Genomic DNA, 70785 nt, shown 5'->3' on the forward strand with positions numbered 1-70785 from the left:
TAAGGTATATTGTTGGACTTCCCTTTCCTTTTCCTTTTTCTTTAGTAACTATTTTGATTTCAAGGTGGTTAGAGGCTTGCTTTGTTGAAAATTTCACTTTCGGTAAGTGAAAACTCTAAGGACTAAGCTAGAATGATTTATTTAGTACTCTTGATCTTGGTTGATTGATTGTTTGTTATTTAATTTAGATCTTATGATATGTGTGAGCAAGTTTCAATAGATGTATATTAAGCTCTGGTGATTGTTGAGCTTGAAGTAAAAAGTGTGTTCTTGAGAGATTATTAAAAGGTTTTGGTGTATTTTTGAGTAGGAAAAGTGTGGAAATGGTAAAACTAGGCACAAAAGGGAACTTTGATAAATTTTCTTGTTAAGGTAAGGGAGAATTTCGAATTTACAGAAATGAAGAGGGCTGTGAACAGTGTTACGTTATGATTTTTAGTATTAATTAGTGGGTTTAAGTATTATTAATTAAAGGAAATCAAACCGGTTGAAAAAAATGAGTTTATAAGCTTTAGGGGCAAATTTGTAATTTCACCAAGTTAAGGGGGGCGAATCTGTAAAAACTGGAAGTTCTGGGGACTGTTCACAGCATGTGGAACCTCATTTTGATAAGTGGTTTAGTTAGTTTTTAGAGATAATTACTTAATTAGGTCATATGTTTAGCTATGCAAAATTGGAGCAATTTGTATTAAGTAATTAAAAGTGGGCAGTTTTGAAAATTTTGTAAAATATGTGGTGTGTACAGTGTAAATAAAATATTTGTGTGTTTTAAATAGCGTATTAATAGCATATAGTTTTTATTTTAATTATTATGGCTTGGTGGATTAAAAAATCGAAAATTAGAGGTAAAATTATAAAATGAGAAATTTACTAGGATAATATTCTAATTCTAAGAATTAGGAATTATAGAAATAATCTCTATTATATGTGGTAAAAAAGAGCTTAATCAAGGGGGTTTATAATAAATAAATAAATGAAAATTAAATGAGATACTAAATTATGGAGTAGTAGTGTTTAAATGTTGTAGAACTTGCAAAAGTTCTTCTCTAATTGATATTGGCTTGGTGAAAAAAAAAGGAAAGTCCTTATGTTGAAAGGTGCATAATTAATTAATTGTCTTGTACATTACGTGAAATGTAAATAGATTGACATGTCGTTGTTTGCTATTGTAATTATGAAAATACTTGACATGTTTTACGTTGTAATTAATTACGTATGTCTTTGATGTTAAGTGATTAAGACCTTTGCCACGGCCTATTCGCCACCAAGCGAATTCCCTTGTATGAGTATATAGATGAGACTCTAGAGTTAACCAGATGTTCTACTGTATGAAACGGTTCTCTAAAGGTTGAAATGATATAAAATCCTATGATGACATGGCTCATGGTATGACATGACTTTGCCATGGTATGATGTTAAAAACTGACCATAATCATGCGGATGTACAGCAGTGTATTTATCCTCACTAATAAAGATGACATCCATGATGAATGGGCTGAGGCGTGGCAAAGGATATGAATGATTATGTTCCCCATGAGTCGGTGGTGATGATGTCTCATTAGTCGAGATGTCTCGTTAGTCGAGATGCCTCATGAATCAAGATGGTCCTGGCCAGTGACGAATGTGAATTTATATGTTTGAATCGATGAGATGTTATGTGATATTCATGATATATACTATGCCATCCGCTTGCACATGAGTGATTGATTTTATGTAATGTTATTGTTGTTTCATTGACATGTCATGATTGGAAGAATAGTATCATTATTCATGTATTTTTGCACTCCTTGAACTCACAATTATTATTGATACCAGGTTAAGTGATGAGTGAATCTTTTATCTTAAACTTAGAGATTTCAATTACTGGGCTTGGCTCATTCCTTATTTTTCAGATACTCGCCACCGCCGCGTTTTGGAACCCCATGTTTTTTTTATTATAATTAAATGTTGTATTGTAGAACCGGTGATAATGTTTATAAAAAGATGCATGTGTATTTTATTAAATTTGTATGAGAATTTTGTAAATGCTTTGATATGCTTCCGCATGTTTTTTTATAATTATTAGTAAAAATTGGAAAAGACACGTGTCGCGCGTTACACTCTTAATATAGGAAATGAATACTATTCTAGAGTGTTCTTGTAATTAATGCTGGAAGTTGGTAGATGGGAAGATAGAATCTTCACCCTTAGATTAAGGAGAGATGTATGGTTTTGATTAAAGGAGAACTTATATATATATATAAGGTCTCGTCTCCCTCATTTGTATTATCTCACACAAGTAATAAAATTCCAAAGATCCTCTCTAAGAGTTTCTCTTTTTAGAATCTCGTGAATGTGATGAGAAATGCCGATTTAGAAAGAAATTCCCGCACACTAAAAGCAAAATGTGTAAAAGACTTATCGCTCGCAAAAGCCCTTCGACCGGGAAACATTGAAGCAATAGAAACCACACAAAGTAAGTAGGAGACCATATCGCACACTTCACTGAATATAAAGTTTCAGACTTCTTCGCAACTGGACCAATCCCTAGGTTACTACTTCTAGATTAAACGAATCGTGAGGAAAATTATGATTGTGACTCATATAGATGATCCAAATTGATTCCTTTCGATTGGCATCAGCGTAGCTGCGGGTTCTGATGCTGCAGGAGCCTCGCGTGACCTATTTTTTTTCCCCGTTACCTTGCACAAATTGGATTGACTGATCTTGCCTCGTTGTTCCTGGCGAAAGCTGAGAGTTCAAGCGGGCATTCCACCCGTTCCGTTTGTTCGAACATGGATTCATTTGGACGGCCGATTGATTGTCAGCCCCGTTGCGCATTGGTATTGTTCGTTAATTGTAGTTATTACTAAGGTTGTCTCTTGCACTTATAAATTTATTCATTAGTCTTTTTTTGCAGCGAAAAGCAGATGGCGATGCTCGCCCTCAATTAGGGCATTGTGCAATACCTTCACCACCTAAATGTTGACACATATGAATTTAACGAAAAAGCTTAGAAACGTCCCAACCATCAGGTTCGTTTGATCGAGATATGGGTGGATCGTATCTACCCAGGCTTATTCATTAGTCTTTTTTTGCAGCGATAAGCAGATGGCGATGCTCGCCCTCAATCAGGGCATTGTGCAATACCTTCACCACCTAAATGTTGACACATATGAATTTAACGAAAAAGCTTAGAAACGTCCCAACCGTCAGGTTCGTTTGATCGAGATATGGGTGGATCGTATCTACCCAGGCTTAATTTCCCAATTTGTCACAGGTGTACCGGTTTGGGATTTTTGATAATTAAAAAATTAGTTTGGGATAAATTTGTTATAAGTGTACCAGTTTGGGGTTTTTCGTTGTAATAACCCTAAATTAATTGATAGAGATATGTATAACAAAAGAGAAGAATATCAAAAACTGCATTTTCATCGGAGATCAGTTGACCTGTCGCTCATTTTCATTTTTGTTTTTAAATTGAATAGCATATTTGGAACAATCGAGTCAAGAGCTTTTCGTAGGTGCAAAAATCGAATCAATGGGATGTCGGATAGAAAAGTTGTGACCGGTCAAAACTTTGGTCAAATTTTTTTTAAATTTTTTCCAATAAGATGATTTGAAATGCGACATTGTGATATTTAGAGATTTCTAATATCTAAATTAGGTCAATCATGACAATTGAATTCTAACCGAACAAAATATTATGACCATCCGATCATTTCGATGTAAGAAATTCGCAATCCTAACACTTTTTCTTATGTTGAACTGTATTTTTGGAACAATCAAGTCACGAGCTTTTCATAAGTGCAAAAATCGAATTAATGAGATGTCGGATAGAAAATTTATGGCCGGTCAATTGGGTCACGAGCTTTTTGTCACCAACACTTTTTCTGTTAAATTGAACTGCATTTTTGGTTCCATAGGTGCAAAAATCGAGTTAATCGTATGTACAGAAATATTATGTCCAATCAAAATTTGACCATTTTCTTCGTCATCCTTTGCGGACATATTGAAAACTCCTAATATAGGTTATCTATCTATTTCACAATTACGACCGGATTTACATTTATAGAAACTTGTTGGAGTGGTTTTACTTATGTTCTTTATTAATACGTTATGATATTCTATCAAATGCTCCACATTTTTAATTCCTTAGCATAAATATGCCTTATGGGAGGCAACAAGCTTATTACCCTCGTTATTTTGTCGTGTTAGCGTTCTACATTTTTTCTTTTTTTTTCTGACTCTTCTCCTAAGTCAGCTTTTATTCGAGCATTTATGTTAGAAACTTTGAAATATCTTCTTCGAGATGGCGTTCTCCATTTGTTTTCTGTCCAAATCTTCTTTGACTAGGGTTCTTGTTCAAACATTACATCGTGTTATGTTCTTCTTTTTCTGTATTTTCTTTGATTGATCTCCAATGGAGCCACATTTCTTGATGTTTTTTTTCTCTTTCATTGTATACATCTGACTATTATTCCGGTGAGTGTGTGTGTATATATATATATATATATATAAAATATCTTCATCTATCTCATTGAGTAATTGATTTGTAATTTTGGATCATGTTTGTCTAGTATGCAATTGTCTATATTTTGTGAAGTTGGAGATCTAATTTTCTACTTTTTGTTTGATTCTTCAAGCTAGTCTGCGCCTTCTTCCTATTCTTACTGGCAACCTGCATTTCGATTGGCGATGACGAGGCTACTTTTGATATTGTGGCAACTTCACACGATGTATCTTCTCTAACAAGTTAGCTAACTGTTGTTGACACATGACTTCGTCGGCAAACCCAACACGCATCTTCTAAAGAAAATCATTTCACGAATCAAGTTTCCCAATTACAACGGAATTTTACCCACAACAAACAACAATCAGTTTACATGACTCTGTATTCATTTTTCTCATTGCATTTCTTCTACATGTACAAAACTAGAGGTATTGGACTTCACTAATACCTAGATGTCATTTCATATATGCCAGTCATGCATCCCACAAAGTTTAGGGATCGAGTTCGCGGATAATGTCAGAATTCGACCCCTAATCAAAATCATCTTCGTTCCGTCGTCATACACTTAGTTCTTCCAACAGGTTTCTTCTGCACTTTGCACTACGGACATCATAGCATTAAGACGTTAGGCCTAGTGTAAAAGAGTTTGACAAATAAATGCCCCAAAGCCCACGGGCAAATTAAATCCCACAGCCGAACTCAACCGGTTTTTTTAATGAATTTTTTACTCTGCGTCTCCTTCTCGGTTGAAGGCCCAAACGAGCTTGAAAAATTACAAACTTGGTATTACAATGGGCGTCTTTGAGTCTATTTTCCAATGGTATATGGCCCATGCATTGATTCCAAGTGTAGCTTCCCAGGTTTGGCTTTTTCTGAGAAGGTGTTAGCAGAGCCGCTTTGTGAAAAATGATAATGTAGGGCCTCCCCCAATATCCTGTCGGCGCAAATTTTTTAAACAAGCTTCGTAGACGTGTTGTTAACTCAGTTCTCTTAAAATTTCAGCCAAAACGGACAAACGAACCAGTACGTACTCGCTGTTTTTGCGCAACTGTACAATTTGCCTTGGAGTTGACCGACTTTTCCTCGTGGGCAACAAGGTCCCTTAAATCAAGGGATGTCCATGTGGGCTTGATTGAAGAGATTTGAACTTGACTTGAATGACTTAATGTGACCCCCTTTATTTAAGGAGCAAATCAAGGGACCAGGATTTCTTAGATGACTTGATCTAATCTTGAGGGCGCTAATAAACATTGGGTAATAGACTTGAAACTGTGGCCATTGGATAGGACCTTTGGACAAAGTCCCCAAGGCCAATCCTACATAAGGCCATTCAAGCCATTTTTTTAGGGTTCTTTGGCTCATTTAACTCTTAGACTCCCTTAATTCTCTCTTGCTCTCTCTCTCTAATCCCCCAAAGTACCCTTAGGTCGTAGGCCCCCTTCTAAGCCGTGTATGTTTACGTGTGTTCCCGAGTTGTGACTGCCCCGCCTTGCTCACCTAAGGTATGGATTGTCCTATCTCTCTTGTGCTAAGACTTTAAGTCGTTCGCCGAGGATTCCGGGTTTAGATTGTTGTCTAAAGCCAAGGTCCAGCGGTTCGCCTCGTCGTGGGCGTTGCAAACCTATTGCCTCTAACTACTATCCACTAACTTGGTAATGTCACTCTCTTTATGTGGTTTCATTTAGTATATTGCATGTATGTGAATCTAAATGCATGTTAAGCGTGGATGTGTGATCCACTAATCCTTCCTCGTGTAGCCGTGCCCCTCTAGTATTTGTCTTCTTATTTTTGTTCATCTTTTGAGTTAAAATCTCGTACATTTGTTTCGGATCTAGCTGTGGCCGAGAGCCAAGTGTAACATTTAATCCCATTCCCTTCGTCGTCCAGGTTATTTATATTCGTATCATGATGTAGTTGCTCGTTGGAGTCCATTTGCCATCAAAATTGCATCGTAGAAGCTTGTATGATCATTTTGTGAGCTCGGTCCCTTAGCGGACCTCTTGCCTACCCCCGATGCTTGCTGAACCGCGACTGGTTCAGCACGTTAAGGGGCTTTAGATGCCTTTTCCCTATGTCCTGAGGTGGCCCCGGGGGCCCGTTGTCGCGTCTGGGAATTTCCGTGTCCAATCTGGTCCATTTAGAGTGCAAATAACAACTCTTAGCTTGCTTTTAGCACGCTGGACAACCCGGCTTGGAGTCCTCATTTGACTTCCCTAAGGGTCTTGGATGGTCCGGGGCATCCCTACCGTCGTCGTGTCTTATCGTTGTTGGATTATTTATATCGTTATGGATATAAAGATATAAATCGCGTCTTAGTATATTTTAGACATATAAATCATGTTATTATGGACATAAACGTAAATGGCAAAAAAAATCATAAAAAGAAAAGGGCGAAATTCGCAATTAGTGAGAAATCGTGCTCTTAGAGATGTTCCATCTCATTTTCAGTGACACCTCATGTTAGGGTTGCCTTTAATGTTAAAAATATGAAAAGCAGATTGGCTTTCATGCACTAGTAAACAGCATTAATTTGTTACCTAAGTATAGTATGACATTTGGTATTGCATGGTCATCATCTAGTTTTTTATACGAAGCATGCTTTTTTTTGGGGGGGGGGGGGGGGGAAGAAAAGGGGCCGAGCTTGAAAGAAGCATGCCTCATTTAATTAAAAAAGGAAAGCTGCACGTTTAATTTTGAGTGTTAGCTCATGGGGTCCTATCCCAGGCTTAATAACAGGACGGTGTGATATTCTTTGCCCGATATTGTAATGGGTTTTACTTTCCGTAATTTATATCATGTTAACATATCATGCTTTGTATTTGATATCATTGTAATTGTGTGATCGTTTTATGTTCTTGTACAAATTCGCGAAGCATGGTCATTTAGATGGATGTGCTTAGAATTTAAAAATAAGCAAGATCACATGATTGAAAAGTTTTCAAAATGACGAGAAAAGGTACCAAGTATGGGTGCTAATAGATTTTAGCGTAATCAAATTCCTATTCCCCAAATCTCTATTTTGCGGAAGTGAATGAGCTCCCGCGTTTAACTTAAGCTCCTAACCGACCCAAAATAGGTCAGTGGCGACTTCCAAAATGAAATGGCATGTTAATCATAATGAAATGAGTCAACTAAATGTCGCGGATCGATTGAATTTGGGAGGACTCGCGCTAAGTGTTAACACAACCTTACATGAGGCTCTGGCCACTCTCACTCAACAAGCCATCGTCCTAATCAATGTCCATTGTCCCCCACTGGAGGAGGGCTCACGACACCTGTTCAAGCATATAATTTGAAACATGAGGAAATTGTTCAATCAGTCTTAAACCTCTTGTACAGATGGCAGTTCAGTTCTAAAATTTTCAGATCTAACAATTTAGTTATAAATTTTTGCATGAAATTCCAAATATATCGGTGAAGATTCTATCTTCCCATCGATGAACTTCCCACTTTAATTTAACTAACACTCTAGAATGGTATATACTTCCCATATATTGCCCCTAGAAATATTCTAGAGTACACCAGAAACCCCAAGTCTTGGATCATCCTGAGTCCTTTGAAAATCTCTGGACCGTGACACTATTCTGTGTCATTGACTTACTTTTTGAAAATCTGGATGTTGTTCTTTAGCATTTGGAAACTTTATTTCTAATATTTGTAAGTCCAGTAGAGAGATTCTATTGTCCCTGATAATTTATTTGTGAGAATTACTAATCATATAGTATTTGAAAATCTGGTTGTGCTGATTTTTATATTGTATCATCGATTTGCATAATCTCTGTAACCTTAAATGCTTGAATGTGTACATCAGTGCGATATCCGTTCAAATATAGTCGAGTTTTTTAATATGTAGTTCCCTTCCAATGATTTCAGAAGTCCTAATGAATGTGGATTCTAGGTCTTTGGACAAATCTCAAAATAAGGTATTTTTCGCTCTAGTAAGGTACTATTTAGTTTAATTCCTTTCAATCGCACTCCGAATTTCAATTGTCTTTGAATTATTTTTAGAGCGAGCTGCATGTCGCTCAACGAATCTCTTGGACTAGTTTGTTTTTGTTGTTCGACTGCATTGGTAGCGAAGATCCGCGAAGTTAACTAAATTTTAGCCCTTCACTATATTTATAGATAAGTAGTATTTGGGGAAAGTATCAAAAAAGTCGTAAACTTATTGCATTTGTACCAATTTAGTGCTAAACATTTTTCATTTGTGCCAATTGAGTCCATCTGGCCAATTTTGACCGGAAATTGCTAATGTGAATGCCGGCCGTCCTACATGGCACAACCTGCTAGGATTATACATCTGGGTATGCAATTTTCATCTAGTAAGTTGTAACGTTTCCAAAATCCTTAGCAAGTAAATTAACCTTGCTAGCATGAGCTATCTTCCGGGTCCTTATATGAAAAAAGTTTATTCTCAACAACTTATCTTGAAGCAGCAAACATTCATTTAAACCATTTGCCCAGTTGAAGAGCTTTTCACCATAATATTGCTTCCAACTGGGTAATGGGCATTAGGGCTCTGTGCTACATTTATTGTGTCTGGAAGGGCTTGTATGTCTTGAGATCTTGGATCAGTCCCTGGACCGAACCGGCGGCCGCGACGAGCGACACGACCAGGCAAGCCCAGCTCAGTATCTTCAGCCACGTCCACGTGAAGGAGAACTTGCGCATCTTCGTCCTCGCGATGTACATCTCCACCGGGAAGTAGACGGTCAGCGGCCAAAACGAGGCGGCTCCCAACAGTCCCAGGAAGTCGTTGAAGAAGGGGAATATCATGGCTACGACCGCGGTCACGACGACATACGCAGTCCTCCACATGAGCCTGAAGAGATTGAGGTGGTAGACGCCGTAGCCGGGGATGTGGATCGGGATTTCCCTCGTTATGAGAGTGTTGTTAGGCCAGCGCTTGGAGCAGCAGTTCTCGACGAATGCGAAGATGGGCTGACAAAATACCTGCATGTCGATGTTCATGTTTAAACGCCAAAATATGTACGTAGGATATTCTGCAGGTCCCGTACATAATTCAATCGACAATAATAGCAAATCAGATTTACACGAGCTTACGCAGTGCGATTGTTTCTTAGTGTGTATCGTGTAATACGCTAGATGATACAACTATGACGTATATATTGCTACCTAAACTCAATTTACCTCTATAGACTCGACCAATCACCAGATGCATCAATAATGCGACAAGTCAAATGTCAACTTGAATACTTAATAGCAAGTTAATGGCAGCAAGTACCACATCAGCAAATTCCGTTAGCCCATTTAATGGAAGGATCGCATTGCATCAATATTCAAAAGTGCAAGGACCACGTTGAAAAAAATGAGTTCATGGACTAAATTCAATACTGAGTAAGAGTTCGAGGACCTGGTGTTATCACCCCAACTACATCATCAACATAAAACTATTTGATTTAGCAAGTTCCATAGAATGGTTTACCTGGTAAGCACCGATCAAGTGGACTGCAATGCAGACATTGACGAAGTCGACGAGCCAGAACGGCTCGTAGAATCCGAAGCCAGTGAGGAAATTCCCCGGTGCAGCGTTCCCGAAGGCCGCATAACCGACACAACCGCAGAGCACATAGAACGAAGTGGTGGTTGAGATGCCGATGAGAGAAGCCCTTTTCATGACTTTGTTCTCCGGCGGGCTCGATTTCAATGTGTCCTGCAGAGAGAGTTCAAGACTCAAATGTCATACAAATCGAACCTACTCAAGCACATTTTCCTCGTATGTCAGCACACGCCTCTATAATCAAACATCATCTTCCAAATAACATACTCGAATTCAAAAAGGGCGTACACGACACAAGCGTTCAACGTGTATCTAACCCAACCAGCCTAAATTCATTTGTTTAGTAACAAAGGCAGTGTTGTATCGAAGAAAAATCGATCTTTATTTTTCTACCAACATCTTCGATTAGCTTGCCGGGTCTCTAATAACGAGCATATAAGATCATCAGGACAATGATAAGAACATCTTTCGATCTGACCGACCTACATGGATAGTTTGGATGCCGGAAAAATCTTCATCCTTATACGTCAAACCCAATCTGTAATTATTATGGAAGGAGAGACGATCCACCCAAAATGCTGTGCGTCAAATCAATAGCTAAAGCGAGTTGACTTCAATTATTGAGGCAACATTCACAGGTTGATAACGCACGTCACAAATGACATCAAACACAAATAGTTCATCGCCTCATCCTTTGTGGTGTCGTGTAGAGTGTGACAATTGCAACTGCATGTGACCACGTAGGTCGTGACTATGATGTGCGGACATTGCATTGCATGACAACTGATGATAAAAGCAAGGGAGAGAGAGAAGCAGGACAAGAAGATTTCATTTCAAGATGGGACCTCACTTCATTCCTAATAGGCCAAGGCACATTCGGTGGCCCAAAATTTTTAAGAAAAGAAAGAGACGTGGTCCATTCATTTCATTTCATGGTCCACAGGAATCTCCTTCACAGCAGGATAGTACTTTCAACCCCTAAAAAGGAAGCCTCCTTTTGCCCTCATAGACCAACCACATTCCATCGCCTAAACCGCGTTTGTCAACCCATTTGCTAGAAAGCGTGAAGTCGAGACCAAAACGGAATGTTAACTCACCTTCTTTCCATCCGAAACAACGCCTGAAAAATCGATTTATTCGATGCAGATCGTACCGAGAAACTAGCTAACCGTGAACGTGTACAAATGATGCCAAAGGTTACCGCACGCGACAAACACTCGATCATGCCATTATGATTTCAGCCTTTTCTTGATCTACGGAGCTTGATTAGGGTTAGTCGGGGGGGGGGGGGGGGGTGGGGGGTGTTGGGGCGCGCGCTATAACCATCTTTTTGTCTTGCGCCTGTCGAGGACGACTACCGAAAGGCAAGGCACTTCATGCGGCTATGATTTGGCCTTACGTTGCGCCTGATTGTCGATATTCCTACTTTGACTAATAACCTCCTATCTCTTTGTTTTTACGACAACTTTCTTTCCTACTGCACAACTCTTCATTAATAACAAATATTTTATTTTATTTTCCTTTGTTTTCTATCGTGACTCCAGTTGTATTATTACATGTATACACACACTTGATGGAAAGCCCTAGAAGCATGAGATGCTAAACGTGGCAAGAAAGCCAGAATTGCTGGGCACGCACTCCAAACTTTCATGACTGTGCTTGACTTTGTCCTGAAACGGATTAGTGTTTCATCAATGCAAATTGCATGCAAGCATGTCTTTCCTATTTCAATCCTTTCTGTTCTTCTTCAGCTGTTCATTTATAGGAGCTTTTGCTTAGACCGTTGGGGTTGACTCTCGTCGCTCCATAGGACTCGTCCAGAATTCAGTGAGAAAAAAGAAGAAGAAAATCTATGGACAGCTGAATATTATGCCTTCTCTGCTGCTAAAACAACGAAATGGAAAAGGCAAAGAAATGGTCGAACTGACAGATTAAGGTTTGATGTTCACCTGAATCTCGACAAGGACGGTGGAGTAAGCGTAGGCGAAAGCGATGTCGCCGACAGCTTGGAAGACTCTCCACACCTTCTCCGATCCCGACACGTCCACCCCCACTGTCGTCCCCATTAAGGTCGTCCGCGCGTGAGCTTCCCCACCTTACACCATCGAAATTTGCCGCATTTCATTATGTGACATCCGAAGCTCGTTCTACTAATCAATCTAACATCATATCAAGAATTTCCTAAACGTCTTTCAGAAGTACATAGATTCTCTTTACCTACGACTTTGGCGATGGAGAGTCCGAGGCCGATGGAGGAGTAAGCGAAGGACATGACGGCGGCGAGGATGGAGAGCCAAGAGAGCTTGTCGAAGTCTGGGATTTGGCTGAGGATGATTTGGATGCACGCGAATATGATCATGAACGGATAGTTCGATGGTTGGCACTTCGCTTCGTGCCCATGTCTGTGGAAGCAGTTCGACCTCTCCACCGCCCTGGAAAATTGATTATATTTTTTGAAAAAATAGAAACAGAAAAGAAAAAACTTTGGTCTAAATAATAAATCAAGCCCCATCCTATACTTAGTACTTACACCATGCTGATAGATGCGGTGATGGTGTAGCCAATTGTGATGCCCACGAGGTTCCCATATTGAGCCAATCCACATAGCTGAACCTTCCTACCTCCTAGAAAATAAAAATATTCGAGAAAAAAGGTAATTAATTATAAGGAAAAAAAAAAGGTGCATGTCGTTCGTTCGTTCAATTGGCGAATTTAATGAAACCCATTTGAATAATTTAAGGAAGTGAATTCAATTATGGGGTTCTATCAATCTCATGGGGAAGTGGGGTTTCTTTTAGGAAATGGCAAAATGATGCTTGTGATTAACCAATCTCTTGGTAAAATCCTCAGTCAAACACAGTCATCTCTTCTTCTCTGGAAATGCATTGCTAATTTCCCAAATCTAATTGTTAAAAACAAGGAGGAGGAGAAGGTGGAAAGAATGGGTTTTGCCAATTGAAAAGTCTTTACTTACCCAAGTGGGCTCTCACCACATCCATGTAAGTGTAGTTCCTCTTCCCGGCGACGGGGTCCGGCGACCGGTACGAGTCAGCAAGGAGGGTGGAGGTGAAGTAGGTGACGAAGGAGAAGGCCATGAGGACCGCCGGCCCTGCCACCCAGCCCAGCTGAGCGATGGCCCATGCCAACGACAGCACTCCAGACCCGATCACGGCCGTTATTATATGCGCGCTCGCCGTAACCATCGTCCCTTCACAAAAAGGAACAAAAAAACCAAAAAAAAAGAAATTTATTGCATGCAAGAAGAACAATGTTAAAGAGCCCGTAACAGTCAAAACTCACGTCAAGCCAGATTTCAATACATTACAGGACTAGGGAGCAATTTGTATGCAAGAAAACAAACGACATAATTCTTTATGATTCAGCTCATACCGGTTCGTTTGACTCGGCCATCGTCATCCAGGTTCTTCTGAACACCACCGCCGTGAAAAGCTTCAGGATCCTGCTCCACATACAAGCTGCTCCCTGCCATCGTCTCTCTCTCCATCTCCTCTCTCTCTCTCTCTCTCTCTCTCTCTGAGAACTTAATGGGGGAAAATGGGAACGGTGGGGTTCTGGTTCCGAACACAGAGGAGACGTAAGGAGTGAGACAACTGGGACACTGCACTCAAAAAGATTAGCAGTGCCTATATATATGATATGTCAAAGCAAACCCGCGCAGATAAACTAAGTCGATGTGAAAAGCTTGTTTTGGCAAGAGGAAGTGGCCTTTCAGGGAAATTTAATCAATTCTAAGCCGTTTCTGGACTGGCTCTCCAAAGGGGAGGAAAAAACGAAGGGAATGGGTGATTAGATTGCCACAAATAAGAAAATGCGAAAGAACAGCAAGAGAGAGAGAGAGAAAGAGGCAACACCCTAAGAGGGTATAGAGCTGGACCAACTTGGAAGTTCTGGACTTGGAATTGAATTGGGTCTTCTCTACCTTCCTCTTTTTCCTCCGTCCACTTTTGATGGTGTGCGTGCTAAGCCGTTGGTCCCCACTTCATACGAGGGCTCGGTCCGTCCTCCATCAAACTTGTATTCGTCAAACCTGTTTCTGATCTCTTCTCGACACTGCCTGAAGTCGGTTCCTAGCTATATCTTGCTGTTTGGCCTTGGAGATATCAGAAAGTCTCTCTCTCTCTCTCTCTCTCTCTCTCTCTATTTGGGAAAACTTATTGACCTGCTCTACGGTGGAGATGGACTTGCGATTGCATGTATGTGGAGGAGAGCATTGATGAGGATAAATTTATGAGGAAAGAGATTGAGATATTTGACCCAAATCCCTTTTTGGTAGGTGAGAGTGAATGTCATGGATGTTATTGTTAATGTTAACATAAGGGTTGGATCTTTTTTGCCTTCCTTCTTCTTACTTTTGTGCTCTTTATGGAGTCCTCTCTCTTGCATGCTTCCCATGTACAGTTGTACACTACATTTAATTGCTAATGATCTACATAAAGAAAATATTTTGAGTGTCTTTGTGTAATATAATCCATGCTTAATGAGCATACCAATGGGTATGTTTTGTGCTTTTATTATGTATCATCGTCCCTTAATTTTGCTAAAAATAAATAATTGAGACTTACATGCTGTTTTATCAGTTGAATGTGATGCGTAATTAATAATCATGACTCGATGGTCAATTCTTTTGAAGAGCGGATTACCCCTTTTTCACGTTCCTTAAATGCTTATTCGTACAAGACAGCTAGCATAATAACAAATTTTATACAAACTCTGACACGAAAATACATCCGAGAGATAAACATCTTGGCCACGTTACATTTTCCTTAATTACTATTTCATGTGAATGAACATATCTTGCATTAGCAAAGAGCATTAATGGGCAGTCTTCAATTGGTTTCGACTTAGGTCAACTTAGCTATTTCAATGTGCGATTCGGGAAAAATCATGTCAAGGGGGTCAGACAAACACCTTCTTTTTTTAACCTTATATTTTTCAATCTATCACAGCCACTGAATTTGCCTTCTGAAATTACGCACCACACAAATATGTCTTGTAGCAATTATTGTTAGGGCAATGATAAAACTTTGATCAAAGGGGGCATACAAAGAGAAGAAACATCTTATCTTAACAATAAAAACAAAAAAGAGCAGACAAACAATAAAAACTATATAATTAAATTTAAAATTAAAATAGCAGCCGCGGCAACTTGTGGGGTGTGTAATCTTTTTCCAAGGAATTATGTTCAAAATTATTTACTTATTTTTTAACCTTTTTTGGCAGATGGAAATGAAATGATGTGGACCTAACTCCAAATTACCCCAGACAGCACTCCTGAACTGTGCGATTCTTCCTGGGCAATTCCTGCAATATCCGCAGGAAAACGACACGAGCGCTGTTGGTTTTGCTGAGTATCGATTCCCTCGTGGATCACCGCCTCTGTTGACGTAGTTATCAATTGGACAAGTGATCAGACAAATTTCAGATTAGAATCTGTACCAAATTCTCGCGGCAATTTTTAATTATGATGGGTTCACGTTCACTAAGCATAAAGTATGGGTCGGGCCTCCAACTCTCTTATATAGCGTCCGGCTATATTGACGAAAATATTAGGTACACATATTTTGCCACGTTAACCTTCAATCATTGATCGCCACGTATTTGAATAGAGCCCACTTTCAGAATTTTTTTTTTCTCTCCTTACTCTCTCTCTTCTCTCACTGTTTTCTTCCTTTTCTTTTTGCCTTTTGAGGCCATGGAAGACGCTCACGGCGGATTGCAGCATCATCGCCCAGCCATGGACAATCCACTCACAAGCATGCTCATCCATGGTCGTTGTGTCGGCGCTGTTCGGGCATGCTATTGATCCCCTGGGTAACCATCTTTCACGTCCACCATGGACCAAGGAGGGATTCTTTTGAAAGATTTCGCTAGCCGCCATGGACGACTGGCTCACGAGCGACACCGATGCTTGTCCATTGCCGTCTTCGGTGTCGTTTGGGGAATGCTATTAACCCCTATGCTAAAAGACACCTCACTGTTATCATTTTTTATTATGTTGCGATTGCTCGGGACAAGTGACTCACAGCTCATCCATGGTTGTCATTAGCGTTGTTCAGCCAGATCTCGTCGGTTTAGTCAGAAATAGCAACTATACCGGTGGCGACGGTGGGGGAGGCGTAAAGGCCGAGCTCAGGTGAGAGAGAGGGTAGGTGAACGTCGACGCCCCGTGCAGGTGAAGGAGAGGGCCGAAGGGAGAAGGAAAGCAGGGGTAACCGAGAAAAGAGAAAAGATCTGAAAATTGGGGCCATTATGGCCACGTGGCAATTAATGAGTGAACTTATGCACGGTCCATTTGACAAAACATGTGTACCTATGCATTCTCGTGTACACATGTATGTGTACATATGACTCCATCAAAATCTACCCAAAAAAAAAAATGATCTATTCATTATTGTTGCGCCAAAAAAGACTTGGTTGATCACTTTGGATAGTTTAATTCACTCCAATGCAATATGTGGTTTTATATTCTTAATTCCATCATTTAACATCCACCTTCTGTGATTAGTGGAATGTAAAGTAGGTTTTCTGATTGTTGATAATGGACGCAGAAGCAATCTTTTAACTATTTCCAAAACTTAATTACATTAGATTAGACATTAAATGAAACGTCAATTCATTAACCCACCTTAAATATATATTTTTACACATCTATTTTCTGACACTTTTTTTTTCTTCGATTGAATGTAGCTTTTATAGCTTATCTATTTTCTTACATTTAATCACATCTATATAAAAATAATCCCAGAGGAATCTTTATCGTAATAGAAAATCCATTTCAGAGCAATCTTTATCTGTATCCTGGATCAAAAAAAAAAAAATTCGGCCTACTCCTTGCGAAAGTGGGGAATTCGAATGAGCTTATTATAATAGAGAGATGGTGGGCAGAGAGTGACAAAAGTTCAATAAATGAAGAAAGAGGGTGTGTTTGGGTCGGTCGAGTCGAGGCAAGGCAACCCCATGAGCCAAATTTTCTTTATCAATATTGATTTCCTTAATTTTTTTTTACTTTTTAATATATTAATTTCCTCGTGGAAGCAACAAAACAAAAGCAAATTAAGGTCAGGAGAGATGAGGAACAAACGTACGATGGGGTCCAATAGAATTTTGAGGTCACATGTCGACCTCGAGCCCCCAAGTCACCATGATTAGGGATGAGCATGGTTCAAGAATAAAACAACCTGATCGGTAAGAACTTGTATGTTTCGAGTTCCAAGATATGCAGGGTAGATTTCAGATTCAAAAAATTTGGGAACCTATTTCGACGGGTAGGTTCCAGGTTCTAGGTAGATAGACCCTGGAATCTGAACAAGTTTTTTGTGTTTTTTCTTAATCTGTATCTTTGCGTGATCCTGCGGTATTTCATAGTGTTAGATGATGAGTGTATAATCTGAAACCACTAATATAAGCTTTCATTTTATGACTTGTTAATGTTTAATATTTTTCATGTGTCTAAGTATAAGCTATAGTTAGTGGATCATAGTAGAAAGTAGTGGTTGTTAAATATGATGATTCGGTACAATTATTCAATTAACAATACAGGTGGAACCTTGGTAAACCTTGAAATCGACCCTCGAACCTGTGATGGGGTAGGTTCCAAGTTCCAAAAAATGAGAAACCTATTATCATGGGTGGAACCTATACGAAACATGGAACCGCTCACCCCGAGTATTGATTCATGCAATGACTTCTCATTTTAATTATATTTATTTGAACCGTAATGATCGAAAAATTAATCTTTTGCATTCTTTTTAGTGAATGACAAGCTTGTTTAGTATTGTTGCGTCGTTTTGTTTAAGTAAAAATGAAATAATAAAAAAAAAGAACATATTAGACCCTAGAACCTACCCTGGAACTTGTACCCGAGGGTAAGTTTCAGGTTTCATGTGAAACCTGTAAGGAACCTGAAATTGCTCACCCCTAACCATGACCTAACAAGTTAGAGACGAGACAGCTTGATTAATTATCTTTTTATTTTCTTTGTATTATTGATCACAACCATATTCATCTATGTATTCATTTCAGGTTCCATTTTGAATTTTGAGGTCCCCTTTAGGTGTGCTCCTTGTCATATAACATTTTCCATGAAAAGTGTTATTTTCATAACACTTTTTCTCTCTTCATTCGCCGTTGTGGCTACCTCTTCGAGGGCCAAGGGCTCAGGCCTCGCTCTGTGAGGTCGTATCTTGCCAGTGCAATCACTGGCGAGGTCGAGCCTCACTTGGCCAGTGAGGGTCGCTGGCAACTTCGCCACCCACAATCAACCCTTGACTATAATGAAAAAATAGAAAATAAAAAGGAAATAATAGAAAAAAAATCTTTAAACTTTCATAAAATTATAAAAAAAAATTATTCACGTCAACATTGACGGCGTCACGTAAGACGGTTGGAGTTCACGTCAGCGATTTCTGACCAATGGATCGAACTAGTAAATTATCAAAAGGTTTAAGACTAAATTGACCAAATTGACAGGTTTAAGACTGAATTGACACAATTATAATATATTTATGGCTTTCTTAGTAAGTTTCTCACTAAAAATGTGCCAGTGAGACTCCAATTTCCCATAAGATTCAAAGTATTTTTGGAGGGGCTTGGTTAATGACATTTAACGAGAAAGATCAGCTTGGTTGAGCCCGAGCTAAGCTCGACTTGATCGGAAGGCTATTTCATGTTGGGTGAGCATGGACGAAAGTTCAGGCCCAGCCTTAAGGCCAAGTTTGGACCAGGCCCGCTCAATGATCAACTTTAAGTAGTACATTATACTATGAATAAAGTATTTTATACTATGAATAAAGTACATTATACTATGAATCTATCTATATGCCTATTGCACATATCACTCGATATACCCCGCGCTACAATTCCCCGTCCCTTAGTGCAGATTATGACATAAAGGCAAGGCAATGTCGGAATTAGCCAATACTACGTTCGATGTTTTGACTCTCAATGTCCGTCGAAAAACTATTCGGTTGGTGTGCAGATTTCCCGTCTCGATTCATGGCGGCTCTCGCCCTACAGAAACCTTCCGGAGGTGGGATCCTTGTGCCACGCCAAAAGGCGGCCCATGTCTCCGAAAACAGGAGTCGGCCACGAATGACTTTACCCCGAATCCCCTCCTCTTGGTGAGAAAGTCTAGCGGCGGATCATATGTCGACATCGGGGTCCCTCCTCCCCTTGTACCCGTAATTTCACGCGAGCCCGTGATGGCCAATGCCCACATCGTGAAAACGCGAAAGAAAATACATCGATAGCAGGAGATCTAAATCTCGTATCTCCGAGTTCCAACAGAAAATCGAGAAGTAGTAGTTACTCAAGGTACGATGACTAAATTTTGGCTACTTAGCATCCACACCACTTCAAGTTTGGCAAAGAATCGCACCTCCAAAAGTCGCAGAAATCGCCCAACACATGCACAGCTATTATTCATGCCTCTCCAGCGATCCGTGATCCATCCTAAATTCTAAAGCTAATCTATCGATACTCTCGCTCTCTCTCTCTCTCTCGCTTTCTCGCTCGTCTTCCCTTTGCTCGAGTCCAAGCCGAGCGGGAGTCGCATCGGTCCCTTCGAAGCAACGCCAGCAGGTCCGCTACCGCCGGCGACGGCGACGGCGACGGCGCCGGCGACTAGGGTTTTCGGACCCAGAAACCCGCGAATCCGGCGATGCGCTTTGCTGCATTCCGCGCGTAACTCCCGGGGGATTGAAGGGTTCGAGAGAGTTCACCTCGACTTTGGGGGGATTTCAGGTGAGTCGTTCCTTCGAATCGAACTCGGATCTGCGATGCGGGAGCCCTGTTTTGTGTGTTCTCTCTGTTCTAAGGGTCTGGTTCGAGCGTGAATGGGGGGCACTTTGAAGTGGGAATCCGGATAGCGAGTGTTCGGATCAATGGGCCTGAGGAAAGTTGGTTTCTTTGCTGAAAATGTTCTGCATTTCGTCGTGGCGGCGTGACAGCCGCCGATCGCGGTTCTATCGACATCGCCAGGCGCTGCGATTTAATTCTACGAGCGATCGTCTAAAACTGGAAGCTAATTAACGCCCCTTTGCCCTTTATTAATTTAATAGGAGAGTGAACTGGGAGAGGGATTGCTGGTGAACTAATTGGTGTGCAAGTCTAGGAAGCACCATCCTCTTTTCGGAAATATGGTGTGATTGGAAGAGTTTTAAAATATAGTTTGATCTTTTGGCTTGTGGAGCTGGAGATATGATGCTTGACTGAAAGGAGGTGGAATGCGAAACTGCGGAATTCTGAATAACATATGTTTCGGCGTATTGGGTGGTTTATTGGTCTGAACAATCATAGTTATTCAGCGAAGAGGTTACCTGATGCCAAACCACGACCGGCTAAGGTTAAGCCGGTGGCTATTATGGACACGACGCAGGAGATTGCCATTTACATCCACAGATTTCACAATCTGGACCTTTTTCAACAAGGGTATGTGTCTATGGAACACTTCCACTGATGGTTATAATCTCCTGGTTTCTTTATTTAATCTGGGACAGTGTGCTTTAGCTTTGAGATCATGCTTTGTGCAGGTGGTATCAAATTAAAATTACTATGAAGTGGGAGGACAGCCAACATGGCATACCAGGAACTCCAGCAAGAGTGGTTCAGTATGAAGGTGTGTCAAAGATTAAATCGATTATTTTCTGCTTTTTTCCATAGCAAATATTCTCCATGCAGGACCAGACATACACCGAAGAGACAAGGTTATGCCAAACACTTTTTGAGCATCAACCAGTTTATGTGTTGACTTGTTTTGGCACACATATATATAATTATATATATAGGTGATCATTCCCTCAATTTACCATAATGTGACAGGTTGCAACCCAAAACAAATTAAAGCATTGAATTTTGTACTGTAAGCCAAAATTTCTCCTTGAACGTCATGATGTGTCGTGGTATTTCCCTTGGTATTCTATTGTTCTTTCCGTGTTGTACCTTGACCACTGATAACATACCATTGAGTCACGTATCACGTAAGAGTAAATGGCATCTTACTTTGATTTAGAACCATACCCGGTCTGATGCTGTTGAAGATCCTATCAAAATTCTGTGTTGAGGCATTCATTTTATGTGGATAAAACTTATGCATATGAATGTTAGGTTCATTTGGAACCTTGAAAAACATCAGTTGTTCCAAAATATTACTATCGTCTATTGATAAGTAGAAATTAATAAATTAAAGATAGTTTATTACAAACATTTATGAAGTGTGCAAAGGGATAGAAAAAGAACATATGTCAGAATTGCTGTAGGAAAAACCCTAAAAAGGAGCTCCAATACCAATTAATAATTGAATGGAGTTGGTTGGAAGTTGGAACAGAAAAGATAGTCTAGGGTTTATAAAAATCAGTTATCTTTATTGATTGAGAAAAACTAATGACAAAAGTGACATAAAGGCCTATTTATAAGGTTACAAGTGTAGGACTATCTCAACCCTTAATCTAACATAATAACTTTTAAATTTCAACCATTGGAGATCATTAAAAGTCACATAATTACTGCGACCACTTATTAACCTCAAGAGCCTAAGTAAAGACCAATGAAAGGAAAATGCTTAAAAGTACTAAACTAATACGATGTTCCTGCATCAAGAATGCTCTTCTAAAATAACAAATGGTCAGACAAACAAGTAGATGATAAAGTCTTGAACGAAAAGGAAGAGTGAAGTCTCTTTGTCGTCAAATAGTCCTCTTCCTTTCTTGCCAAATATTTGTCATTAATATCAAACAAAAATGAGACAAGTCTTCTGTTTCATGTACATTTTGATCTTGAGACAGTGGATGGAATGTATTATACTATAAGGACAATGAGATAATCAACAAGAAACTTCTCCCATATCATTAGCTGATCTGTGCTCTAAGTGTTTCTTGCCAAACTAAAAATATGCAAAAAAATGGCCCAAGCATTGTTGCCACTCCCAGGGGTTGAGGCCCCGCTGCTTGCGGCGGCTGTGTGGCAGGGGCGAGGGAACACATCACTGCTGTCGCATGACCCTTGGAAAGCGGTCACATGGGGCTGTGCGACCCTTATGCAGTTTGTCTCTCTGATTTCTTCACAGCAAAGCCGTGTGCTTGCCCAACGGTTGTGGCTGGCCCAATTGCCAGCGACCCTCACCACCAACCATCCGTCACTTTACTTGGTGTCTCATGATCGTTGTTCCTATTTTAGTTTTTTCATATTTTGTATTTTATTTCTTTGATATAGGTCAACAACGAGGTGGAAGAGCATGCTGATGTGGCGATGACGCTGTCTACCATGTCAGCATTTCTATCCATAATTTCCACGGAAGGATCAAAGTGAAAAAGAAACATATAGTTCAGGGACCACATTGGCAAAACAATAAAGTATAGGGAAGAAATTGAACAAATTGAAGAAGTACGGGGACTAGTGGTGCCATTATCCCTTTAGATAATGACGACAAGAGATTGTTAACTAGTGAATTGCGCCCATGTTCCATTGGCTGACCTGCTGCTTTAAGTCTTTCATTGGTCTTTATAACTTCAAGTTCACTGGTGTGGTGAAATGATAGTCTTTGGCTCCTTGCTTGTGGTACTCTTGATAGCGGAACGACAGAAAGCCTTGTCTCTTATCATGCATATTCTTTTGTCATAGTTTTCTTGAAACTAACTAGTTATTTGTGATTCAATTCTATCTGTTTGTGCTACTGATTTAATGTATTTCGTTTTTTCAAGTTATTTTTTTCTTAAGAAAAAGAAGGAAAAACTACTAAATGCAATTTGTGTAAGGCTTTTTTTTTTGCTGCAACATTTTGTGTAAGTTATGCATTCTATAGTGTCTGCTGTTGTTTTTCATGTTACTTTTTATTCTGGAAACTGCTTTCACCACATTGACTACATTTTCTCTTTGGCGGAACTTCTAATTGCATACACGCAAATATGCATTTATTATGTCTGATTAATGTGAAACCAAAAACTGGAACACTTTAGAAAGTTTCGGTTGAGCTCATGATTTGAAATCTTTATATAAGACTCAATTGTATGTTTTATTGCTTTAAAAGTTATTTTTCACACTCTTCTGTTGATATTTCCCAAAAGAAGCTATGACGATTTCTCTTTGATCTATGCTTGTCTTGAAGAGTTCTAGAAATGAATCTGTTTGCTGCAGATAAATGCTGAAGATGCATTTCAAAGCTAACCATCCTAAATGAGAACATTAATGGAGTCCACCATAAATTGGTGATATTTTCATAAGAAAAAGAGTGAATTTTTTAGGATTGACCTATTGCACTATCAGTAGATTCAAACGGATAGTAAGTGGCAAATTTTTAGGTTCGATGCATGCATTAGGTGTTCGAATTAGCAATAGTAAAGCGGCTGCCAAAGTTACAATTCTTTCAAAGTTTCCCTTAACTTTCCCCTTATAGATTTATATCACCTAAAATTGCATCCAAAGAGCTAAATTGTGCAAAAAGGATTTATGGACCCAGCTAGAATCATGATCAATGATAAGTTCTGCGGATGAATGTACTGCTATATTTAAGGATTCTATGTACCTTAACAGTTCCTATAGACTTACCAAACAGTGACATTATGCTATTGGAGTTGAGTTAGGTGTTATTGATGATAATTGTTGGCCATTTTGGAAGTTGTAGACATCTTTGCTCTGAGGTTTATTCTGATTAAATTGTTACTTGAATGCAGTGTTTGATAATAATACTTTCGGAGCCCTTTATTTTTGTGCCACCCCATAGACCTTTTCTTTCGCTTAAACTTGGATATGTCACCAAATATTATGCCATTGATGTTCATTTTGTTCGTTTTCTCTCTCAATTGACCTTCTGGCTTTTCTTTCGTGCTGCAGTTCCTGATTTGGGTTCTGATGACATACATGGTATATGGAGGATCAATGATACAGATAACAGTTTCTCAACACAGCCCTTTCGGATCAAATATGCGAGGCAGGATGTTCTTTTATCAATCATGGTGTCATTTAATTTACCTCTTGGTAAATTTGAGGTGGTGCTCCCTTTCCTTCCCTTCCCTCCCCAACATGCCTTCTCTTTCACACAGTGATGCACACACGGACAAAATGTGATTCGTTTAAGTTACTTAAACCCAGAAGGAAGATAGATGGGAAGTAAGGGGAGGCGCGTTTATTTAAATAGAGTTATCAGATAAAAGACCAATAATAAGCATTTCCTGTAGTTACTTAAACCGGGAAGGAAGATAGATGGGAAAAAAGGGGAGGTGCCCTTTATTTAAATAGAGTTATCAGATAAAGCACCAATAATAAGCATTTCCTGTAGTTATTTCTAATGTTAATCGCAACTAAGGCGAGTGCAATATAAGATACCAAGAGAGTGAATAACTCTACAAAAGTTACCTAATTCCCTGTCCTCACCTTTCTAAGTCTATGTTCCGTTGGCTACTACGTGCAGTAAGGAGTAACTGTGTGATTGGCAACAAATGAAAGTCGATTGGTTGTGGAATCATCAACTGTAAAGAGAAGTATTCATTGGCAGATGAAAACCTGTAACAGGGGATTTTTTGGTGATATGTGTCAATAAATGCTGATAATTGCCATTTTTTAACTTAGATGTTTGTGAACTATTTCATTTGCTTTATGTAGAGGTTTAAATTCTCATTTAGGTTAAGGACAGAGGCAACGTATCTCTGTGACTTTCTATGGAGGATAGAGAGCCATTGCACCTGGGTTTGTAGTCAATTTTGCCAATCCGATTTTATCTTGTCTTTCTTTTTGCTGCTTGTTTGAGTAAACAACCTAGTAACACATCTATAGCTCGTATTGAAAAAATTTTCAGGGTCCATCCACATCAGCTGTAGTATTGAAGTTTGAGCTTATGTATGCTCCCATATCCGAGAGCGGGTTAGTCATTCAACCTAGTTTTGGTTCTAGTTGAATTAAAAATACAAGTTCCTTGTCTTTTTCCTCCTGTTCCCTGTTGCATGTGCTTACAATATGCAATGTTCAATGTAAATTGAGCTTGATTCGAGCAATTTATAGAACCATGAAGGTGATTGTAGTGTACTATGTGAAGGTCTGGGTTGCAGGCTTCTCTGGATTCTTGTGCTGCTGCTGTTCATGAATTCCGAATACCTCCGAAGGCTCTTCTAGGATTGCATTCATATTGCCCTGTCCATTTCGATGCTTTCCATGCTGTGCTTGTTGATACAACTGTGCATATCAGTCTGTTAAGATCTGGTTCTGGTGTTTCACCTCCAAAGGTAAACAGGTTCGTAATCATCCTTCTTTGCATGAGTTAGAATTTTTGTATATCTGTGTTATTTGTTACATTGGCAAACTGATACTTTTGCCTTCTTAATCTGTTGAAATGTTTTTTCAGAGATTCTCGTAATGTTGAAGAGCTTTCTGGTGAAAATATTCGTGGGCTTGGTCAGGTACTATTTCGTTCTAAGGGGTTCTCTATGAGACTTCTACCTTCTCTTTTGTGTCTGGTTCTTTTTGTCAATTCTGCTGTTGTTGCTTCTTATATAGCATGTGATTTGTCGTGTACGTATGAGTAGCTGCATCGGTTTATGCAAATGAAGTGAAGATCTTTGTGGAGTTGAGAGTAGGTTGCTGGTTATTGTGCTTGTATGCTTGCTTTAGCGGGTTGTTTGTGAATGTATTGATGATCTCTGTATGAAGAAGAAGTAAATACAAATTGAATGAGCCCGTATTGTTTCCATTGATCCATACTGTGTATAAAGATAATGTCCCCAAGAGGAGTAAAAATTGTTTATTGAGCTACGGCGGCCTTTTAATTTGAATGTTCTCTCTTTCAACTTGACATAAAAGGACATAGGAGGACACTCTTAGAAACAATCTTGAGTAGTGGGATTCTACCAAGGATTTTTTATGCTGAACAGATTGTTGGGGAAAGACTTACTTGTTTCTTTTGGCATCTGTGCTCTCTTCTTTGAATTTTTTTTTTTTTGTGAGTCTTATTCTTAACTTTCATGTTTGTGATAGAATCGAGGACAAATTAGAGAATGCTCATGCCTACTTGCTAGTAAGAAAAGAAAATTAGCATGGATGTAGGTTACATATAAGAGGATGCGTGTAGAAAGAGGAATGAAGTTTGTGGCTTTACCTTTACAAGAGAAGGATGTGAAAATTTTAGATGCGAAAACGCATTGTGTTCCCCCTTCAAAGTTTAGAAAGAGGAATGAGGTTTGCTGATCCATTAGTTGCTTAAATTCTGGATCATATATGTTGCCATGGAAATCATCCCATGCATATAGAAGTGTTGAATCTTCAGCGTATCTTATAAGGCTATTGAAAAATTGGTTAAGCGGTGTCGTGTTATAAAAGTTCGGGCGATGGCCTGTTTTCACACCATTGCTGGAGAATGTGGACTGCTTACCTTATATTTGGGAACAAATACAAGTCATTGATGGACCATTATGAATCTGCCGGTGAATTTTGTATTTGAATAATATCTATTGCGAAATCATAAAACCACGATTCTTTGATTATGATAATTGGTCTTTGTTCAGGCTGTAGGTCGGCTGTCTTCCTTTGATGACAGACAATTGACAGTTCTAAGAGGATTATTAGCTGCTCGGGACCTACTAGTTGAAGAGCTGCAAAATCTCAGCAAAGCAATTGACCGACCTATAGATTTAACAGATGTTACTGCAGTAGATGATAAGACACTGACTGACCTGAGAGCTGAATTGGGTATTGCAGATGTAAAGGTCTTGGGCCCTGATAAGCTACAAAATGGTATTGAGGTCTGTACTCCATTTATTGCGAAATAGTATTTTGAAAATTGAATCTGGGTCTTTCATTTCTTAGAGGATGAAGAATCGATAATTGTTGCACTCAGTCATTTCATTTTTCCTTTGTGATGCATCCTGCTGGCTCGTGAACAGAAAGCAAATCAAAATGTAGATACGCGGATGGGTGGATTGCTCCATTCCTCATCCAGGGAAGACTTGTTTCATTCTTTTCATTTGTTGGGAAACCAGGCGCTCTATTTGTGGAATACTTTTCTGAAGTTCCACAGGTTTTCTTCTTACCTTTCTTAAAGGTTTCAATTTGATCTCTCAAGCTATTGTAACAGATAACCTCCCTTCTGTACTTACATGCTTGGTTAATAACACACGAAACACAGGCAACGCTGCAAATTTGCACATGTAAGGGACATGTATGCATGCCTATGTGTGCCAGGGATATTGGACTGGGGGGACTTTACTGCCTGAGTTTGTTTCTCTTACTTCCTAGTTCCTGCTTGAGTTTTGGTGGCATGAAAAAGCTGGCACCAATTTCCTTAATGTGGTCTCACTTGAAATTGAATTGCTAGGTGGCAATTTGCAAAAATTAATCATCCACGTTCACATTAGAAAGGCGAATGCCTCAATGTTAGGATGAGACCAGAAATTGCAGATGGAGCATTGGATCATATTTCTCAAAGCATTGCATCAGATTGGTCAGAAATGTAGTAGATTTTGAATAGTCAAATTGACAAGTTATATATCTCGTATTAGAATTAAACTCTTAAGCCTAGTAATTGTGCTTTTATGAAACTTATTTCCTGATGGTATATCTCCAGGGCTAATAAAACTAGCATAATGGAATATCTTCGCGATGCATGGGCTACTGATCGAAGAGCTGAATGGTCGATATGGATGGTGTATACAAAGGTTGAGATGCCGCTTCACTATATCCACAGTGGAGCTGATGAGCCAACTCACAGGAGAGTGTCAAGTTTGTGGAAATTAGCTGATGATGTACTGAACTAGAACTCATTATTTCTTCAGATTCAAGTACAGGCCAGGATGTCTTTTGCTTCAGGTTCTGATGTCTTCTGGTTTCGATGCAGCCTGCCCAAAGTGCAGCCATGCGCGCTGATCTTCACCGCCGTAGTATTGCCCAAATGAGGGTTAGATCTCTGACTCTTATGTGCAATATTTGAGCCTTTTATAATGTGCTTAGGTTGCAGTCTTCTAACAGCTGTCCTTCCTCACAGATAAACAGTCGTTCTATCCAGGACATGCATATATTCGGAGAACCTTCACATATTCCAATAGTAATTGTGGAGCGTGTGGTCAATGCACCGAGACGTACAGTTAGTGTAAATTCATACTTTAATCACATGAATCTGAAAGATTATCCAGGTTTGCTAGGTGGACCCAGTTACGAGGCTGCCAAAAAACCATCTACGCAACAGAATGGTCGCATTTTGAAGGCGGTCGTTTTTGTGCATGGATTTCAGGTATGTTTACCTGTCCCTTGCTCTTGTCGTTATCATCTTTGCGTTTCTTTATATTTATGTACTTTGTAGTAGTTTTCACATACTTAGTCACCGAATTGGCGCTTATGAGCCATGTTGAAGATGTATGTCATTTGTACTTGCTTTTAGCATTTCCAAGTATTCATTTGGCTTATCATGGTTATTGATTCTTTACTTCTTTCCTTAAAGAAGTAGCATTTTGCTGACATGATCGCATGCTATATCTGCCTCTTCCTTATAGGGACATCATCTTGATTTGCGGCTTGTCCGAAATCAGTGGTTGCTGATAGATCCAAAAATTGAATTTCTCATGTCTGAAGTAAATGAAGATAAGACATCTGGGGACTTCAAAGAAATGGGACAGAGGTTGGCACAGGAAGTTATATCTTTCCTTAAGAAGAAAATGGACAAAATTTCAAGGTCAGGAAGCTTGAGAAATATCAAGCTGAGCTTTGTTGGCCATTCTATTGGAAACATTATTATACGAACTGCGTTGACTGGTACTTTTCTTATGCCTTTTCTTTTGGTGGTATTTCATACTTACGATCCAGTTTTAATTCTTGTCTATTCGCTGATGCAGAGGGCATTATGGAGCCATACTTGAGATATCTTTATACGTATATTTCAATATCTGGTCCACACTTGGGGTATCTTTACAGTTCAAACTCACTGTTCAACTCGGGATTATGGCTTTTGAAGAAGTTGAAGGGAACCCAGTGTATTCATCAGCTTACTTTCACGGATGATGTAGATCTCCAAAATACATTTTTGTACAAACTGTGTAAGGTATTGCAAGCAACACTCTCTCTGTCTCTTCCTTGTCCCACCGCCCAAAGAAAAAGAAGAAAATCCATGTCTGTGGTTTGCATGAAGTGTTGGGAGTCTGTATCACTGCATCACCAAACAAAATAATTGACAAAAGGTCTCAAATCTTCTTTCTTTTCTTTTTTTTTCAGCAGAAGACACTGGAGAGTTTCCGGCATATTATCCTTTTATCTTCACCACAGGTGGTGCCTTTGTCACTTTAAAACTTCGAATTGAACGAAATTCTTTTCTTTTTCTTTATGCTTCTTCTGTATACGCATCTGTCTTTGTGTAAACGATGCGATAATGTGTTCATTTGCTTTATGTCTCAGGATGGGTATGTTCCATATCATTCTGCACGAATTGAATTGTGCCAGGCATCCTCCTCTGACTACTCCAAGAAGGGCAAAATTTTTCTGGAGATGTTGAATGATTGCTTGGACCAAATACGGGCTCCCTCATCGGAGCATAGAGTCTTTATGCGCTGCGATGTCAACTTTGATACCTCCTCCCAGGGAAGGACCTTGAACACCCTGATCGGGAGGGCTGCTCATATTGAGTTCTTGGAGACCGATGCTTTTGCCAGATTTGTAATGTGGTCTTTCCCAGAATTATTCCGTTGAGAGTCTGAATATCTCGATCGATTACACTCGTCACATCAGCTCCTTAGCCTATCTCCAGCGAAACCTTTTTGGCACCCTACTTTGTCAAGATGATGGATCAGTGTTGATTGGCTTTTCGTGGCTGGATTTTACAATGCCAAAGCCAAGAGCTGGTTCGCAAGAGTTGGGGACATGAAGAAGCACTACGCCCTTGATCTTTTGCTTGCCGCACAGGCGCTCAGGTTTGAGCTTTGGAAGCCCTCAGCTGCTCTCGTAGAAATGCCTCGAGAATAGGCCGTGATGAATATATTCGGTTTGTAGGCTGATGAACTTAATCAGCCACTCCTTTGACATGGTTGCTCTATATATTGATTTGTAAATACTGGGGTCCAGAATATGGTAATGTGTATTCAGACCTCATTTTGGCTTTTGCAATAATTTAGTAGCCATCTATCGTTGATCTTCATCCTTCATGTGTCTTGAGTTCAATATCCGTTCTGAGTTACGAAGTATGATTTGAAAAGACGAAAATGAGTTTTTGATAAGCTTGGAATTTATTAGAATTAGATCCAAAATTGGGTTTTGATAACTCCCTACTTTCGCCATATATGCAAAACAAGAGATTACGAAGTCTTCTTAAGAACGCAGCGCCACATCAAATTGGTTTTCTCTTATGTATAGTTCTATGCACTTTACATAATCACAGCATGATCCCGCTTCTTCCACGACGTGCTGCCCCACGTCTCTTCACCGATCATTCTCTCACAAAACTAAGAAGCTAATCTATCGTTTAGAGATGTTTCCATGAACCCTTGAAGAGAAGCTTCATTCGTTCCTAATTCATCTTCTTCATCTAGTGATGTCTCGATGATATTTTCCCGTGCCCCAGTCCTCGGAACTCAGCTCACTCGAGTTATCCTCCGTGCTATAGTGTGTACAGAACACTCGTGGAAGAAGAGGTTTCTTGCAACACTGATATATCCCGGTGCTACTCCAGATTGGCATAATCGAATTTCGTTATACAAACACAACATATTGGTGAGGTCTCATAGCACGGAACATGTCATAGAAACACACGAAACAATTATTAGACATTATCTTGGAAGCACCAAATTGCAAATATGTAGGAAAGTAAACAGCCACATTACAGTTTTAGGTAGCACAAAACTAGAAAACAAGGTTTTCATAGACCATCACAGCATTACTGAGGAAAAATATTCATGAGGCCGAGAATCAAGAATATTCGTCTCCCTCATCACCATCCTCCCCCTCGGCAGACTCAGCTCCCACCTCTTCATAATCCTTCTCGAGAGCAGCCAAATCCTCACGAGCCTCAGAGAACTCTCCTTCCTCCATACCCTCACCAACGTACCAGTGCACAAAGGCACGCTTGGCATACATGAGATCAAACTTGTGGTCGATCCTAGAGAAGACCTCAGCCACACTGGTTGAGTTGGAAATCATGCACACAGCTCTTTGCACCTTGGCAAGGTCGCCTCCGGGAACCACAGTAGGCGGCTGGTAGTTGATACCGCACTTGAACCCAGTAGGGCACCAGTCCACAAATTGAATGGTGCGCTTGGTCTTGATAGTGGCCACGGCTGCATTCACATCCTTGGGCACAACGTCACCACGGTACATGAGGCAGCATGCCATGTACTTGCCATGGCGAGGATCACACTTAGCCATCATGGAAGATGGCTCGAAGGCACTGTTAGTGATTTCAGCCACGGAGAGCTGCTCATGGTACGCTTTCTCAGCCGAGATAACGGGAGCATAAGAGGACAGCATAAAGTGGATCCTAGGGTAAGGCACCAGGTTGGTCTGGAACTCGGTCACATCCACATTCAGGGCGCCATCAAACCTCAGTGAGGCAGTGAGGGATGAGATCACCTGCGTTGAAACAAGGAATTGAGAAGTACATTCAAAATCTTACTTTCATAATTGCTTCAAGAAAGGACATTGAGTTATCAAAACTAGATAGATGAGCTGGCTAGTCAATTTACCTGAGAAACAAGGCGGTTCAAGTTGGTGTAAGTGGGGCGCTCAATGTCAAGGGAGCGCCTGCAGATGTCATAAATGGCTTCATTATCAAGAAGCACTGCAACATCAGTGTGCTCAAGGAGGGAATGGGTCGAAAGGACGCTGTTGTAGGGTTCTACGACAGAGGTGGAAACTTGGGGTGAGGGATAGACGGTGAAACTGAGCTTCGACTTCTTGCCGTAGTCAACAGAGAGACGCTCCAGGAGAAGTGACCCCAGACCAGATCCAGTACCACCTCCAACAGAGTTGAACACTAGGAATCCCTGCAGGCCAGTGCAATTGTCCGCAAGCTTGCGGATCCTGTCCAAGCAGAGATCCACGATCTCTTTCCCAACTGCAAAATTGTAAGAGAATTGTTAGGCACCTCACCACAGAGACCACCAATAATAAAAGATCAGGGGTTATCAATATAATTACTTGTGTAGTGACCACGGGCAAAGTTGTTGGCAGCATCTTCTTTGCCGCTGATCAACTGTTCTGGGTGGAACAGCTGGCGGTACGTTCCAGTCCTCACTTCATCAATGACAGTGGGCTCGAGATCTACAAACACGGCACGCGGGACATGCTTCCCAGCGCCGGTCTCGCTGAAGAAGGTATTGAAGGCATCATCACCTCCGCCGACGGTTTTGTCACTCGGCATCTGGCCATCGGGCTATGAAAAGAATACGGAAAGCACCAATCAATTATAATGAGCTGAACATGCTCCTAGAACTAACGAATACAAGGATATCATGTTACACATTGCAATGACATCTAACACGACCATAACCGTAGCAACACAAGCAACCGCAAGAAACGGACATTCAGATATATGAATGTCGGCATCAACAGAGTTCAGAATTACAACGACAATGAGACCAAACTGTACGAAGAACGGATACAAATCCAATTGCAGGTAGATCTTATTGTGATTGCTCGACCTAAGGGTCTAAGACTCCAACAATTGAAACAGGACGACAATGTGCGGCATTTTGTCCAGATCTACATGAAAACGATTGAATGTGCAACAGATACAGATCAAAGCTCCATCTTGCGCGGACCTAGAGCATTTCTAGCAATGAAACCCACGGAACGCGCAACAAAAGGCTCGGATCTAGCTTATCACGCGATGACGTCAATAATCGGCGTCGCTAACCAAATGCGAGCTCCATCTCGCCCGGATCTAGAGCATTCCTAGCACTGAAGCTCACGGAACGCAAACCGAAAAGCTCGGATCTAGCTATCACGGACAAAGATCTTCACACGCGATAGCCGCGATATCCGCGTCGCTAACCAAATGCTGAGTCCGATCCCACCTCTAAACCACGCAAAACACAACACGAACCGACCTACATCCCCCAAAACACAAAACCCTCGCCGCCAGAGAACGCACATCCACCAGCGAACCACAAACTCACTTATAAAAAAATAAAAAAAAACCTCCGCAACAAGCACGGCGGCGGCGGCGGCGGCGGCGAAAGATCCGAGGAAGGAGGGGGCGGAGGCGGCTCACCTGGATGCCGTGCTCGAGGCAGTAGAGCTCCCAGCACGCGTTCCCGACCTGGATCCCAGCCTGGCCGATGTGGATCGAGATGCACTCCCTCATTTTCGGCGCTCGCACGGGACCGAGGTCGGAGGAGGCTCGAGAAGGTGCACGGGCGAGAGGGGAAAATGCAGGGAGGTGCGAAGAGGAGAACGGCGTTTATCAAGACGCCGCCGACGAAGAAGATGAAGATGAAGAAGGCGCAGAGCGTATGAAGAACGAGGAGCGGAGGTCGGGAGATATATATAGCAGGGCGCCATCGGGGAAAATTGAAAAAAATATCTGGTTGGTTAACCGCGGTCAGTTTTACCCGTGGGTTTAATTATAGAAGTGCCAGCGAGCAAAGGTGGTGGTGGGGGTGGGGGGGAAGTAATGATTGAGTTGAAGCGCCTAGCCTAACCATGGTTAGTTGCCCGCCCCGCCCAGTTTCAAAAAATCCCATCTCGTGCGTTTATTTATTTATTTTTTTGAATTTTGGGCGTGCGGAAATGGGGCTCGGACTTTGCTTGAATTTGCAGCTCTGCCACTCCCCCTGCATCCGCGGGCAACGGATAGATCCGGTGGAGGGCAGCATGGTCATTCCGTCCCGAGAAGTGGGGCCCGCCGTGTGGGGATGCGCGGTGCGCGGGCAGATGATGTTCAACATCTTGAAGATGGGCTGTCGAGGATGGAGATGGAGTAGATCACGGGTTTCAATCCAGGGGGCCCAACTGTGTTCTTTTTCTCTCTTTCTTTCTTTTCTTTTCTTTTTTTCTTTTCTTTGATTTTCTTCTTTTTTCGAATACAAAATAAGGTGGGGATGAGTTTTGCTATATATACATACATACATATATATATATATATATATTCCCCCTTCGCTCTGAAATTATTTATGAAATAAATTGTATTATACAAAACAAAGAAAATCACCTCCAATATTTAAAAGAAGATCTTGAACATAAAAAGGTTGAGAAAAATCTTTCTATTCCCACAATAAAAAAGAAAATTGATGATCTAGAAAATTATATAAAAGCTTCTCCATGTTCGACAATTCCTAATACCTTTTGGTCTAGAAAATGTCATATAGTTTTTTTTTTGGGTAAAGTTAGAAAATGTCATATAGTTGATTTACCTTATATGAACCAGAATTTTCTGAAAAGGAAATCCCAACCAAGGCAAGACCTTCCCAAATGAATCATGAAGTCATGAATTTCTGTCAAAAGGAAATCCAAGAACTTCTTGATAAAAATCTCATCAGGAAGAGTCAATCACCTTGGAGTTGTCCTGCTTTCTATGTCAACAAAAATGCTGAGCTAGAAAGAGGAGTCCCAAGGTTAGTCATTAACTATAAAACCTTTAGATACGTCATTAAAATGGATAAGATATCCAATCCCTAATCAAAAGGATTTGTTGAATAGACTGCACAGTTCAAAAGTATTTTCTAAATTTTATATATATATCGCGTGACGTGGAGTTCTTTACAGAGGAATTTCCCTTTCTAGCTTTTCCTATGAGTGAACCTGTGGAGGCTGGCAATTCCCGACACGATCTGTTAGCACGACACGGCATGCGATTAAGTAGGTTTGGGCTTCAAATAAGCAGGATCGCATGAACCCATTTACGACACCACAAAAAGTAGTGCCGTGCATGTATGTTAACTTGCTTAACCCGTTTAGATGCGAATTAACACATCTTAGCTGACATGTTAGCATGTCATTTGTTTTGACTCTTAACATATTAGACATGTTTTAACACCTTCAATACTCGTATTTAAAGACTTTTTCGTGTTTATAAAAGAACGCCAAAGTTAAAAAGAATAAAATGATACAACAAAAACGTATTTAAGGATGCAAAACTCATGAAACATAAAAAACTACCCGTACGATCTAAAAAGATATTAAACGCATCGATGCGAATTATTATGTGTAAATGTGTTTTATGTTTTTATCATCTACACATATTAACGTTTATCTAGGGGTGAGCGATTCCATTTCCATGTGGAACCTGAAACTTACCGTCTAGGGACTGGTTTTCAGTTTTTGAAACTTCAAACCTACCCTTTCAGGGTCTATTTGAGAATCGATCGATTCCTTTTTTTTTTTCGTTTTTTATTCTTTTTGGCAACTACCACAAAAAACTCAAAACTATGTCCGCTATGACCCAAGTACTCCAAACTTTTTTTTATCACAAAAAAGCCTAAACTTGCCTATTTGACACAAATACCCCAATTTTTTTTAATCACAAAAAAAAACCCAAATTTGTACATGCGTGACATATATACCCAATATTTAAGTTCCATCCAAGGTAAATTCGTCACACTAGTATGAGTACGAGACTTTTAATGATACAAAAAAAGTTTGGGGTATTTGTGTTACAATGGGCAAGTTTAGGATTTTTAATGACACAAAAAAATTCAAGCTATTTCTATTACAGTGAGCATAGTTGGGGGTATTTTATTGTATTAACCCTTCTTTTTTTTTATTTTATTGTTAGTCAAGCAAAATGTTATCTTACCGTGCTTGTGGAGGGGCTTCAAGATGCTGGAGAAGAAATAAAGAAAATGGATGTCATAGACTAGTGTCACGGATTGAATTCTCTCGTACTCTAGTACCCTTGTGAGTGAAACTTTGTGTTATTGGGGTGAAGAGTGCATGATGCATAAGTGATGACACAACTGGTTCATATGAGTAGCATCATAAGGCTTGTGCTAGGAGTTCTACGATAAAACAATTATAACTCTAAGAAGCTCTTAAGGTGGGGTGGTCCCCCTATGCAAAAATTAGTCGGGAGCTGATCCCACTCTCCGAATAAGTCGAAATCAGTTGTTGTACCAAAGTATTATGTGTGTTTCTCTTGAGGGATTGAATACCCAAGCTAAAGTGGGCGTGGTATGATCCAATACAAAGATGATATTCGCCAAACTGTTTTTAAGAAAAACTATAAAAGGAATGCTGGCATGGTATTGTTGGCTCACTAGGTGCCGCAGGGGCTATTCCATAGCTAAGGATCTTTCGGGCCGCGACAAATGGTATCAGAGTAGCATCTCTCCAGTAGGTGGGTGATTTAGGGAAAGCTCTTGGTGTCATTAGGTTGAAGAGTACGTGATGCAAAAGTGATTATACAACTTGTTTATAGGAGTGGCATGAGGGTGTTTGTGTTAGGAGTTATGAATAGAATGGTTATAACTCTGAGAAGCTCTGAAGGTAGGGTAGACCTCCCATACATAAATTGATCGGGAGTTGATGCTATTTTCCTGATGTGGCAATGGTAGACCGAAACTAGTTGTTGTGTCAAAGTGTCATGTGTGTCTCGCATGAGGGACCCATACTCACCCCTACGTTTATCCATAAAAAGGTTAACTTAGCTCTCCTGGTGACATGTTAGATAATCTTATTCTGCCATGTCACCTGCTTTATTAGGCCTTTCAAAACAGTTCAACATGTTTATTAAACACGTCATGTACAGGTTAGACATATGCGCATTATACCCCTATTTTGATACGGCACAAATCAAATTGTCAACTATAGGTAAAAATATACTTTAGGTCTTATTTGTGATAGGCTATGGTGCTAAATCCATAATTTTCTCCTAATTTTTACCCAACAATGCGTTGATATTAATATTTATGATAATAGGTTATAGTAGTCAGTTTGTGAAGTTATTAATTTAACTTAAATCACTTGCAGGATAATTATGATAGCGTGTGACTTTGACTATCTCAAATTTTCAATTATAATTTGAGAAAAAAAGGACAGAGAAGTGTTTCTCATTCGAATCGCCCAAACCCAACCCGGAAATTTATTGGTCAAGGTCAGATCGACCTGATTTTTTTTTTTTTTGGTGGTTCATACCCTATTTTTTGGGCATTCGGTTTAATGAGAGTGATTGACCAAAAGATTTGATTTCACAAATCAAGGAAGTTAGAGAACTTGATTTCACAAAATAAAACTCAAATGACCAAATTGCACAAATCAAGAAATCAAAGGGCTGTGGTCAACGAAATACATTTATTGTGCGAACACCGAAACTTAGGGGATTAAGGCTCCATTTGTTTCATAGAAACTGTGACATATCTGGAAAATATTTTCCGAAAAATCATTTTTCATGAAAATGAAAATATTTTATAATGTTTGGCTGAGACTTGAAAATAAATTGGAAAATATTTTTCTTTATTTGGTAAGAAAAATCTCATTTGATTTTTTTAAATAAACATACACTATTCGAGCGCTAGTGACTTACGCATGAATAGCCAAGAAACTCAACACGGGCGTCGGGGTCTCAAGCTAGGATCCTTGACTCCCTAGCATGAGCATGGGCACTAATCTTGGGTCTATCGAAACCGAGCCTGAGAACTTGGTGCCCTTACTCGGCTCCCTGGCGCCTTGGCCCGGGTCTACGGAGGCTGGGCCTAGGTCCTTGGCGCCCGGGCCTGGGTCAATTGAGGCCGGGCTCGAGACTTCGGTACAAGTGTTTACGCCCAGGTCCATTGAGGCCGGGCCTCAAACTTGGGACCTGGTCCCCAACCCCCAGACCCGGGACCTTTGTGCCCATGCCGTAGTCCATTAAGGCCAAACCTCGATCCTTGGCGGCCAAGCTCGGACCCGGTGTCAATGGATTGAGGTGCGAGCACAAGAGACCCGGGCATGGGCACGAGCACAGGAGTCCTTAGCTTGGCCTCGATGGAATTGGGCTCAGAAGTTGAGGACCCGCGTATGAGTGTAGGGGTCCAGGGCCTAGCCTCAATGGATCCAAGTGCAGCGTCTGGTGTCTTGGGCACGGCCTAGATGGACTTGGGCCCGGCGTCCCGGGCACGAGCACAGGTGTCACGAGCCCAGCCTAGATAGATTCGTCCCCGGCCTCTATGAACGCTTCCTCAGCCTTGACGGACCTAGTCCCGCTGTCAAGGGCTCGAGAATCAACGTTGGGATTCCCGTGCCCAAGCATCGATATTTAATCTGCATTTGAAAAATGATTTTCGATTTTTCAAAGAAGAAATCATTTTCCTAAATTAAAGCTTGGTAATGAAAACCTTTTTTCCGTTGACTCATTACATTTTCCACTTGCTCGTTGTCGCGACCTGAAATTTCTCTCAGGCTAATGGATTGTTAAGACTGAACCTAACTCGGGCCCTCCCAAGCCCTACCAATTCGCAACTTAGGGTTTAAGTTTTTAACATGCAAAAGCTTTCATGCTTGGAGTCGCCACTAATCTATTTATGGTAGGTCGATTAGAAACCTAAATAAAACATAGGGAGATATGTTTTATTCCTACGAACAGAGATTCTAAGCTCGGGGACTTGGTTACGCTAGATCTAGTCTAACGCCCTTTCGGTACCTTTTCTTTTCAAAAATGTTTTTGCGAGACGGTTTGGATTCATTTTAACTTAGTCACTAGCATGTGAGGTGATCATGCGGGTGCGCAAACCACCAAAGTAACACCCAATAATCAAAACATTAAATAAATTGCAAGATTGGAAGAATTACTTACCTCGAAGCAACGTAAGCATCTGCATTGTTAGCTAGAAAATCACATCAACAACCCTAATATGATTTCTAATTAACAAGCAGTTCACTCAATATTTTTTAGGATTTTCACTTATTTAAATGAAAGCTAACCTATATGTAATGACGTGCAAAAATTAACATGCGATTAATGCACCTAACATGCAAACTATATGTCATACGACGACGTGGCCTAATTCTAATGACGGACAAATGATTTATTTTTGGTATTTTCAAATGAAATTCGAAATTAAAAATTACTCAAATTAACATGCAATCTATCCTAGAGAAAATGATTTGATCTATCCTAAAGTGATTCTTTTTTTGGGATTTTTATTAAAATTCGAAATTATTAAATATCCTAAATAATCCACTAAGATTAAAACAATCTCTAATTTAAACTAGGAAATATGCTACCCTAAATCCCAATTTAAATCAAATAATTATCTTATTCTTTTGGATATATTTAAGATTCCCTAAGCATGCAAAATTTCTAATTTAAATCTAACTAACAAATTTTTGGATTTTCTTTATTTAAAAGGAAAACAATCAAAAGAAGATAACAACCACGTTCAAACAATCCACGCAATCCGCAAGATTCTTCTTATCGATTCAAATTAAGCAAAGAAATCAAACTAAGGGTCATATCTATAGGGTTATAGATATCGACGAAAGCGATTGTTCAAATTTGGAAAGCAAATAAAATCTATTATCATATCCAAGTGATTATGGATAAGATAACGATTTTCCGTATCGCCGCGCATCGTACCTTTGGGATAAGGTCGGATAGTCGTCCGATACGTTGCCAAATTAGGAATGATTGCTAATTTTGGGTGTTTTCGAATATTGCGGATATAACACACATTATCGTAAGATATCTAGCAATCCACGTAATATTCACGGAATATTCAAAATATCTGAACTAGGAATCTAAATATTTTGAAAACATACCGGATAGCATTCTTACCTAATTTCGGGATATTCCCAAATTTGAACTCGCGGACCGGGATTGCGGATCGGGATGATGGCGAGTGGACCGGCGGCGGCGCGGCCACGAGGACGACGGCGCTGTTTGCGGTGGTGCTTGTGATGGTTCACGGTTCTCGACCACAGATGAATTCGTGGGGCTTGACTGAACACGGCTAAGGGTCTGCAAAGCTTCTCTGAGATGCACAAGGCAAAGCAATCGGCAATTTTTTTACTCCCTGTTCTCGGTTCTCCCCATCGTGTGTTGTATGTTGGTCAAGCTTGGGGAATCAATTCTTGCCTTTCTCCGTTCACAGCTACTTCTCGACGACGCTTGATGAACTTTGCTGGAAAACCCGAGCGCTGAAATCAATTTGAGGATGTCTTGCTCAAGATGCTAGATGGCTCGCCCTTACTGCAAAACATTGACCGGAAGACCACGTAGATCTGCTGGTACAATTATTAAACACCTGGACTCCTTGATGATTGCTATGGGAGTGGTAGCTTTGTCTTCTTCTTCATCCAGTCGTGAGTGCAAGCGTTGGAGATCTGCAGGTGGGCGCACTCACCCCTGCGTGTGCTGCTCTCTTTTCTCTCTAATGCTGGCCGATGCTCTCTGTATTGTCGTCGAGTGTGTTATGAATTGTGTGGCCCCGTGAAGAAGCTAAGTGAAGTGTGGATGACCAGTGCACTCCGTCACGAACGTCTTCTTCCTCGTGTACCGTGGGTGTTGCCGAGGAAGCAACACTAGCCTCCCTCTCTATTTTTTCTTTGCAGTGATCGTCGCGGTGGTGGCTCGCCGGATTGGCGACAACGAGGAGTGGTGAAGACGGTGCGGTCGCAAGGCGGCACGACGGTGGGGCGAGCACGTGCACGAGCGACTCTCTCTCTTGCTCTTGCTCACGTGTCTCGCTCTTGCTCTCGGGAATTGTTTTCGGAAATTATGAGAGTCCCTTGATTATGACGCATAACGACATATTTATATCGCAATCCTAGGTTAATTAACTGGGCTTCCTATTCCTAATGGGCTTAGACTTAGGCTTTATCATTTAATTTTATTTTAATTCCAAATGGGCTAAATTAATTCGGGCTGATTTAAGCTCAAATTAAAACAACCAAAGCCTTTTAGACTTGTGAATTTTTAGCCCCAATCCCTTGAGTGAGCGAGTGCTCGAGCTCGGTTTACGCGATGAATTTTCAGCTTACTCGCCACCGCCGGTCCGATACGGAATGCAACTAACCTATATGAACTTAAACTATATGCTATGCAATTTTAATATTTTTGTTTAGGGGTTAAAATTTAATCCCTAATTTTCTATGCAAATTATTATTAAATGGTCGATCGAAATTTAGGTGTCAACACTCGTTTTCCTAAGCGATTAGAACGTTGAAAAATGAAAAAAATGTTTTTCCTGAAAATATTTTTTATGAAATAAATGGAGCCTAAAACTGTACTTGACCAAAAATTCAGCCGGGTAAGGTTTACAATTTCATAATCTGGAGGACAAGGCTTGCGCTCGAGCTCATGCTGCGATTCAGCACGCGAGAATCTTAGTTGTATGGTTTCTTCGATGCATACAAGCCTCGGCCCAAGTTAGAAAGGTCAGTGCAAAATGCAAGCCCAAGCTCGATTCAGCGCAGTTGAATATGAAATTTTCACTAATAGTCCTTTAAAAACGTTTGAAATCAAATCCATCTGCGAGCAAATCATTTCGTTTTTCTCAAATCCACTTACTACATCAGAAACAAATGTAGGGGCAAAGTATAATATAGCTTTGATATTATTTTCACACGCTATTCCAATTTGTGGATTTTTATTAACTAATCATCAGCTCATTAGCATGGTCTGCCTAGAAAAAAAGCTATTTCCCATCATCTCAATGTGATAATTTTATTCGTAGAAAATCCTGCTCAAAGTATAAGAGAATACAAAAAATAGCATAAATTCAGGAAAGTCATTCTTTGATCGAGAAAAATTCAGTTGATAAGTGCGTTAACAAAATAAAACGTAATTTTTTTCCGCCACATTGTGCGGTTTTTTTCTAGTGTGAATGATGTAATTGTGGTAGTGCGCCTGACATGTTTGTGATATCGTCTCAACGTAAGTGTATCCCTATTTTATATTCAATTCATATCCATAAAGTGGTTAAAATTAGTGTATCCCTATTTTATGTTGATGCTTTCATTTAGATAAGCCTTTTTTGGGCAAGTGGGTGTTTGGTCTACTGGATGATCGCCAAACTACTGTTGCTCACACTATGATGCAGAGCAGTAAATTGAGTGCATCTGAGGATTTCCACTGTCTTCATGGCATTATTACCAGTTCTAGTGCACCACTCAAGGCATTGTGATGTATAACACACGCATTAGACTCATCATATTCAAATGCACAGTGAAACAACATTCATGGGTTTTATAAAATATGTTCTGCAGCACTTGATTTTGTGTAATCATTGCCACCACCTTTTGTAACGGTGCTGTGAATGTTCTTGGCATTCTAGCCAGCAATTCATTCACCTCACTCATGAGCCTTTTCTTTTGCTGTCTGATGAGCAGAGGAACTTAAATGGGATGTGATTGGCGAATACATTATCGTTTTCTGTGATCCGACGCGCCTCAATCTTGTCTGAACGAACCCCAAGAGAGACGGAGATAGCTCCCCTACCTGGCAAACCTTTGTGTTTAGGTAATCATGAGCTGGGCCTATGGCGAAGTACATAGTGTCTTTTCATGAGGTCGCGAGTTCGAAGCTTAGTGTTAGGTCCGTGACCAAGGTCACATGCGAATGAGCGCTATTCGCGTTGGATTGGTAGCGAGGCTACGGCGACAGGTTTCCCTATCTAAATTTGTCCTGATAGGTCAAGTCAAACTAAACATTTTATGACGGGTGTGAACCTCTCGCAGTGAAGGCACGAGAGCGCTACTACGCTAGTCCCCTTCTCACATGTGATAAGAAAAAGTTCACGGGGAAAGTGCATTTTACATAAGATATATCTCATGTCGCTAATTAGAGTCAAGATATCATACAATTTCAAAACATAATAAGCATTAGATTATCGCATTTTTCTTGACACACAAAATTGCTTTATGAAAAATGATTGGATGGTTTTGCCATCTTAATAGTATAATTGTTAAGGAAGACTCTTTTCTCATCAAAGAGGAGGCTAGGTCGCATGAACTTCTCCTATCGACCTCATATGTCAGTTCAAATGCTAGTCTATCTGCTAAAAAAGGGCACCTGATATAAAGTGTTTGAGACCATTGGGTCCACCTGCTACAAGGGCATGCAATAATGGCTCGTATCCTTCCGTCCAAGAGAAACACATAGGAAAAGAATGCAGAACTTCCATATCTGTTTGGAAAGCATTCGTTATTGTTACCTCTACATTCAGTCATTCAGGATCTATGTTCTTGATCGTTTCAAAATTTAACAAGACCCTTCTTTTCTTCTGATAGCATCAGTTGAGAAACCAAGTATAGTTACTTGAGAAAGAATGAGATCGGTCGACTTAATTTGAGAGACCTAGATGTACCAGTTAGTCTAAATCTGATGTATTCCTAAATTGCAGATTCTTGACTGTTGTGTACAAAATGGAGGACAAACATGACCTGGAAGCTTTTCTGGCTATTCCTGTCTTTTTAATGCTCAAGAGCATCACCCTTTGATCAAAGCTTCCAACTTTTTCTTTATGGTGTCTCCACCATGCCATAAAGATATATATTTCGCCAATGAATCTCATGCTTCTTAGAGGACCCGCAGGCCACTCATAAAAGTCAGGACTAATACCTTGCAAAGTGCCAAAACAAGAACTTCCATGCTCTTGCGCGCAAACACGTGCGCTTGTAGTCATGATTCCTTCCTCTCAAATAATATCTTTTATAAACTACTACGAGAGATATACAAAGGGTGTCCTCAGAATTTGATATTGTTAATCATCGGAGCCATATTGTATAAAATTGACTTCAGATGAGGTCTCGGTCTACTAAGTCGTTTCTTGAAGTCGATTCTGGGTAATAGACTATGTTTCTTGAAGTCGAATTGTAACCTGTTGGATTATGCTTCCTGGAAAATGAGTCAATTCCTGGGTTGCACTTGCGCAGCAATGACTCTAAATCGAGTGAAAGGACACAGACATATATATGATTCTTATCCGTCGCTTGGTATGCCTTCAAATAGGGCGAGGTTCTTCCAACTTGCAAAGCCACTATCTCCGGGAAAACGAGTTTTGTTCCTTCTTTCCCTTATAAAGCAATCAAATTCAACAGAGAAAGAGAGGGATCATACAAAAGGTGAAAATGATGAAAAGGTTTCTGCTTCCTTCGCTGTCTCTGACTTAGATGGGGACAACGATGCTCATCAGTTAATCGGAGGCCTATCTATCTTTTACCAGTGGATGGCTCGGTCGAAACGGTTCCTCCACGTAGAATTATGTCTCACTTATCAATTCAGAATCAGGACCCACTTTGATGCTAAGGAAGCCTATTGCGAATCACAGCCCTCCACCCCTTACCAATGCGCTTGCTCCTTTTGAAGTCCTCTTTCTTTGCATCACTTTCATCTCCATGAAATGAAAAGGCACAGATATAAAGGAGCACATAAAACAAAATTTAAAAAGCTTGGTCATGAAGGTGGGACTGTGAAGAATACAGTTACTATCCGTCATACCAAAGATGTCATACTCATTTAGTTCCTCAATATATTACAGAACCACAGAAGCAAAAATTAAAAAGAAGGAAAACTAAGAAAGTTTTAAGCATTGGCATAATCTACAAGCCAACATTTCTTTATACATAGGAACAAAGGCAAAAAAGAGCTGTTGAGCTCTAGTTTATGTAAATAGTCTCTCCTTAGTGCTCAGAGACTGTACTTGTGTACATATAATAGACTTCCTACATGCCTATACCGAGAAGCCCACCGAACTGCTTGTCAGATCGTAAGAGTTACTTTGCTTTTGGAGGATTGAATGTTTCTTTAGTCATGTCCGACAACTTGCGAGAATCGAATTTGCAAGGGTCGGCCTCTATCAGCAACTGAACGACCTCATTCATGGTTGGACGTAGAGCAGGGGCTCCATACGTGCAGCGAATGGCAATACGAAGAACCCGAATTATGTCTTCCCTAAATGAACCTGATAATCGCTTGTCCAAAGCTTCTACAGTGCTTTCTTTGGTGTCCACTTTGGTTGAAATCCAGCATATGATGTTCTTGTTCTCCCCAAACTCTGGCTCTGCTGGCCTCTTCCCAGTTATTAGTTCCATTAAGACTACCCCGAAGCTGTAGACATCACACTTGGTCGTCGCTTTTGATGAATATGCATACTCTGTCTCGGAAATCAGTATTGTTAATGAAAGCAATTCGCGACGAATTGTGAAATAGTACCATAATTTTTCATGCAGTTGCACAGTAAGAACTCATGACTGGTTCCTACTCTTTTCAAAATATTCTTTGCCTATTATGGCGTGCTGCTTAATCAGTGACCTTGTTCTTTGGCGATGGCACACTTTTTAACATCCTACACCACTAATTGACTTCTTCGAAAATTAATTTTTCTAGTTGGAATAACAATAGCCATGTTTTGTGGAAGATGCAACAACTACTTGTCAGGTCAAACTTAAAGATTACCTGGGGCCAGGTACCCATAAGTCCCCGCGATGACAGTAGTAGTCGAATCCTTACCGCCTCTTGCCTTCAAAACTTTGGCTATGCCAAAATCTGCCACCTTGGGTTGATAGTGAGCATCGAGCAGGATGTTGGTTGACTTGATGTCTCTGTGAATAATAGGTGGTAACAGATCATGATGGAGGTACGCCAAACCCTGCGCAATCCCTAGCGCAATCTGATGACGAATGGGCCAATCCAGATTGTAGGGTCCCTTGTGGAGTGCTTCATAGAGATTTCCGTTAGGCATGTACTCGTAAACCAGCAAACTGCAATCCCGACTCGAGAAGTAACTGTACAGCTTGATTATGTTCTTGTGCCTAACACTTCCCAAAGTTTCCACTTCGGTCTTCAACCCCTTGTCCAGAACTAAATGATCTTCGGAAACACTATCTTTCGCACTTTGGCTCCACAACCTCTTCACGGCCACAACTTCCCCGCTGCTCAGCACTATTCTGTAGACCGTGCCAGAACCCCCATGTCCCACTATGTTGTCATCGACCATGGCCTCGACGATCTCCCGTTGATCAAAGTTTATTCGATGGAAACTCTTCACGTCATATGAGAAGAGTGATGAAGAGAGCGTCTCATCACGTTCCATGACCGATTTGTCCTTGCTGCACTGGCGCTTGAGGAACAATATTGTTCCCAGGGTAATGATAGCCGATGAAATTCCTATTGCCCAGATAGAATTCAGCTTCTTCCGGGTGGAGGTCTGTGGGCATATGGGGAAACTCCCGTTCGATGAATCAGTGGATACAGAGACGCAGAGTCCTGGGTTGCCTGCAAAGCTTTCTGCTAAACCTCCTTTCACGAATAAAATCGGAATTGGACCGGACAGAAGATTGTGCGAGAAGTTAATGGAGTTCGGCAGCAATTTACAGAGACTTTCAGGGATTTTCCCCGTCAGTCGGTTGTTCGAGAGGTCAAGAACATTAAGTGACTTCAGTGAAGACAGGGACTCGGGGATGGAAGAATTCAGCACGTTATTTTGCAGCAACAACAAATTTAGCTTCTTGAGATTGCCAATTTCCAAAGGTATTGGACCCCCGAGCGCATTGCCACTCAGATCAATCTTGACTAAGTTGGCGGCACCAGAGATTTCAGGAGGTATCACACCTGAGATGTTGTTTTTCTGTATGAAGAGCTCCGACAAGTTCCTTGCATTCCCGATTGTACCAGCTATAGGACCACTTAGATTGTTATAACCCAAATCTATGATCGAAGCGTGAGGCAAACCTAGAATTCCTTCTGGGATTGGCCCCTCTAGGTGGTTAGAACTAACCCGAAACCGTAACAGAGTCAAGCAGTTCGCGTAACTGGACGGTAACTGTCCAGAGAAATTATTATCCAGGAATAGGAAATACTGCAGTTTACCTCCGTTGCAGGCTTCTGTTGGCAGGAGACCAGAGAAGTGGTTTTCGGATAGCTCTAGGACGATCAAAGGCGACAATTGCCCCATATTCCACGGAATTTCCCCTGTGAGCTGATTGCCATAAATCGACAGAATGGTCAGGGTTGTTGAATTGCCGATCACGCTCGGGAGTTCTCCAGTGAGGCTGTTGTTGTAAACTTGCAAGACTCTGAGATGAGGGAGCTTGCATATAGACTCCGGGATTTTCCCCGTCAACAGGTTGACCGACATGTCCAAGTCCAGGAGCTCGGTAAGATTCCCAAGCACCTCTGGTATGCCGCCAACGAGCTGGTTGTAGTACAGCTCGAGATGCGTCAAGTTCTTTAGCAAGCCAAGCTCTGTGGGGATCTCCCCCATCAGGTAATTTCCACCCAATTCAAGATCAACCAACGATGTCATGTTTCCTATCGATGGTGGGATCAGTCCCTCAACCATGCACGTCATCAAGATCATGGACTTGAGTTTGCTTAGCCGCGAGATGCTCGCAGGAAGTCTCCACAAGTCGAAGCCGTCATTCTCGTTGAAGTTGAGCAACTCGAGATTGGTAAGGTTAAAGACTGACATGGGGAACTTGCCTGTGAAGAGATTGCAAGAGAGGTCGAGTATCCGGAGAGATTGCATCGGCGAAAGATCAGGTAGAGTTCCGCGGAGGTACAAGAAGCTCATGTCGAGCTCTTCCAAGAGAGAGCAGTTGATGAAGCTGTCGAAGAAGTTGCCATGGAGCTTATTGTGGCCAAGCCTAAGGACACGCAACTGCGGCAGGTAAGAGCAGATATCGGCAGGAAATTGACCAGAGAGCGACCACCCGCCTATGTCCATCTTTACCACGTCCCCTTGATCGTTGCAGCTGATTCCTGCAAAGCTGCAGAAAGAATTCTCTGTCCCTCCATTGAGATTCCACTTCGACAGAGCGTTTCCATATAGCGAATTCTTCATCAGGGTGAAGAACTGGGATTGGTTTGTGCTGGCCGCCTGAGATAGGCACGACAGACATACAAGCCACACGCAGAGGAAGATGGTAGAGTGAAGAGCCATCGAGTGTGTTTTCTGTGTGTTTTGTGAGAGAGAGAGAGAGAGAGAGAGAGTTTAGGAAGTTTGTTGTTGCAGAGAAGGTAGTGAGCTTGGCGAGAAGTATATAAATTGCATGACTGATGGGATCACCGGGTGCAGCAGTAATAAGTCCTGTTTGACAGAAAAAAAAGTTTGGTTTGTGCATACAAGTACCCTGCGCGCGCGCGCACGTACGTCGATCTTTCTCTGAGAGAGAGAGATGCATGACTTTGCATAAAGGAGCTTTATGTGTATGCCCCCACTAAATCAAGTTGAGAATAACCATTCAATGTTTTGGTTCTACTTTATACTGATGAGACACGTGAATAAACCGCATCCGATCCTGATCAAGCTCTATGTTTCCATCTCTGCGTTTTCCATAGCCAAGCACGCAGCACTCGCTGCGTTGCCTTCTCGTCCATCATTGCACATGCCACTGTTTTCCTAAACGCTTGTTGCTCAATATCATTTCTGGGTCCGACACTTTAATCTTCAACTTGCTGGTTTGACAACCGGCCAAACAATAACTATTTCTATTCTTTTATTCTCAGAATCAGTTTTGAAACAGAAATCTGTTTGGTAAATTTGTTGTTCTCGGGCACAAATTTGCAAAAATTTGTTCCCAGAATTAGTTTTGGAATAGAATCAAGAAACAAAAAAAATTGCTTCTTGATTTTGGGAACAAAAATCAGAAATGAAAAAGATTTTTTTTTTTCCTTCTTCTTCTTTCTGGCCTATGGCCGACGACCGGCCACAGGCCAAGGCCGGCGAGGGCGACCCTAACCGCCGCCCTCGCCAGATCCGGCGAGGGCGGCTCGTGGCAGCGAGGGTCCAGCCCTCGCCCAAACCGCGAGCCGCCCTCGCCGGATCTGGCGAGGGCGAGGGCCGCGACGCCCTGGCCGGCCCTGGCCTATGGCCGGTGGCCGGCGTCGACAACCTGGCCATGGCGAAGGAAGGAGAAGAAGAAGAAAAATAAAAAAAAGAAATATTTAGAAATTCAAAATATTATTAATAAAAAAAATTTATACAGTTACCAAACGCATTTCTGTTCTTTTTCTATTCCAAGAATAGAAATATTGTGCAATTACCAAACACCTTCAAATGCTTAGAAATTGTTCCCGGGCACGGAATAAAAAATAATCATTTCTAAACAGAAATTATTTTCGAGAATAAAATGGTTGACAAATGCACCCTTAGCTATTCAAGGCCATCCCATGCATGTCCATGGTGTCTTCTTTGTACTTTAACTGAACAACATACATGATCACATCACAGTAAAAAATTGATTCTTGAGCAGTGTGGGGGTGGTAAAAGAACCATTTCCATAGTTGACTTCGTGCAGGGCCACTCCAAAGTGCTTGTTGGTTTGCTTTCACTGGTTTTTTGGGGTGAATGACACAGAGAATCAGATCAAATTCCTTCAATAGACAAAAAGGTGGCAGGCCCAGTTGGGGAATAGTATCCCCACATCTTTACGCATATTGTTGTGGGGAATCCGGTGGAGACCACACGAAATAATTTAGCAAAAGGTACATGGAAGAGTACAGGAATGTCTTTTTCTCTGTTCGCTCAGTGGGTTCTCTATTCATAATACAGCAATCATCTGATATGTCCCGAAGGACAATCATGGGTTTTGATTAGTTGTGACTGGCAACTACAGCTTTGCAGACTTTCTTTTGGTGCATGTTACAAGAGAAACGCCATTTGTTTTCGTGCAAGGATGTTGGAACGATCGATAGATGTCATCTGTCATCAAGCAGAGATTTAAAGAGCTCTATTTTCCCACGAAGCAATTCTTTAAGATGCATCTCTTGTTAGAGGCTGCTGTGTATCTATATATATATATACACACACTCTTTTTTGGATTTTCTTTAATGTACTTCATTTTCATCGAGGCATCATTTTTCTTCCGTAAGGCGGCTCATAAATATCATTATCGCGATTGGTCATCGCTTCTTGTCTTCGTGATGTGCAAGTACTCACTCTCGCGGTATTTGGGTTTCGATCGGCATGATGGGTTCTCTTGATAAAAGATCAACACTTGCTTAAACCCCGGGATTCGATCTAAAATATGCTTTGACGGATTATGCCTTCCGGCCAATCGGTATTTGGAATTAATTCGTATGAACACGGATTTCACATTGATTTTGGCTCTCAAATCAGCTCACCCACAGAGCATATCCAAACATTAACAAAGATATTTTTTCCTTTGGAGTGGAGGAATGCCGAGCCCAATGATGAATTCCCAAAGCAAAGATGCCCACTCTCCAAAAGCAGGATAGGAGAGCAGAGGAGAGGAGAGAGGAGAGGTGGGCTTGGCATCTCGGATTTGCTCGAGGGGCGCGACGTGGCGGCGCCCGAGAGGTCGTCACGGCTTTGTCGCGATAAACAAATGATAGTCTTGCAAAATTGGCTAAGTATGAGCAAAAGAGGGGATTAACAGTTTAGCCAATCATAGAGGGCGGGTGCATCTTCTGCTTGGTTGATGACATTGGGTTTGTGCTCTTGTACAGTGAGTGAGGGAGGGCAGGGGTCAGACAAGGACCCAAAGGCCATAATCAAGGGCCACGAATGCTTCTCTCGCATCTCTTTTTTGTTAATCTTGCCAATCTTCATTCTGCGGCCTGCCGCGTCCCAAAACCCTAAACAAAGGTGACATTCTTGAAAAAGAGATTCGTCTGCTTTCTTTTGAGGATTCTGCTCATTAGTGTGATTCGTTCTTCCCAAAAGATCGAAGGTGAAGATTTGGTTTGCAAGAGTAAAAGTCTGATTAAGTATCCGTTTGTTTCATACAAAATAAGTGATAATCGCTTGTATCGCTTGGAAAATGCTCTATTTGTTTCGCGGAAAATGAATGATGTAAAAAACATTTTTCAAAAAATGATCGCTTATATCTGTTACAAAAATGAATCACCGAATAATACTTCCACCGTCCACGAATATGTTGAGACATAAATTGATGTCAATAATGAAGAGATTTTCTATTGACTAATTATTTCAAGCATATATGCGATCGTTGTTCTGGCGCTAAATTTGTACACACCTCAGGAACAACAATGATGAGGATTCCAAATCTACAGGATCTCGAAGAGGAACCAAAAGACAATCGGCTCTGCGCACAAAACCTTGTCGACATCGCTTTGCTTCGCTCCTCTAAACTCTGTTAGGATTAGGCGCACAAACATAATGAAATAGAAAGTAAATGCGAGAAAGAAAAATTGAGACACAAGTTTATTCTGGCTCACTTTAGTTTACCCATAAACTAGGGTTAGAAGATTCCACTATCATTAGTACATCCCACCTCTTTAATTACAATTCTTTATTACAAGATAAAGATATTATATATGTGCGGCACAGTAGCTATTCATGGGCCAAAGCTCAAATTACTAATAAAATATGGGCCTAAACTATAAAAGCCCTCTAGCGGTTTGAGGATGCTACTCCTATGACCCTTGTCGGGATAGCCCCTACAGACCCCCGCCCACTCATCGGAGAGCAGGACCCTCGTGCCTTCCTGTTGGGGAATATAAACTACCCCTCAACAAACTTGAGCTCTAGCGACCTTTGGCTCGGCTCGGCTCGGCTTGGCTCATGGAAATTCTAGCGAGCTCGTCCCTGGCCTGTGGCCAGTCGCTGGCTGTCATCGTGGTTGGCGACCGGCCGAGCAAAAAGGAAAAAGAAAAGAAAAGAAAAGAAAAAGGAAAAAGGAAATAATTAAAAATTTTAATTTTAATTTTTTTTATAAGAACAAATATTTTATTAACTAAGGATCCAAGCCCGAACGTCAAGGAAATGCACACAATCCTTGTGGACCCGGGCTAGAGTGCTGGGGACCCGAGCACTGTCTTTTTATGGACCTGTGCTCGGGTACCAAGGCATTGGGCACATGCATCAAAGCTTTGAGCCTGGTCTCAATGGACCTGGGTGTGGGCGTCGGGGACTTGGGTTCGGCCTCAGGCGTCGGAGACTTGGTCCTAAACACCGAGAACCTGAAAACCAACGTTGGGATTCTCATGTCTAAGCGTAGAGTTTCGGGTGCAAGCATCGATATTTACTAATATTTGAAAAATATTTTCCGATTTTTCAAAGAGGAAAATGAGGAAAGCATTTTCCGTTAACTCATTTTCCTAATCGAATCAAATACCGAAAATTGAGGAAAATGTTTTCTGCGAAACAAATGGAACCTAACTATCTAAAAATAATTCCATTATCGTTGTCAATCTGATTATCTAAAACAATGACCATTATGAGGATGGTTGTAGCCTGAGAACAAAGGCCACTTCGAGTTGAACCGCCGGATTTCGAGCCGAACTCGACCATGAAAACATAATACTCGTTCGAGTTTCGAACACCCACCGTGAGAGTTAGTTGAGCTCGAGCTCAAGCTTCTTAATACCATAGTTATCGGAACCGATCGATACCCGATTCGATCTATCTTCAAGTATAAACCAATCAGTAGATAATTTCCTCATTGCATGATAATCTATCCATTGCCCTACCGAACTTACAATTTGGAATGTATCCATGACTCTATTGAGTCATAGTTTTTGTATTATTGATACTTATCAAAAGATGCAATTTTTTATCGTGTCTAAAGGTATAGTCATACAATATTTTCACTATATTCTATTTTTTACAATCCAAATATAAAATCGAGTAACGTGGAAGGATTTGTCATTACATCTAAATATGATCCTTGTGTAAAGGAAATAATCGGTCGCAACATCTTCTTATGCAAACATGACCACCGTTGTCTTATTGTCCTAAAGAAGCATTGACGTTCCTTGCCAAATTAAAATATGCCTAAGACAAAATAATAATTTTCGGTGGGAAAAAGTGTCAGAAAAGTCGTAAATTTATTGCATTGGTACCAATTAAGTCTTAAATATTTTAATGGTATCAATTTAATCCTAAACCTTTTGACCTAGTGCCAATTTTGTTCTTCTGTCTAATTTTAGAGGGATATTGCCGATATGGATGCTGACTAGCTTACGTGGCACAATTAGTGCTGAAGTGGATAACTTTTAACAATATTTTAATAATTTTCTAATTATTTTTATATTTTATTTTATTTTTCCTTTTTTTCTTTATTTTTCCCATTCCCTTCCTCCTTCCTCCAACCAGTCATTAGACCTTGGCATGTTTAGAGGCCAGCCCCGGCGAGGTCCACCTCGCTGGCCTCTAGCAAGCCTCACTGGTCACTGGCGAGGGCGAGGCACGACTAGAGGTCAGGTCTCATCAATGGCCGGCAAGGCTCGACCCTCGCTGGATCGGGCGAGGTCGGTCCTCAACCCTCATCGAATCGTTGAGGTCAAGCGACCGGCTAGAGGAAGGAGGAAGGGAATGGAAAAAAGAAAGAAAAAAAAAGAAAAAAAAAGGAAAAAGAAAGGCAAAAATTTTAAAAGTTGTTTACGTCAGTGCCGGCCAGCGTCCAAGTCACTAATATCTTGCCAAAATTAGCCAGAAGGACTGAATTGGTACTAGGTGAGGATTATATTGGCACCATTAAAAGGTTAATAACTAAATTGGCACAAATACAATAGGTTTAAGACTTTTCTGATACTTTTTTCCATTTTAGGTATTTCCCTAAATTTTACGGTTTGATTCGACTTGATTCTCAAATCACGATTCACGGTTCATAGATTTAACATGTCGATCCACGATTCATATCTTAATAGTACAAATTTGAGTGCTTATAAACATCTATCGAGTTGCGACTTGGTGCAAGTCTTTTGTTAGCTTTAGACCATCCGGGGTGAGCCGGTGGAGCACGAGCTTCTTCATATTCAATGCTTCGATTACGTCACCTACTAACTCGAGCGGAAGAACACGGACACCGCCGTGCAAATTGCTTCAAAGATTCTCAAAAGAATAATAATAAAAGAAATATAAAACAGAAACGTGAGGCTTTTGAAGCTGAAAACACCCACAAATCTTCTACTGTCTAGTCGTTCATCTGATTTAACCTGTGGCTAACACTCCACGGCCAATTTGGGCCACCGGCCCAGCAGTGTAGATGCCAATACAGATTAGATCGAAGATGACCTGGCTCGTATCTTCTTAGGCTTTAATTACTCTGTTTCAACATCTTCCACAACAATTTTGACAAACTAATAAAAGCTTATACGAGGATGATCGTCGTGATCATGGCTCGGTGATGTCGTCTTGCAATGCGGAGATAACAACCGGACGTCCGATCGCGTTAGTTCTCGCTATTCGTAAGAGTTCTTCTGATTGTGCATCGCTTCCTAACTCTTAAAAATTCAGATTTGTTTTTCGTTTGGAGCCCGTAGTTCCGTATGGAGCGAACCGATCACAAAATGTCACGAGGAAAAAGGAAAAGAACATCGGAAAATGGTACATGCTTGTAACCCCATAACCTAGCAAAGATTAATGAAGAAATTGACCACGACTTTGGGAAATTCTTGCCTGAAAAGAGAACAACGAACAGTTTCCACATTTACATTGAAGTTCCCATACAATACAATCTGAAAATGCTCCTATACAACAGTTTCTCTCCGTTTGTCCGGTCTCCGACATTCCATCCCATGATGTTCGGGTTCCGAAGCAAGCATCGGGTGCTCCCGGCGATATGGAGCCCTCACCTTCGTCCCGGGAGTTCGATGTCTCGCTCGGTCGGCATCGGGCATCGGCTAATACCCCACTCCTCCTATTTAGTTGTACATCTCGGTCAGCCTTTCCCACTCTCCACGCCGAACTTGCCATCTTTCTCGACGACAATGTCGACTGGTCCGCACGGCTCGGCTTCCTCCAGCATCTGAACCACGCGTCTCATGGTGGGCCTGAGCGAAGGAAGCCTCTCCGTGCACAGAATTGCGATCCTCAGCACCTCGATGGCTTGCTCCCGTGTGTGATCTTGCACGATCCTTGGGTCCATCAGGCGCATCACGCTCTCTCTACACTTCAAGTTGCTCGAGACCCAGCTCACGATGTCCATGTTCTCCCCGTACTCCGGCTCTATCGACCTCTTCCCCGTCACAAGCTCCATCAGGACCACCCCGAAACTGTAGACATCGCTCTTCTCATTGATCCTGGACGTGTATCCATACTCTGCGACATAGACCGTGCATGAATTATAAGCACTGAGCACTGTCAAAACTTTATTGGCTAATTAATCATTTTCTATCTGGTTTCACTCGAAGAGAGCTATCAGAAATTAATTTAAGAAAAGGAAATACAAGGGCATGGCCACGATCAATTCCTTACCAGGGGCAATATAACCAGGTGTTCCTGCTATGACCTGTGTGGAATCTTTGACGCCACGATCGGCTTGAAGGATTTTGGCAAGCCCAAAATCAGCAATCCGGGGCTTCATGAGCTCATCCAGCAAGATGTTGCTCGACTTCACGTCGCGGTGAATCATGGGCCTCTCACACCCGTGATGCAAATACTCTAGTCCCTTGGCCGCCCCGACCGCGATCCAGTACCGCGTCTTCCAGTCCAGCTCCGACTTCCCGGAAGAGTGGAGCCTGTCCCACAGGCTGCCATTGGGGAGATACTCATAAACGAGCAGGCTCCAGTCCTCGCTGGTGATGCTGCAGTACAGCTTCACCACATTGACGTGCCTAATCGAGCTCAATGCGCGGACCTCGGATTCAAATTCTCGGGATTTTTTGCCGCCCTTACCTAGCATTGGGCTAGTACTGAGGTTCCTTCTCTGGGTACTAGACTCCGCCTTTGGGATGTTCTTCACGGCGAGTTCTTGACCGCTAGGGAGTTTCGCCTTGTACACGTTCCCGGAACCCCCTTTTCCAATGAGGTTCTCGTGCTTTATGGAATCAAGAATCTCATCCTCGGTGAAGGTTAATGTGTGGAACGACTTCACTTCCCAGGACTCTTCTCTTGACTTTCTGTCTCCATCCTTGTCTCTGTTCTTGATGCAAATGAAGCATGCCAGGGATGTCAGTAGTAGCACTGAAGCTATAAGGAAGCAAATCACGATGGTTCGGATGATCTTCGATGTGCCCGGATGAGACGAACATTGCTTGAAGGAACCGATCCTTGTGGCGGTGCATAGGCTGGGATTTCCGGAAAAGCTTCCATTGTATGCTTCGAGCGAGAGAGATTGTGGGATACGGCCAGTCAAATGGTTGTTGGAGAGATCGAGAAGGCTTAGTCTTAGGGAAGATAAACTTGCCGGAATCTGTCCCGAGAGTTCGTTGTCGGACAAATTCAGAGAGTTCAGAGTCAGCAAAGATCCAAGAGACGATGGTATTTTACCGGACAGCGAATTGTGAGCCATGTTAAGGTTGCTTAGTGAAACACACAAGCCCAGTGACTCGGGTATGGCACCAGAAAGCATATTATCCTGCACATAGAGGCTGCTCAAACTTTTCAATTCGCCGATACTCACCGGGATTCTCCCGGAGAGTTGATTGTAACTCAAGTCGATTTTAACCAGCAATTCAGCTTCCAAAATCTCCTCCGGTAACTTACCCGACAAGCGATTATTTCCAACTAGTAACTGAGTCAATGCCTTGGCATTCTTAATATCAGAGGTGATTGGCCCTTCAAGCTGGTTCAAAGAGATGTCAATCACGTCCACATTTGGCAGTCCCCAGATACCAGCAGGAACAACACCCGAGAGACTGTTGTTGCTGACCCGAAAGCGTGTCAGGCTCGAGCAATTCGCGTAAGCCCCTGGGATTTCACCAGAGAAGCTGTTCTGAAGCACGAGAAGCTTCGTCATCGTCCCCTGCTTGCACATTTCTGGTGGGATCGTACCCTCCAAGAAATTCTCCGAGACATCTATGTAAATGAACTTCGCCCATGAGCCGAGCTTCTGAGGCAGAGAACCACTGAACATGTTCGTGTAAAGGGACAGATTGACAAGCTTCTGGAACTCGCCAAACTCCATTGGTACTTCCCCAGAGAACTGGTTCTTAAATAGCTGCAAAGAAACTATGTTTGTCAAGGATCTCAGTTCAGACAGATCGCCCTCGAGATAGTTCATCGACGCGTCTAAGTACTCAAGTTTGATGAGGTTTCTGAATCCGACAGGGAACTTTCCGGTCAAACTGTTGCCATAGAGCTCGAGTCGCCAGAGTTTCACCAAATTTCCAATCTCTTTAGGTATTTCACCGGTCAAATTATTAAGTGAAAGCTCTAAGCTTTCGAGCTCAATGAGATATCCGATAACCGGTGAGATTTGCCCTTCGATGCTGCAATTCGTCATGTAAAGCACATTCAACTTCAAAAGGCTTCCTATTTCTTCAGGGAAAGGAGTCCTATCGAAGGGATTGTCTCCGACACTCAAGACGATCAAATCCGCCATGTTCTTGAGGGAACTCCACGGGAAAGCCCCGGAAAACCCACTCTTGTTCAAGTACAGATAACGCAGCTCGCGAAGAGACGAGATGTCTGGGACCGATCCTGAGAAGAAATTGTTTCCAAGGTCCAAGTACTGTAGCTTAACGCAATCATTCAAATCGCCCATTGGCGTGCCGTGCAAGGAGTTGAATCCTAGCGCGAGCTTCTCCAAGTTCCTGAGCTCGCAGATCGATCCCAGGGGGAGCACGCCCGCCAACTGCTGGTTTGAGAGATCGATCTCCATCACCGACCCGTTGACATTGCAGGTGATGCCCGCAAATTGGCACGGTGGGTTGTTCGGCGTCCAAGAAGAGAACAGGTCTGGATTTGGAGTTTGGAGTGTGGTTGTGAGGTTCAGGAGTGCGTGGAGCTCGTCGGCAGTGACGGCCGAGGAGAAGAGGCAGAGGAAACAGAGCAGGAACAGAGGGGCGAGGTTTCGCCAGCCGGTTGACGCGGACATGATTGGCGCTGGAGAGAGAGCGAGAGAGCGAGAGAGAGAGAGAGAGAGAGAGAGAGAGAGAGAGAGAAGTAAAGTTGAAGGGAGATTGAAGATGGAGACAATTCAACCTAGGACGATTGTCTTCCCATCATCAACGCATGCTCTGTTTCTCTCTGAGCAGAGGGGGTTTGGCGTTCCTGTTTTCTGTTAATAACGGTAGATACATGCCTCATTATTAGGCACAGACAATACAAAAAAGAAGAAGGTAATAATTGTGGTGGTGTACATACAAGTCGTCCAACTTTGATTTTTTTTTTAATACTCAAAGGCGACTTGGTGAAGCGTGATATTGCGTGTGGGAACTATCTTTCTGAAGTTTATTCTAGCGTCGTCCGACTTGAATATCAATTTGAAAGTCAGATAAAAAGAATCGAGTGGATTCGAATCAGCCGATCGAACTCAAAAATTTTTATGCTAATTATAAATTATTTCTCTTGTCGTTTTTTTTATTGGGTTGGAAATCAAAGTGAGTCTTATATTCAACATGAAATGTCCCAACTCTTTTTTTTTTGTTTGCCTACTTTTGTTCCGTACAAATTGTATACACTATTATTTTTTTGTTTGCCTTATTTGAACAGGATATACCTTATCGCACACAAAAGAAAGGACAAGAAGTCACCTAGACATGCACGTTCAATGGATTAAGGTAATTGAATATATTATATTAAAAAAAACACTTTTTAGAAAGAGTTAATATCACGAAAAACTCTAAAATAATACACATGTGATAAATTTACCATAAACTAATTTTTTGACCATCCAAAACCATAAACTGGTATACCAGTGACAAATTTACCCAAAACTAATTTTTTGATCATAAAAGATCCCAAATTAGTATCTTTGTGAAAAATTTACCCTCCGTTAGTTTACGTTAAATTGGATTAATACCATGAAAAATCACAAATTGAAATGGAGGATAAAACTCCAATCTGTCAACTGTCACGTTTAATCAAATTTAGCAATTTGACGATAAAATTTAACCGAAACTAACGGAAGGCAAATTTATCATAGGTTTGGAGTTTTTGGTAGTCAAAAAATTAGTATGAGGTAAATTTGTCATAAATATATTAGTTTGAGATTTTTCGTGGTATTAACCATTTTTAAAAATAGATTAAGGTTGGGGCTTTCTGCTTCGGAGGTGGCTGAGAGAAGCAATGTCTTTCTTTTTATCATGTAATGGCGATACACCTTCTAAGCAACGCATGGAAGCTTCGCTTATTATTAAAGCAATAATGGGGGAATACAATTGATTTTTGTGATGCCTCATCCATATGTTTTCTTACCTTTGTTTGAATTTGATTGGTTTTTAGCAAAATGACAATGATTGGATTTTTTCCTTTTCTTTTTCCCTTTTTGCCAATCGACCAATTGCTTATTAGTTAGGTGGCTTCATGGCATTTCTTTATTGGGAACCGATTGACCGATGCAGAACGCGATCGATTTATTCCACCGATTAAGCCAGACCCCCCGGGCATTATCGATGCGAGCACATCGGGGTCTTCCCTACCCGATGTTTTTTTTAGATTAATTGAGGGGTCCAGATGGGTGTTTATCTACAATGAAATCTAATGATGATTCACCTGCCAAAGAGGACAAGAGGATACTGGCAAATGCATGCTCGATCGGTCCAAAACAAGATTCAAACATGATGTGGAGGACAGTATGATTACATTGACTGATGAGCATTGAATATGCCGTCTCAAAGAGATATAGTCCGAGTACTCTGATGAACACGGTTCTAAGATGATGCATGGGACAAGGGATAGTTTTAGTTGGATTTACCCTTGACAAAATCATAAATCTTCTAAGAAACTTAATGAAAGGACAATTCGATGTGCATTGTGTTATGATTATTATTAAAGCGAAACTAGAGATTCGATCGAAAAATGAGGTGCTATTGCATGGATCCCGCGCCCGTATTTTAGGCAGGGAAAATATAAAAAAAATCATAAACCTATTGCATTGGTACAAATTCAGTCTTATCATTTCAATTGGACCATTAAGTCCTAAACTTTTTGCATTTACGCCAATTGAGTCCATAAGACCGATTTTGATCAGAAATTGTTGGTATGGAGGCCGACCGTCCTCCATGGCACGACCGGTGCTAACATAAATAAATTGATCGGATAGACTCAATTGACATAAATGCAAAATGTTTAAGACTAAATTTGTCCAATCGAAATGATAAGACTGAATTGGTACCAATGCAATAGGTTTAGAACTTTTTTGATACTTTTTCCTATTTTAGGCACATCTGCACATTTAAAAGCGGTGAATATTGCCGAAATTTTAACAAAAGAGCCTTCGAATTTAACGGTCCACGTGACTAAATAATAACACAATTCATACAAAACTTTTTGTGGGGAAACGTGTTTGATCTTCTTGGGTCGCTTGTCTTATAATGTATATCCGAGAATAGTCTCTTAGCAAATTATTGGAAGTAAAAAAAAAACAAATTACTGCTTTTCGTGTTCTCTAAATGGAATAAAAAAGAAAGCTGGAATGTAAAAGCGAAAGTAAAAACTTCTCTAGGACAAAACGATTAGCAGCCCCTAATGCATACAAAACCTAAGGAAAACAACACGAAAGTACCAAGCTCTAAATGAAAAGCGAGGTGGAAGAAAAGTTGAGTTTCAACATTGAACTTGGACGGTCTCTTTTCTTTTTCATTCCACAAAGTGTCCCCTTCACGGCGAGCAGCCGAAGCTGACTAAAGTGTATGGAAACAAAGCAAACGTTCCACCCAAAAAGACAAGGTAGACCGAGAAAAATGGAACTCTCGTGGAAAGAAACCTTTTATGGAACGTGCTTCGATGGCAACTCATGTTTTTTCTTCCCTTCATTTTATTTTATTTTTATGTTTGAGTGATGTGTTGGTTTTTCTATTATTACAAGAATGAATTACGTGTGGAGGCCGAATATTTCGAAGCTCGATTTTGCCTGCTTGTTTTTTTTTATTAAAAAAATAAAATATATTTTTTCCGCTGAAATATAAAATACTATCCGGATTTCTAAAATCGCGAAAATATTAGATGCGAAATTACGTGCCAACATTTGCACGCCGTGAAAGTTTCGGATGTTTTGGATTGACCAACGGTCAAAATGTGTGCATCGCAAAATTTAAGTAGAATGCGAAGAGGTAAGTTGACAAGAAGTGCTAAAACTCGTAGAGAAAGTGTAATTGACTTTTGAAGTTTTCGAGCGGTGCAATCAAGTCCTAAAACTTGTTAAATTGGTACGATCGAGTTCCTCTGTTAACTTTGTTTGATTTGGCTCAACGAAAAATGCCGATGAGACGACCTTTATTTTTAATTACTTTTTTAAGACACACGGCGCACTCTTATTTTACGATTCAAGAAAGAGAAGGACAACGGGAGAAAAATCCGAATTAGCTATGATGATTCTTTCCGAAAGATTCGCTTTGTTGTTTTCTGCAACCGTGTGTTTGATTTTGGTTGGAATGATCTCCAGCAGCAAGAATAACTTTCCAAAAGCCTAACAATAGAATCGTCGGAATTTGTATGGTTCAAATAAGCGTTGGTTTTAAAGAAGGGTAAAAGCTATCAAAAGTTGTAAACTATGCCCTTGTGACATATTTGTCCTAAATTTTTTTTGTGACACCAAAAATTTCAAAACTTATACTTGTGTGACGCATTTACCTTCCGTCAAAAGTTCTTTAATGAGAACCATTAAAAATCTACTTACATAGACGTCAGAAATCAGACAGTATTGACATGAAGCCCACTTGATTTCAGTGAAATAAAAACGATATTGTTTTGACTGAAAAATCACAAGATAAATGTGTTGCATAGATACGAGTTTAGAGTTTCTTATGTCACAAAAAAAAGTTTAGGGCAAATGGGTCACAGTAGGTATAGTTTCGAGTTTCTGATATCATAAAATAAGTTTAGGATAAATGCGTCATAGTATGCATAGTTTTGAATTTTTTTATGATTTTTTCCTTATAAAAAATGGTGTGGGCTAGTTCATGCTCAGTAGACAATATATAGATTATCCAATTCGACTAAGATTCGATCGAAAAAAGAAATCCGATTGAGGAGTTCTTGAGGAAATTACCTTTTTCGAAAATTAGTCGAAAATAATTACGGCGCATCGAACTATGTAATCGGACACGAGATCCCGTGCAAATATCGTACCGTCCAGTCATATCGGCTACGTATAAAACATTTATCGGGGATAAGATTGATATACATTGTTCAACATTCGATGTCTAAATGTATTAATTTATTAAATTAGGAGGTGGTATCCAGCATTTGGCCGCCCGGAATTTTGTTTTTTCTTGGGCCTTTTTGTGCTGTGCAGGTCCTGTCAATCACTCATCGATTTGAAAACCCCAGTTCATGAATGCAATGCCCCCCCCCATTTTCCACCGGCAGTCCATGTTCAGCATCTCTGGTGGACCTTTTTGTGTGCACTAGTCCAAGTGATGCTGACTATTTCGTTTGACTACTAATGTTCAAATCCAATGCATCGTGAGCAAAATGAGCACGTTTGTCTTCCTTGCCCGAGGCATTCATTCATAAAGTCAAATGAGGGGCCCTAAAAAAAAAAAGAACCCTCGCCAATTGCAATTCGCAGACGCCCATATCTTTATTTTCGATTGTTACCGAATACATGCTGAATCTCGAAAGTGCGAGATACCTAATAAGAATTCTTAGATACTAACGTTTGATTATCTGAAAAAAGAAGAAGCAAAAGAACAAGAAATAGTAAATGTGTGTTGAAAAATAGTTTGTTCTAGATACTCCTTGATTGCTATTTCATTTGTGTTTTTTTAAGACCCACTATACACAAAGTTGCTTAGACTGGACCTTGCATAGTACCGGCCCACGTTTGGTTTCCATCGCCATTACTCTGTCTGTCTGTCTGTCTCCTTCCTCTTCTTGAAATCCCTAAATCTACACCCCAAACAAAACTTCATTAAAAAGATGCATCCGGCTACATCGGGATTGTAGCCGTGATAGGTCATTGTTTGCAAGTCGTGGCTGTGGCAGAGTTTTTGTTTGCGATGTAAAATTCTATCGGAATACTGCTTACTGTTTTAAAAGATTTAAGACTTTGATGGCATGTCAAAATTTCGTGAAACTAATGCCAACTGTTCAAAAAGTTTAAACTACCGGATAAAGACGTGATTTAGGCTCCGTTCGGTTAGCAGAAAATGCTTTCCAGCAAAACATTTTCCCTCAATAAGTGAAAACATGAACAAAAGGGCAAAAGGACACCAGAAGTGCTATAAGTTGTGTACGAAGGACACTTTGGTGCCATAACTTTTTTTAGGAACACTTTGGTGCCAAGTCGGAGAAAAAGAGATCACTTAAGTGCCAATTTGGTCGAAAATCTGACGTGGCATTTTTTATTATTTTTTGACGCCGACATGGCTCGCCGAAGGATGAGTCAGCGTGTACAGTCATCATTTTTTATTTTAACCAATTTTTTTTCCTTTTTTTCTTTTTTTATTTCCTCTTCTTTCCTTTTTCCTTTCTTTTCTTTTTTTTTCTTTTCTCCCCTCACCGGCCGGTTGCCGGTGGTCGGCCCGGCCACCGGCGAAGCCCGGGAAGGGCCGGGCGAGGCGAGGCCGTCCTCGCCCGCCTCGCCCATGGCCGGCGAGGCCGCTCCTCGCCGGCCATCGGCGAGGGTCGCCCATGGCCGGCGAGGCCGCCTCGCCGGCCATCGGCGAGGTCTCCTCGCCCAGATCCGGCGAGGCCGCCTCGCCGATGGCCGGCGAGGGGCGGCCTCGCCAGATCTGGGCGAGGCGACCCTCCGCCGGCGATTGGCGAGGCGGCTCGCCCATGGCCGCGAGGCGGCCTAGCCGATCCGGGCGAGCGACCCTCGTGGGCGCGGAGAGCCGCCTCGCGGCCATGGGCAAGGCCGCCCTCGGCCAGCCCTTCCCGGGCTTCGCCGGTGGCCGGGGGGAGAAAAGAAAAAAAAGAAAAGAAAGGAAAAAGGAAAGAAGAGGAAAAAAAAGAAAAAAAAAGGAAAAAAATTATTTAAAATAAAAAATGCTGACTGTACACGCTGCCTCATCCTCCGGCTGCGTAAAAAATTAATAAAAAATGCCACGTCAGATTTTCGGCCAAATTGGCACTTAAGTGATCTCTTTTTCTCCGACTTGACACCAAAGTGTTCTGAAAAAAAGTTATGGCACCAAAGTGTCCTCCGAACACAACTTATGGCACTTCTGGTGTCCTTTTGCCTGAACAAAAGTAAGAAAAATGTTTTCCTCTTTTCAAAAGAGGAAAACATTTTCCCCCACCTTCTTGTTTCATTCATTATCTTTTTCTTTTTTCTTCTTCTTTCTCTTTTCTATCTTCTTCTCCGGCTAGTCATTGGCGATCGGCCATAGGCCGGCGAGCCTCGAGCTCGCCAGATTCTGGCGAGGTCGAGCCTCGCCGGCTTGTGGCGAAAGTCAAGCCTCGCCGGCTTGTGGCGAGGCTCCGCCTTGCCCAAGGTCGCCAGAGCCTCGCCGACGTCTGGCGAGCTCAAGCCTCGCCTATGGCCGGTCACCAGCCGCGGCTTTGGCCGGCAACCCACCGGAGAAGAAGAAGAAGGAAAAAGAAAAAAAAAAGAAGATTAAAAATATTTTTAAAAAATATTAAAAGTATTACAAAGAGGAAAATCTTTTCCATATCGAACAACGGAAAATATTTTCTGAGACTTTTTCAGATTTCAGCCGAATACCGAAAAATTATGCCATTTTCCAGGAAAATGACTTCCGGGAAAACATTTTCCAAAAATGTCATATTTTCCGCCAAACGAACGGAGCCTTAGGCTCCGTTCGTTCGAAAATATTCTCCTTTGGAAAATATTTTCCCGAAGTCATTTTCCCGGAAAATATTTTCCCGAAGTCATTTTCCCGAAAATGTTTTCCGGAACATAATTTTCCGTGTTCGCGACAATATGAAAAGTTTCGGAAAATATTTTTCGCCGGTGGCGGCGGCAGGCCGGCGAGTAGCAGCGGCGGCCGACACCGGCTACTGGCCGGCCGCGGCGGCGGCGCGCAGCAGGGCAGCGCGGCCGGCGGCAGCAAGCGCGGCGCAGCGGCGCAGCGGCGGCGGCCGGCAGCCGGCGGCGGCCCAGCGGGCGGCCGGCGCGGCGCAGCCGGCCGGCGGCGGCGGCGCAGCGGCGACCGGCAGCGGGCGTGGCCGTGGCGGCGCGCGCGGCGGCGGCGGCCCGCGGCGGCGGCCGGCGGCCGTTGGCGGCCGGCGGCCGGCGGCGGCCGGCGACCGTTGGAGCGTCGGCGCGGCCGCGACTGGAGGCGGTGGTGGCCGGCGACCTTAGTGAAGAAGAAGAAGAAGAAGAAACTCCGGAAAATGATTTCCGCTTTTGAAGAAGCGGAAGTCATTTTCCATAGACTTAGGCTATTTTGTGAAGGGGGGAAGGAAAATATTTTTCCACGGAAAACGTTTTCCGCCCCCCGAACACCGGAAAACCCGGAAAATATTTTCCGGAAGAATATTTTCCGTCAAACGAACGGAGCCTAATGTTGAAATATTTTGATATGTGAGTCATTGATGGTGAGACCGCATGGTATGCTTCTCATAGCCATTTCTTGAGCTTCCAATGTGCACCCTCGTCATCGTCGTTCGTGAAATAGAGCCGGGGAGGTTGGCCACACCCTTGTAATCGTGATAGGTGGTTGTAGGTGGGTCGTCCTTTGCGAGTTGGCCATGTTTCTCGTGGCCGTTTCTTGAGCTTCCATTACTTATCCTTGTTGTCTTCGTCCGTGAAGCAGAACCTGCATAGTTGGCCACGTTGCGGTTGTAGCCGTCCTTGATCGTAGTCATGATAGGTTGTTGTTTGTGGGTCATCATTTCGAGTCGTAGCTGCGACGCATGCTGTTTGTGGTTTGCTGATGGCGAGACTGCATGGTGTGCTTCTTGTGGCAGTTTTTTGAGTTAACGACGCACCCACATCTTTGTTGTTCTTGAAACAGAGTCGGAGCAGTCGACCACATGGCGATTGTAGCCGTCTTGGTTGTAATTAGCAAGCAGTCATTTGCACACATCCTATCGTCTAGTGATTTCGAGTACATACAGTGTCTTCTTAACTGACAAAATTGTGCGAAGCACACGTCAACTCAGCAGGTTGCCGAAACACCACCTCATCACCACAGGCGCGGGAGGCTACTATACTTGTCTACCCGATGGTAGCCAGCCGAAGTTGACGTAATGTCTACATTCACCATCTGAGACCCCCTAAGCTCCCTCTCTATCTTTGTCTTCCCAAAAGAGAGGGAATACGAGAGGTGAGTCCCACCCCTCGGGGGTTCTTGTTGGATATATTATTAATATAGTCCAAATAATATGTTTGCATACAAGCCCAATAGGTTTAAAAGCATGGTTATTTTGGGCCAATATGGGTTGGAGCCCAATAGCTTACATATAAACTCTAGGGTTTACCTACGCTGGAGGTAACACTGTTGAGTGTTCCAAACTTGACGTCTCTTGGTGTAATACTTCAAGCAAAACACTATCTACTCTCTCAAACCCATAACCTCCAACAATCTTGAAGTATTAGATTCGTGTGTTGGATTTGAGCAAGAAAGGTGTCTACTTGAAGATCTCGTCGAGACGAACTCGCAGGTATTATTTATTTTCGATTTCGACGGTGGGATTGGCCGGGATCTGAGTTTGAAGATTTGGCGGCCGAAATCTTTGATTCAAGAACCCAGAAATTATAGCCAATTTCAGAGGGTGAAACCACTTGGGTCTTGTTCTACTCGTCGATACGAGCGTTTTGAGTGGTCACTCGCATTGAACGGAGGTCGGACGGCTGAGATACGACAACCGGAAGTCCGGCGATTTTTCGGCTTCCAGCGAATTTCCGGCGACTTCTCGGCTTCCAGCAACAAGTGCAGTCCATCTTAAGGTTTTTGGGCACTCTGGATTTCTTTTTGGGGTCTGTTTTGGCAAACTCCACCTCTACAGAGCAGTTTGACCAAGGTTAGGGGCTTTATTCGACTTTGTGAGCTCCGAGGACTTCAAGGTGCACTCTTTCTACGTTTTTGCTCTGATTAAAATGGCAAAACATAGTTCCTATGATATTATCAAGATGCAATCATTTGATGTCACTGAATTTCATGGTTGGAAATTGCATGTTCAATTTGGCATGAAAGAACGTGAAATATTCTACACAGTACTGAGTGATTTTGCATCTACCACTGAAGATGTTGATGAATATCAATGGAACAAAGATGAAGATTTTTGTAGAGATTACTTGTTGACCTCTTTAAATCCTCGTCTAGCTATGACTTATAGTGAGTTTAAGACAGCGAAAGAAATATGGGATCACTTGAACGCTCAGTTCCAAAAACAAGATGGGCTCTCTAAAACTCTTCTAGCGGAGCAGTTCTTTGACTTTAAATTCAATATGAATTCGAGTATCACCTCTCAATTAATTGAACTAGAGAACATGACGAACAGGTTGAAAGAGGATAACTCTGATATGTCCGATAATCGCTTTGTTGGTCTTGTGTTGAGTAAGCTACCTGCTGAATGGAGTTCTTTCAAGACTGAAATGCACAGACAGAAAGAACAGATGAGACTGGATGAATTAAAAGGTATATTCACATTGAAGATCAAAACATATCTAGGAAGAATTTGGAACAAGAAGGACAACAAAAGTTAGTTGTCAACTTAGTTTCACATTCCAATAAACCTCAGAAAAGGTTCAAGTCATCAAAAGGTGAATCCTCTTCACAGTTATAGGCCAAAAAGACTATTTTCAAAAGGAAGAAGAAGGGCAAGTGCCATAACTGTGGAAAGTGGAGTCACTGGGCAGCAGAGTGTAAGCTACAAAAGAAGCCAAAGAATGACATACCATAAACTGCGACTAATATGTTAATTAGTAAATCTGAACCTCAAGCCTTCATTGGAATGATGAAGAATGGAAAGGCCAGCGTCTCCTCTGAGTGGTGGTTAGATAGTGGCGCTACTTGTCATGCTACAAATGACAAGAACTCCCTCACTGAGGTCATAGAAGTGAAAGACACCGTAGAAAATTGTAATGGTGGTGAGGCTGAGGTGACTCATGCTGGAACTGCAAATTTGGTGCTTTCTTCAGGTAAATTACTAACTCTGAAACATGTTAGAGTAGTACCTTTACTTAAAAAGAATTTGATATCTATGAGTTTACTTGATAAAGCTGGTATGTCTTTTTCAACTATGAATGGTAGAGTAACTTTATCTGCTAACTCGTGTTATTTCGGTTGTGCATTCATGGTTAATGGTATGATAGGTTTTGAGTTTAGATACTGATAGCATCAACCATATGAATTCTACTTTGATTGATCCAAAGTTGTTACACAATAGACTTGGACATGTGAATTACAGGAAAATGCAACATCTAGCTAAAACTCACAACATTCCATTGGATACTTCTATTCGATTTGACAAATGTGAAGTGTGTGCACAGGCTAAAATTACTAGAAAACCTTTTAAGTCAGTTTCTAAAAGCACACAACTTCTTGAGCTAATACATTCCGACCTTTGTGACTTCAGAAATTACGTTACTAGAGGTGGTCGGAAGTATCTACTAACATTCATAGACGATTTTTCTCGATATTGTCATGTTTATTTGTTGAAATCGAAAGATAAGGTTTTTGAAAAGTTTAAGATTTTCAAGTCTAGAGTAGAAAATCAACTCAACTTGAAAATTAAGAGGTTTAGAAGTGATAGAGGAGGAGAACATACAATGACAGGGTTCAAGGACTTTTGTGCTTCAGAGGGCATAATACTTGAATCCACTGCTCCTTACTTACCCCAATCAAATGGTGTTGCCGAGCGTAAGAATAGAACGTTAACTGAAATGTTAAATTCCATGTTACTTACAGCTGGCATGCCTTCCTCCTACTGGGGAGAAGCAGTTCTAACTGCTAATCACATCCTAAACAGGTTGCCGCACTCTAAGTTGTCTATGACACCTTATGAGATATGGCATAAGTGTCCTTGTAGATATGATACTCTTAAGACTTAGGGCTGTGTTGCTTATGTAAGAATACAAGATCCTAAAAGACCTAAAGTGGGACCTAGAACCATTACTTGTGTATATCTAGGTTGTGCGGAAGATAGTGCTGCAAATAGATTTTTAGATCTATTTACTAATACAGTGATAGAATCTAGAGATGCAGAATTTTTCGAGAACAAGTTTCTCAGAGATCATGGCTTGAATGTTTCTGGATCTACAGATATGATTTCAGAGTCTCCTGTAGAATTTGAAGCAAGCTCTTCTGACACTAATTCCCCATAGCTGACTATTGAACAAGTTCCAATTGGAGTATCTACAAGAGATAGAGTTCCCAAAAGTTTTAGTGAGGACTTTGTTACTTACCATCTAGAGGATGATCCATTCTCCTATCAGGAAGTAATGAGATCTAGGGAATCCCTACTGTGGGCAGAAGCCATAGATAATGAAATGAGCTCTCTGCTACAGAACCACACTTGGCAGCTAGTCCATTTGCCAAAAGGGGCTAAGGCTATAGGCTGTAAGTGGGTATTGAAGAAGAAACTGAATAGTGATTGATCAATAGCCAGATACAAAGCACGTTTAGTAGCTAAAGGCTATAAACAGCTGAGTGGAATCGACTATTTTGATGTCTATTCACCTGTGTGTCATCTATCAACTATAAGAATTCTTCTTGCTTTGGCATCTATTGAACACTTTGTTGTGCATCAAATGGATGTAAAGACAGCTTTCCTAAATGGAGAGTTAAATGAGGAAATCTACATGGAACAACCGGAAGGGTATGTCATGAAAGGTCTTGAGGACAAAGTTTGTAAATTGAACAAATCTTTGTATGGTCTTAAATAAGCACCTAAGATGTGGCATCTTAAATTTGACAAAGTGGTAAAGAGTTATGGCTTTCAGTCTAGTTATTCAGATAAATGCCTTTACCATCGTTTTATGTCAAATAATATAGTCATCATTTGCGTGTATGTTGATGACATGTTAATTCTTGGTTCCGATCATTCTGTAGTGAGTGACGTGAAAGCTATTTTAGCTAAAGAATTTGACATGAAAGATCTTCGTATTGCTAATACCATTCTTGGTATGAAAGTAAGCTTTGAAAGGCAAGTCATCTTCCTTAGCCAGACTCATTATATGGAGCAACTACTTTCTACCTGGGGATACAGTGAGTGTAAACCGAGTGCGATACCATGTGATTATAATAAAAGGCGAGTCCTAATGAAGGGACCGGTGTCGATCGATTAAAGTACTCGGCGATTGGTAGTCTCATGTATGCTATGAGTTGCACTAGACCTGACATAGCCTTTACAGTTGGCATGCTGAGTCGTTTCACTAGTAATCCTAGTAAAGAGCATTGAGATGCCCTCAGTAGGCTAATGAGATACCTTAAAGGTACTAAAGATTATGCTCTATGTTATTCTGGTTATCCTCCAACTGTGGATGGATATTTTGATGCCTCATGGTGCTCAGAAATTGGAAATAGTAAGTCCACTAGTGGATATGTATTCACTTTGGGTGGAGCTGCTATTACTTGGAAATCCAAAAGACAGACTTGTATTGCATTGTCGTTTATGGAATCAAAACTTTTTTCTTTAGCCTCAGCCGGCAAAGAGGCAGAGTGGATAAAGAATCTGATTATGAATATTCCTTTGACTCAGCTAAAGATTACTTCTTTAAACTTGTTCTGTGATAATCAAGTCACTGTCCAAGTCGTCAAGAATGCTCTCTTTAATTCCAAGAGAAGGCATGTGAGACTAAGACATGCGTTGTTGAATTATCTGCGCGAACAAGGAGTTATCACCTTGATCGATGTGCGATCGACGGATAACATGGCCGATGCTCTCACGAAGGGTATGCCTACAGATCGATTATTCAAAACAGTGGGGGAAATGTGGTTAAAGACTATGTAGATACATCTTAATTACCATTTACTTACCTTCTAATTGTATGTTTTGCATTATCGAATCTTCCTTTGTTGGCCACAATGATAAGCACGGTTTATGTGTTTCATCGATGTTCATGGTTGCTGATTAATTTGAAAATTGTGAGTTGTCTTATTCCAAACTTGATGAAGATGACGTTAACCTAATTCAAAGGTTCTATCTGAGGAGCTTGTGTCATTCCAAACTTGATGACTGGGGAGCTTGTGTCATTCCAAACTTGATGATACAAT

General features: G+C 41.3%; 5 protein-coding genes across 8 annotated transcripts; 1 reads left to right on the forward strand and 4 right to left on the reverse strand.

Annotated features, from left to right (window-relative positions):
- Nucleotides 1–8893: 8893 nt before the first annotated feature.
- Nucleotides 8894–14132, reverse strand: LOC115676344 (amino acid permease 6). The gene is made up of 7 exons (XM_030599227.2): nt 13404–14132; nt 12988–13221; nt 12544–12637; nt 12231–12445; nt 11963–12108; nt 9939–10166; nt 8894–9445 (listed from the first exon to the last, which is right to left on the reverse strand). The coding sequence occupies exons 1-7, from the start codon at nt 13516–13518 to the stop codon at nt 9023–9025; spliced, it is 1455 nt and encodes a 484-aa protein (XP_030455087.2). The 5' UTR covers nt 13519–14132; the 3' UTR covers nt 8894–9022.
- Nucleotides 14133–19399: 5267 nt separating this feature from the next.
- On the forward strand, nt 19400–30129 carry LOC115676395 (uncharacterized). 3 transcript variants are annotated; one of them, XM_056311988.1, is made up of 15 exons: nt 19400–20462; nt 20564–20649; nt 23859–24013; nt 24820–24884; nt 25057–25251; nt 25363–25417; nt 26519–26755; nt 26897–27030; nt 27577–27754; nt 27847–27906; nt 27994–28239; nt 28499–28757; nt 28838–29043; nt 29217–29264; nt 29394–30129. In XM_056311988.1, exons 1-15 carry the CDS (start codon nt 20287–20289, stop codon nt 29682–29684), a joined length of 2391 nt encoding a protein of 796 aa, XP_056167963.1. In that variant the 5' UTR covers nt 19400–20286; the 3' UTR covers nt 29685–30129. The 3 variants fall into 3 exon arrangements, with proteins under 3 accessions (XP_056167963.1, XP_056167962.1, XP_056167964.1); XM_056311987.1 differs by having other exon boundaries at nt 19401–20462; nt 29214–29264; XM_056311989.1 differs by lacking the exon at nt 19400–20462 and adding an exon at nt 22242–22412 and having other exon boundaries at nt 29214–29264.
- Nucleotides 30130–30702: 573 nt separating this feature from the next.
- Nucleotides 30703–33452, reverse strand: LOC115676388 (tubulin alpha chain-like). Its single transcript, XM_030599285.2, has 4 exons — nt 33199–33452; nt 32124–32358; nt 31670–32040; nt 30703–31556 (listed from the first exon to the last, which is right to left on the reverse strand). Exons 1-4 carry the CDS (start codon nt 33289–33291, stop codon nt 30897–30899), a joined length of 1359 nt encoding a protein of 452 aa, XP_030455145.1. The 5' UTR covers nt 33292–33452; the 3' UTR covers nt 30703–30896.
- Nucleotides 33453–44324: 10872 nt separating this feature from the next.
- On the reverse strand, nt 44325–48004 carry LOC115676441 (receptor protein-tyrosine kinase CEPR1). Of its 2 annotated transcripts, none has more exons than XM_056311939.1 (2): nt 45352–48004; nt 44325–44995 (listed from the first exon to the last, which is right to left on the reverse strand). In XM_056311939.1, the coding sequence occupies exons 1-2, from the start codon at nt 47780–47782 to the stop codon at nt 44616–44618; spliced, it is 2811 nt and encodes a 936-aa protein (XP_056167914.1). In that variant the 5' UTR covers nt 47783–48004; the 3' UTR covers nt 44325–44615. The 2 variants fall into 2 exon arrangements, with proteins under 2 accessions (XP_056167914.1, XP_030455226.2); XM_030599366.2 differs by having other exon boundaries at nt 45298–47854.
- Nucleotides 48005–54187: 6183 nt separating this feature from the next.
- On the reverse strand, nt 54188–57825 carry LOC115676465 (receptor-like protein kinase 7). Its single transcript, XM_030599403.2, has 2 exons — nt 55025–57825; nt 54188–54868 (listed from the first exon to the last, which is right to left on the reverse strand). The coding sequence occupies exons 1-2, from the start codon at nt 57585–57587 to the stop codon at nt 54489–54491; spliced, it is 2943 nt and encodes a 980-aa protein (XP_030455263.2). The 5' UTR covers nt 57588–57825; the 3' UTR covers nt 54188–54488.
- Nucleotides 57826–70785: the final 12960 nt, after the last annotated feature.

This window comes from Syzygium oleosum, unplaced genomic scaffold, assembly GCF_021117445.2.
Source record: "Syzygium oleosum isolate NSW1041296 unplaced genomic scaffold, Sole_v2.1 Sole_v2.05, whole genome shotgun sequence".
In the NCBI taxonomy this organism is placed as follows: Eukaryota; Viridiplantae; Streptophyta; class Magnoliopsida; order Myrtales; family Myrtaceae; genus Syzygium; species Syzygium oleosum.

Coding starts and splice junctions, on each gene's coding strand:
- LOC115676395 (XM_056311987.1), top strand. CDS start 20,287: ATGTTTCGGCGTATTGGGTGGTTTATTGGTCTGAACAATCATAGTTAT. Junction 24,014..24,819: donor TACCTCTTGGTAAATTTGAG/GTGGTGCTCCCT, acceptor AAAAATTTTCAG/GGTCCATCCACATCAGCTGT. Junction 27,755..27,846: donor TGTGGAAATTAGCTGATGAT/GTACTGAACTAG, acceptor GTTTCGATGCAG/CCTGCCCAAAGTGCAGCCAT.
- LOC115676465 (XM_030599403.2), bottom strand. CDS start 57,587: ATGTCCGCGTCAACCGGCTGGCGAAACCTCGCCCCTCTGTTCCTGCTC. Junction 54,869..55,024: donor ACCTGGTTATATTGCCCCTG/GTAAGGAATTGA, acceptor TCTATGTCGCAG/AGTATGGATACACGTCCAGG.
- LOC115676388 (XM_030599285.2), bottom strand. CDS start 33,291: ATGAGGGAGTGCATCTCGATCCACATCGGCCAGGCTGGGATCCAGGTC. Junction 32,359..33,198: donor GCCTCGAGCACGGCATCCAG/GTGAGCCGCCTC, acceptor TTCTTTTCATAG/CCCGATGGCCAGATGCCGAG. Junction 32,041..32,123: donor TGCCCGTGGTCACTACACAA/GTAATTATATTG, acceptor ACAATTTTGCAG/TTGGGAAAGAGATCGTGGAT.
- LOC115676344 (XM_030599227.2), bottom strand. CDS start 13,518: ATGGAGAGAGAGACGATGGCAGGGAGCAGCTTGTATGTGGAGCAGGAT. Junction 12,446..12,543: donor ACCGCATCTATCAGCATGGT/GTAAGTACTAAG, acceptor TCAATTTTCCAG/GGCGGTGGAGAGGTCGAACT. Junction 10,167..11,962: donor CCGTCCTTGTCGAGATTCAG/GTGAACATCAAA, acceptor CTCTCTCTGCAG/GACACATTGAAATCGAGCCC.
- LOC115676441 (XM_030599366.2), bottom strand. CDS start 47,782: ATGGCTCTTCACTCTACCATCTTCCTCTGCGTGTGGCTTGTATGTCTG. Junction 44,996..45,297: donor TTATGGGTACCTGGCCCCAG/GTAATCTTTAAG, acceptor TTTCCGAGACAG/AGTATGCATATTCATCAAAA.